The following is a 72089-nucleotide window of genomic DNA, read 5'->3' as shown; positions in this document are numbered from 1 at the left end:
TAACTCAATGTCCACAAGTGGAAGTCCTTTCAGTACAAGTGGGATGGACCAAGTGGGAAGGGACAAGATGGCACAAGACCAGGTGCTGGAGGTAGAGGGAGGCCCCTGCTCCCCAAGGAGATGCTCAGGAGACCAACATGTCACCTCTGCGGATGCCAACAGAGACAGTATCCACTCCCTCCATGGCCCTCGGGGGTCACTAAAGACCTTCTATTTCCTGCAGGGCCAGGAGACCCAGCTTCCTTGGAGCTTCCATTTTTCAGAAGCAGGAAGTCTGGATTGATCTCTGAAATTTCCATATTTTTACTCTCGTGTGTAGGGATGTCTCAAGGAGTCTCCCAAGGTGACAAGGGGTGGGGGGGGGCCTTCCAGTGATTCCAATCAGCCTAAGGTCCATATGCAGGCCTGAGGATGCTACTAGTCAGGGGGTTAGCCAGGCCGCCCAGGCTGGGGGCCTCCAGGAGGGTAGCCAGCAGTGCTGGGGGGTCACGTGGTGCCTGGCAGGAGCCCAAGTCAGCCGCAGACCAGGCTTGTGTGTTGGCTCTTATCCTGCCTCCCCAGTCCATCCTCGTTCTTACAAGGTGAGCAAGTAGTTCCCTGAAGGTGGCAAAATGACCTCGCCAACTCTTTACGGTCAGACCAACACCCTCCCGGACATGCAGGGAGAGGATGAAGACTCCATCAGCAAGTCTCACCCCTCACCCTCACACCCCTCCCAGCCCATCTTCCAGTCAGAAGAAAATCCCCAATCTGGGAGAACGGGTGTGTAACCCTGGGAGTGGGGAGTGTGTGTGTGTGTGGGGGGGGGGTCTGGTGAGGAGGAGGTGCAGGGGAGTGACAGTCAGCCAGCAGGTAGATCCAGAGCAAACCCTGGGGGAGGCGCCTGCCGGGAGCTGCTGCCGCTCCAGCCACCACCGCAGGATGACTTGCAGCTTTTGCTGGCAGACCCGCCTCCCCGTTGGCCACTGGCAACAGCAAAGCAGCTCTCCCTGCTGCTGCTGCTGCTGGCCTGCCCCCGGCTGCAGGACCTCAGCGAGGGGCTTCCATTGCCCACCCCAGCTCCTCTGGGCCCCTCCCCCGGCCCCCACGGTCCACAAAGGCCTGAGCCCTCTGGCCCAGCAGCTCCCTGTGGCACCACCTCCTCTCCCCTCGTGACAAGGCTCTGCAGCCATCTCTGCTGCGTCCCCGGTCATTCCCAGCCAGAGCCGTAGGTTTCCAGGCGGTGACGAGGGCTAATTGATGGGGAGTTTGTTGCTTCGGCACCAAAGGCCTTTGAGAAAGTCCCCAGACAGCACTTTAAAGGGGAATGATGACAACTACGATGAAATGGTTTCTAATTGCCCTAAATTGTGTCCTCGTGGAATCAGGGTGGCGGGGGAGGGCTCTTTTCATTATCCGTTTCATGCTGAGGTAACGTCGGTAGACACCAGTGTTAATGTTGTAGGAGTGCCCTGTTACACCGGTGTGACCCCACACCCACCGCCAAAGCACCAGTGCCCCTTCGCCCCATCCCCAAGACCCTTTCAGCACTGGTCACCCTCTATGGGCAGCATCTAGGGGCTTGCTTTCACGACACAGCATCTGTTCCCTGCTTCATTAGAGGCGCATTCCCCGCCACTCCTGGGGGTGGTCCCATAGAATGGTCCCATAGAATGGTCCCAGTGAGGGGGACCCACCCAGTTGCTTTAGGACCAAGGAAAAGCCCTCAGCACTGATCCCTCCCTTTAAGGATGGCGGGCGGGCGGGGAGGTAGGGAACTATCTCTGATTTGCAAATGAGACCCGCAGTTGAGGACACATTCCTGTTCCCTTCACTTCTCTCAACAGGAAGGTTTTCTGGGTTTTAAAATGTGGGATTTAAAAGGCCAACCCTCAGTTAGAAATCAGACTCAAGGATTTTGTTGTTCGTAAGAAAGCTTTGCTGGTCCCCAAAAGATTCCAAAGTGTGGATACAAATTGAAGTGTACTAACTTAAATATTGCAAAAGAAGGAATCCAAGCCACCCACTCCCCTTCCTGCCTGCAAACTTTTGATTTCCTGGTGAAGTTTATCTGGCACATTTTTTTTCTACTTAAATTCTACTTAAGACCCTTGCGTAGAATTGTCATCCCCCTAAATAAAGAGTTTTAATACAGAAGAGTGGATGATTTAAATGCCTGCTTTCCTTCTCATATGGCATCTTGTGACAATGTACTTAATAAGATAAAAGCATCAACATTATCCATTAAATTGTTTTGATCCGAAAAGAAATCAACACCAGAACTTTAGGCCTAAAAATCCATTTCAAGGAATCCATTTCAAACCATGGACATGAAGAGTTGGCAGCTGGACTGTGGCATCCCTTCCCTGGCCCTGCAATCATCCCTTCACCTCTCCATGTCCCAGTTTTCTATTTTTGGGGGGTGGGTGGGGAAGAGGGCTGGAGAAAATTACTCCCAATGCTAATACACCAGAAGACCCCTCCCAGTGATTGGCCAATCATCTGGCGAGGCAAGTCAATGCAAGGGGCTGCTTGGACGCCGCAGTGCAGTGCTGGGGATGACCCAGTCCTGCAGTTCTGCAGGTGAGGGGCTGCGCCCGCCATGCTCAGGGGACCATGTGGCACCCAGAATCAAACTAAGGCTGGCAGCATGCATGTCTTGCCCCTTAAACCCTGCACTCTGTCCCTGGCTCTAAGTCCCAACTCTCTTTAGGGAAAACAATTTCAGTGCTCATGATGGCTTGAAGTGCAGTGCCCTTGGCACAGCCACACTTTTCTGTGTAGTTTGTATGTTCTGTGTATTTTCATGAAACATTCCAAGCCTCTCAAGCAGTCAGTACCTGCGTGAAAAAAAAAGAATACTGGGAGCATCCCAAGGGTGATGGACATGGCAGTGACCAGCAGGCCACAGAAGAGGATCAGCCCTCAGACCAGGGGAACTGTACATGCGCATCCATCAGATCGCATTGACAAGAGCAGTGCCTGCCTGGGGAGACAGCTCTGCCCACACCAGCCGTATTGTGAAAGTGGTGATGAAACTTCTTCATGCCTGGCCCACCTGCGTGGAAAGTAGCCCAGGAGCCAAAGCCGCCCTGGCCAATGCCCACAGATGGCGTGTCTGAAAGTAGCCCCCCACCCCAGACCTCTCACCAGAACCTGTCCTCCAGCACGTGCACTGGGGCTACCCACAGGCCCCTTCTCTGCTCAGAGAGCACCCTCCTGCCCTCTTCACTGAGAACCTCATAGTCCTGGTGTGTGAAACACTAGGACAAAATAGAGAAATGGGCATGTTTAAGGGGCCATGGGGCAAGGCCTAGGCTGTGAAACCACACACTCAGCTCACAACGACCGGAAGTAGCTCCCAAGATTTTGTTTCACTCTCTGTGAGATGGACTGGAGTCATAGCACAGTGGGCAGGGCGTTCACCTTGCATGCGGCCAACCCGGGTTTGATTCCTCTGTTCTTCTCAGAGAGCCCGGCAAGCTGCCGAGAGTATCCCGCCTGCACGGCAGAGCCTGGCAAGCTACCCGTGGCATATTCGATATGCCAAAAACAGTAACAACAAGTCTCACAATGGAGATGTTACTGGTGCCCGTGCGAGCAAATCAATGAACAACGGGATGACAGTGGCAGTGCTACAGTGCTCTGTGGGGTGACAATGACAAGCCTATAGGGTCTAGACAACCGTTCCTCTCCTCATCCCCCAGACATCAGAGTGCCAGGGGAGGGCTGGCTGAGACACAGCTTAAACAAGCCCAGGCGTCCCCAGCCTGTAAGCTCGAACCTCCCAGCCCCGCCCCCGCTACTGTCTGCCCTCCACTTGGATGCAGAGCCAGGGGCCGGGCCAACCCTGTCACAGAGCGCCCCCTGGGTGAAGCTGATGCCCATCTCCCAGGACCTGCACGCCAGCCCCGTATGTAGGCCACCCTTCCGGTCCCTGGAGGAATGACTCAGGCTCCCCCCTGTCACAGCCTGATAAAGAACTCGAGCCATTAAGAAATGGAACAAATTACCAAATGGGAGGCACAAGAGAAATCCAGGATTAGATTAGTTCATTATTCATAAATCATAAATGACTCTTCCTCTCCCTGATTCTTGTCTCTCTCTGCACGACTGCAGGATTTGAAATAGCGACGGGCAGGGGAGAGGGGTTGGGGTGGGGTCCCCAGGGGTGCAGGCTATAGAGCTGGGATGGGGTGTCACCTGCCTGAGGCTTGACCTATCATGGGTGTGTCACCTCCGGAGGAGCCTTTCGCCCCATGGGTCAAGGTCACCCCTGAGGGCCACCTCATCTCTGAAGGCAGAGGCATGTCACCTCTGCACATACTACTAACTCTTCAGCATACTTTCTGTCCCCCCAAACGCCCCCTCTGATGGCCATGGCTCCTGCCTGAGTCCCCCAAGACTTTTCTGCCCCAGCTGGAGACAGTCCCCACCCACCCAGCTCTCCCGGGGGCCACTCCACTGCTGTGAATGGAGCCATGAAGGAGAGTGACCAGCAGCCCTGGGCCCAGCCTGGGAGCCGGCCTCGGAACTGAGAGAGACCTAGTGGTGGCCGGATGGGGCTGCAGGAGCCAGGAGGACAAGCACTCAGAGACAGGTGCCGCCCCCTGCTGGCCACGGGAGGGAAGGGCGCCGCCACCCTGCGGCCCGTGTCAGGCGGTGATGGGGGGAAGCTGCCCTGTCCCGCCTGTGTGGGCTGGTGGTTCAGTATTACCACAGCAGCACCACCAGACAGGACTCCTAGGCTAGGGGTCAGGGATGCCCCAAACAAGCAGCAGCGTTATTCTGGAACTGTGTGAGCGAGGGATTGTGCAGAGGTCAGCCGACATCCTTCTCTGCGTGCTCAAGGCCCCCCGCTGTGTTTTAAAGGTGACAGGAGGCCAGAGTGAAGGGGAAAGGGAGGTGAAAGGGGGAACCAAACAGCTGGGACCCCGCCAGAAAGCAGTGGGCACGGGTTCTTGCATAAGACCGCCAGGGCCCGAGGCTCAAGGCCTGCTCTGGGCCAGCTGCAGCCCAGGCCCCAGAATCCAGCTGTGCGCCTGCCTGTGTTCCTGCCGCCGGGGAGGAAACTGAGGCCCGGGGAAGGGACTAAACCCAGCACGTGGCAGAGGCAGTGCTTTCCCTGAGTCTCCAAGCCAGAGCCTCCCTCGCAGCCCCTCTAGTCAAGCCCAGTGCACCCCCACCCACCCCCAGCCACAGGACCTCTCTGCAGCCAGGACAGACGTCTGCAGCACCCTGGCCGTCTTGCCTCACCGTGCCGCCCCTTGCTGACGTTGGAATTGGGAGGAAGGTCAGATTTTTCCACAGCCTCGGTATCCCGCTACCTCTTGTCCGTCTTGATTCTCGGATCTGATGGCTTCCCACCCCCGCCTCTTGCCTAACTGTTCCCTGCGTGAAAAATTCCTGTCTTAGCCAAAAGGGCACAGTTCCGACTGAAGCCAGGAGTCAGACCTCCCCTCCCCAACAGGCTCCCGGGCGCCGCTGCCGCTCACACGCTCCGCCTGCTGCCCCCAGGAGCCACAGGGCCCTGACCCAACCCTGAAGCCAGCGCCCTGGGACCCCTCCAGCCTTCTGACTTGACACTGATTGCTACAGCTTTGCAAATAGTTGCCTTAGTTCCCTTCCTCTGAATGCATTATGAAGTTAAAAGGAGGAAAAAAAAAAAGAAGTCTCTTAAAAATCCCTCAGCTATCTTAATTAACATGCAGAATGCTTTTCTGGCAGTGCACAGGCTGTGATAAAACGGGAAGCTTCTTAACACAACATATATTTAATCTGTGGCATTCACTTCCCTATGAAATTCAATCAGATATTTTAAGAGAGTTAACAAGGGCTCTCAGATCGAACTGTGAATAAATGCAGGTGTGATAAATACACTCAAGCTCCCGAAGATGCTGTATCAAGTCACAAAGGTGTAGAGTGGGGTGGGCTTGAGGGACGAGCCTTAATTCTAATGTCTCACATTATCAGAGGGGAAGGGTTTGCTGAGCAAGGCTGGGGCAGGCGAGTGACCCGGCGCCTGTGAGCTAGCAATGGAACTTGCTCATTTGTTCTGGGTTTTTTTTTCCCCTTCCTTTTTTTTTTGTGGGGGGGGGGAGGACACACCCAGCAGTTCTCAGGAGTTACTCCTGGCTCTGCACTCAGGAATCACTCCTGGTGGTGCTTGGGGGGTCCATGTAGGATGCCAGGATCCAACCCAGGGTCAGCTGCGCGCAAGGCAAATGCCCCACCAAGCCAGCCCTCTAATTTTTTTTTTCCTGGACACTCTAATTGGAGCCTGTGCTATGTGCCAGGCCCCAGGATGGAAGGGTGTGAGAAACAATGCAGTTGAGGATATGATCCACCACCCCTCTCCCCACAGATGTGTTCTAAAAGGGAAAGATGGATAATAAACAGAAAAGCAAAATGGGTCATTCTCAATAGTCAAGTAACAGTAACTGGGAGGTATGGAGGTGAGGTGTTGATACCTGAACGGAGCATGAGGGTGAGCCCTCCCCTCTGGACCCTCCCTCTGTGTACAGGAGACGTAGCCCCTTCAACGATCCCAAGGGTCCAGATATGAGGGGTTATGCAAGAAGACCCATGAAGCTGGCACATGGAGCAGGGAGGTGCTGAAGGACCCATATTTGCTTGGATAAGTGAGCCAACTGGCCCTTTCTCCTTTCCAATTAAAATCAGGGAAGGTCCAGAGAGGTAGTACAATGGACAGAGTGTTTGCCTTGCACACAGCCAACCTGGGTTTGATCCCCACCACCCAATATAGTTTCCAGTATGGAAAACCACTGGATAAATGTAGCTTCAAATGAAAACAAATTGGGAATTTTTTTGTGACAAATCGATGGGGAAGTGATGGCTGATTTGCTTGCTGGGATGATGCAACACTCACCACAGGCAGGAAAATTAAGCTGCATCCCCCAGATTTCCCACAAATAACTTTTGAAAGATCCTGAGTCTCTCTGTGTGAGAACCTGAAAAAAGAGGGGCATCCATGTGTAGTTACAGTAGAAAGCGATGTCTCCTTCACATAGTTCCCATGCCCCAATACAACCTTCAGATGAATTTGTCAACATCAAAATTAAGAATTTTTGTTCAAAGAAAAAACACGTTAGACAAAGCTAACAGCTGGGTGAAGACTTATAGGAGGTTTTTCACGGTCTAAAACCAAGAGATGAATATTTAGAATAAGGGTTGGCAAAGTCCTGCCCAAATCCAGCTGGTTGCCTATTTTTGTAAATAAAGTTTTATTGGAACACAGCCACATCCATTCATTTACGAATCTCTCTGGCTGAATTTGTGCCACATCAGCAGAATCCAGGAGTTGTGACAGACTGTGCAGTCTTGAAAACCTGGTGTATTTAAAACCTTGCCCTTTACAGGAAAGGACTGTCGACCCCTGATCTAGAACATATTGGGAAGGAGCAGGAAGCAGATCAGGGGAAATTTGCAAAGTCTATGAATAGAGAATTTACTGGAAAGGAAATGAACTCGCTAACTCCATCAGCACAAGATGACTGATCAAGGTTCCAAGAATGGATATTAAAACATTGAGACTCTGCTCTGTTCACGAGTACTGGAAAAACCAGAAAGGTCGGTAATACCCGGTACCAAAAATGAGAACCCTCAAGCTTTCTAGTTGGAAGCCAATTTGCGGAACGTTGCTCATAGCTGCCCACTGTTTTTGCACCCCTGCGTTTCTGCCCTGTGCATCCTTCCATTTGGCCACTTCTAAGTTGTAGCCTTTATAATAAACCAGTCCTAGCAAATAAAACACAATCCTTCACTCCATGGGTTATTCTAACAAATGATGGGCACCCCTAAGTCTGTAGTAGGTAGGTGAGGCTGTAGTGTGGCCTGGGTGTTTTACTAGACGTTGGCATCTGAAGGGAGTCTCTTAGACACTTATGTCTCTAAATTTAAAAAAAAATTGTGTGTGTGTGTGGGGAAGGCCTTGGGTCTCACCTGGCTGTGTTCAGGAACTACTCTTGTCCCTGTGCTCCAGGGAGACTCCAGTCAGTGCTCAGGTACCAGACAGTGCCAAGGATTGAACCAGGGTCAGTCATATACAAGCCAAAGGCCTTCACCCTCTGTTCTATCTCCCCAGCCCTGGTGTGTGAGAATTCTTGATCATGTGGGACAGAATCAGATTATTGGGCATGTACTAGGCTGTGGACAATCACGAGACTGGGGGTGGAGAGGGTGTCTTTGAGGTCAGGGGAAAGATCACGTGCCACCCTAACACAAGCTCATCCCTCAGCTGCGGCTCTACCCTGAGAGCTCCTATACTGGGGGAGTGCCCCCCTCAGCTCGGGGCAACGCTTTGTTTTAAGAAGCAAGTTTGCGGCTGGAGCAATAGCACAGCAGGTAGGGCGTTTGCCTTGCACGCAGCCGAACCGGGTTCAATTTCCAGCATCCCATATGGTCCCCTGAGCACTGCTAGGAGTAATTCTGAGTGCAGAGTCAGGAGTGACCTCTATTCATTGCCGGGTGTGACCCAAAAAGCCAAAAAAAAAAAAAAGAAGCAAATTTAAGGCAGTGTGTGTGTGTGTGTGTGTGTGTGTGTGTGTGTGTGTGTGTGTGTAGGGGAGGGTTTCCCAAACAATACTTAGGGTTCCTGGGTCACTCCCAGAAATCCTCTGCTTGCCTTTACTGCCAGCGATGCTCCTTAGGCTCAGCAGTATTGGGGCCACAGCCAATGTTGCTCAGAGTGCCACGTGCTACTAGGGACCCAAGTTGGGGCTTTCACATGCTTGACATGTGCTCTGAGCTGTTTCCTTTGTCCATGCTCACACCATTCTTAAGGAGGGCCCTGGTAATGCTTCACTTCCAAGCACCGAGGGATGAGTGTGCTGACTCAGGAAAATGGTTCTACGTGGGGTACTCACAGCATCCAGTATATTCAGGAGAGCTGAGTTCCCCTAATTCCCTGAGGTGGCACCGTTGTGGCAGAGTCTGTGACTAAGACAGGGAAAATAGCCCAGGAGATGAGCAAGAACTGTGGCCATGCTCCCAGCAGGAGCGTGTCATATGGGGACACCAGTGCTGACAGATGCCAGCCATCTTACCACCACCAAGGTGCAGACCCACATACCATCCTGCCCGGCTCTCCAGCCCAGAACCAAAGGAAGAGAAAATTTCCAGATTTGCTAAAAGCAAAGTTTGCACCACCTAAGGGAAGGGGACTCTCCAAGATAATAATCCAGTTTAAGACCTTTGTGTGTGTGTGTGTGTGTGTGTGTGTGTGTGTGTGTGTGTGTGTGTGTGTGTGTGTGTGTGTGTTGGTCAGGGCTGATGTGTGATCCCTACCTGTACCTCCCCCACCCCATGGAATGCAGGAAAGAGTGTCCACACCAAGGGACACCATTACTGAGTTCATCCATCATGATCACGCCACAGTTCCATGGTCAAGGACAATCCTGGTGGCTGAACGGAGCCTAACTAGAGACTGTCCTCCCAGGTCCTGGCTTTTCCTGACTCTCAAACACAGTGCTGGCTCTTGACAAGTGTTCTTCGCGGGGTTCCTCTTCCTCCGGCAAAGGATCATGCTTGGTGATACAGGAACCAGCATTTGGGGCTCAGGGAGCTGGTTCGTTCCCAGCTATGGCTGCCAGTGCTTGGGCCTATCTGTGAATGGTGACTTAAGAACCCTTCTTCCAGGGCCCTTCTGGGGGCCAGCAGGCAGTCCTAGAAAACACGTTCCCTTAACGTCCCTGTTCTCATCCATGCAATAGGGATGATAAGAGAAACAACCTCGAAAACCAAACTGCTGCACTGCCTGGGATGTGCCGGGGAAAGGGCCAGAGCAGCTGTTGCATACTGAACTGCACCTGATGAACAGCATATGTTTGCACGTGCCCTCGTGGGACCGCTGGGTGGAGCTCCACACACAGGCCGCTCACCTGCCAGGTAACCTCAATAGCAGAAGGGACATCCTCAGCGCAGCAGCAGCCCCGTCTCAGATCCCCTCCATCAGCATGTCCCCTCCTCCAAAGGCAGCTGCTCTGCCTTGTCCTTGCTCTCGCGTCTCTGCCTGGCCCCCATTGTGGGTGCCCGTCACACCTGCTGCTCCCTCTGTCTGAAGCTGCACCTAATTCGCCTTCGTTCCCACACAAGCAGAACCCTCCACTCATTGATCCTTGCTTCGGACCTAAAGGGAGCTTAAAGTTCAAGGCAATCCTGAAGAAAGGTTGGCATAAATACTCCTGACAAAGTCTATTTTCAATGGCAACTCTTAATTTTGAGAGCATCATAAATCCACACGCAGCTGTCGGGAACAATGAGAGACCTGGGGTTCCTCAGGCCAGAGTTTTCTCGGTGATGGCACTTGCAGAACCAGAGAAGCAAACTATGGGCGGCGGTGCAATCCGCAGAGCTCCCCCCTCGAAGTGTGCTTATGTATGTGTGTATGTGGGTCTGTGTCTGGAGTGCTACACAGCATTACCATGTGCCATGTGGCCACTGCCATGGACAAGACCCTGGCCTGACCCTCACTGTGTGTGCCTATCGAAAGAGACAATAGGCTGATTGGAGATTTTCTTTTCTTAGCTGTAATTGGGGGACTGGAGCGATAGCACAGAGGGTAGGGCATTTGCCTTGCACGCAGCCGACCTGGGTTTGATTCCTCCGTCCCTCTCAGAGAGCCCGGCAAGCTACAGGGAGTATCCCGCCCACATGGCAGACCCTGCCAAGCTACCCATGGCATATTCGATATGTCAAAAACAGTAACAACAAGTCTCACAATGGAGACGTTATTGGCGTCTGCTTGAGTAAATAGATGAACAATGGGACAACAGTGCTACAGTGCTACAGCTATAATTGAGTCTCTGAACTATAAATTTACAGGGATATTTATGATTGAGTTTCCCACGTCCAACACCAATCCTTTCACCCGTGCCTATTACCTTCCACCAGTATCTCCGGTTCCCCTCCACCCCCCAGAATGCCTCTGTGGCAGGTACTTTTCCCCTCCATCATTGTCCTAGTGTTCCCTTCCCAAACATATCCCCCCACCCCTGCCCCAGTGCCAAACTTCCCACTGAGGACCACGTCTCCTGTTCTTCATTTATCTTGCTGTTGGGCATTTGACAGTCCCGTGAGAGGTTTCCTTTCTATCTCACATAGGAGAGAGGTTATTCTGACTCTGTACCTCTCCCTCTGGCTGATTTTACTCAACAGGCTACACTCAGACTAGATAAAGAAACTATGGTACATACACACAATGAAATACTATGCAGCCTTAAGGAAAGGTAAAGTCGTGCAATTTGCTGCAACACGGATGGATCTGGAGAGTGTCATGTTGATGGTGATTTTTCTGGGGTGCTCTGAGCCAGAACCATTCAGCAAAGTCACCCTGGATTCTTGACCTTCAAAAACTGGAGAAAACGTGTAGCCTGTTCAGCTGTTGAGCACTGAGGTTATTTGTCATTTGGTGCCTAAGGCAGGTATCAGGCCCCCTCTTAACAATGCAGCCCTCTGGGGCCAGAGAAATAGTACAGCAGGGCACTTGCCTTGCATGGGGACTGACCGGGTTTGATTCTCAACACTATGGTCCCCTGAGCTCAGCCAGGAGTGACCTCTGAATGCTACGGAGGTCCCCCCACAATAAAATGCAGCCTCTGAGCCTCACACAGACCTGGTGCACTGCACCCCACTTCTACAAGTCTTGTTTCACAGCTCCTGGGGAGAGCAGTCCAATGACCTCACAGGTCAGTAGTCACCCAGTGTTGACCTCATGCTTTTGCCTGTATTTCAATTCTTTAAGTAATTTTTATTTAATCTTATTTATTTTTTGCCCTTTGGGTCAAACCTGGCAATACTCAGAAGTTATTCCTGACTCTGCACTCAGTAATTACTCTTGGTGGTGCTTGAAGGACCCTATGGGATGCCGGAGATCAAACCTGGGTTGGCCACGTGCAAGGTAAATGCCCTACCTGCTGCGCTATTGCCCCGCCCCACCTATATTTCAATTTTTATATGCACATTAAGCACATCTAATCATATTGCACTAGTATGTCTGACTAGTTAAAGGACAAGGCAAAAATTGTGCGGTAAAGTACAAACCAGGTGTTTGCAAGGTTGAAAATCCAAGGCCGGTGATCCATTACAGCGATCCACTACGCCATCTACTATGCCTCACCACACAGCAGTAATGGTATGAATATATCAATGTATCAACATACCCAGAAAATGCATCAAAGGGGGGTTACACAGCAGGAGAGACCAAACAGTTAACTCTGAGGTGAAGAGAAGTTTCAAGTCAGCAGTGATGAGTGTTGAGATTCTAATAATCTGTTTTAGGACACCCACAAGAAGAGCAAAAGTTTAAAATGGGGTGAGTATGAATTTGATCCCTTTGAGAGGTGGAATCTGGGGCTTTCTCTCTGGCAGCAACTAGCAAAACTGAGACTTCATTGCCCCATCCATGCAAGTCCCACAGAAATTTCCCCCAAGCCCCAGGAAGGTGTTTTTCCTTTTTATTGGTGGGTTTTTTGTTTTGTTTTGCTTTGTAACCAGGGAGCGAGGGCAGGACAGCATCTTTCACTGGGAAAGCACCCAGATCAGCGGCAGCAATGTCCACTGTGGAATAATGTGCAGCACTCAGAAGCAAAGCAAATTTCTACAGGATAGCCTGCTGAGTAAGAATAGGAGTCAGGAGGAGATTTAGAGAAAAATTCTATTACGAACATTAAAAATGGACACATCCAGTCCAACGTAACTTCTGAAGCTGTAGCCATATGAAAGGACATACCAGACACGTTTGAGAAAGTGACTGAGGACAGGTGAGGTGAAAAGTATCAAGAAGTTTAAAGATGACTTAAATGAGGATAGCAAAAAGAAAAAAATTGGGCTATAGTATGATAGCCTAGGAAAATATGCTTATAAGCAAGGAACCAGGAAGGCTCTAAGATGACGTGGAAGCATAGACTATATTAGAAAGGACTAATCCATTTGTAAAACATCAAAACTTGAAGCTTTTTTGCAATAAACACCAGAGAAGAAAAGAAGAGCCTAGATTGAAAGAAGATAATAAGGGATGCTAGCAACTTAAAATGGATTCGGCTGGAGACAGGACTGAGGGTAGGTGCTTGCTTTGCAGGTTCAGTCCTGAGCAACCCATATGATCCCCCACGCCCACCAGGAGTGATCCCTGCATTCTGTTTGGCAGTGAGAGTCCCTCTTTCTCTGAGCCCTCTCTAGCATTTAGTGCTGTCAGGTGTCTGGATTGGGGGCATTTAATAGGTGTGTGATGTTGTGCTATTGTCTTTTGCTTTTGAGAGATGAATCTATAAGGTGCTTAAATCTAGGTTGGTGTGATTTCCCTTTCAATGCTTTAACATTTTCACTCTATTTTATTTTTGCAGGCATTGTTCCTAATAAAATGCATTATCACCCTTTTCCTTCTACAGGTAAAGAATCTCCACTTTTTTTTTTAATTTTTTATTGAGTCACCATGTGGAAAGTTACAAAGTTTTCAGGTTTAAATCTCAGTTATACAATGCTCGAATACCCATCCCTTCACCAGTGAAGAATCTCCACTTTTTGCCCCTACCTTCTTTCAGGGTGGAGTGATAGCACAGCAGGTAGGGTGTTTGCCTTGCATGCGGCCGACCTGGGTTCAATTCCTCTGTCCCTCTCAGAGAGCCTGGCAAGCTACAGAGAGTATCCCGCCCACACAGGAGAGCCTGGCAAGCTACCGGTGGCGTATTCGATATGCCAAAAACAGTAACAACAAGTATCACAGTGGAGACCTTATTGGTGCCTGCTTGAGCAAATCGATAAACAGGACTGGATGACAGTGCTACTACTTAAGATTTGTAACTTAAAACTCATGCTTAAATCTGGAGTTTTTTTTTTTTAATTTGGGTTTTCTATGGGCATTTACTCCATATACTATTCTGAAAGCTTTCTGGTTCTATATTTTTGTATCTTGGTTTAATTTTGAGAAATTCTCATCCTTTTTCAAATAATTCATCTGGTACTTACCTCTCTCTTTGCTATTCCTATACCTTTTGAAGTTGTCCTACTGTCTTGGATATTCTATTCTGGATTTTTTTCCCTCAGTGGTTTTTTTTCTCTTTGCTTTTCAGTTTTTGAGGATCATGTTGAGGTACCCTCTAGCTCATAGACTGGACATGACTGAAAGTACCATCCACTAAGAAGTCTCTCAAACATTCTTTTGTTTTTGTTTATTTGGGCCACACTCTGCTCAGTGCTTACTCCTGACTCTGCACTCCTGACAATGTTTAGGATCACGTGGGATGCCAGGGATCAAACCTGGGTTGGCCACATACCCCCATGTGCCCCCATGTGATGTACTATTGCTCCAGCCTCTTAAACATATTTCTATTAGTTTTTCTTGGGGAGTTGAGTTTTTTGGGGAGAGAGGGTTCCAAAGTGATGCTCAGGAGCCCCCCAGGGCCCTCCCAGAGATTCTTGACTAACCAAGCTAGTGGTTCAATGTGAGAGTCTGAGGTCATACTTGGGGGTCTGCAGGGCTGCACCTGGAAATGCTCGAGGAGCCATGTGGTGTGGGGAATCACATGCACTCTAACCCCTATGCTATCTCTCCAGCCCTGCTTTTTGAACTCTTAACATTTTGCTGGTTCTTTTCTGTGATATTCATCTCTGCTTCATTACCCATCTGCATTCTTATGCAGCCTACATTATTCCATTAGCATACTAATACTAGTTTATAGGATAATATTGCCACAGGAAGCTTAGGTTTATTTGGGTTACTCCCATCACAGTGCTCCCATTTCTCTGTGTTTATTTGTAACTTCTTTCTTTGTGCTCTGTTGACTTGTAAATATGGTTTTCCTCTTCTCCTTAAGTCCTTTGCATAGTTTGTTCAGAGCAATGTCCTTTTTGTATGGGCACAGGAAGACAGTAAATGCTATGCTTTTGTAACGTGGGAGTTAATTGACTCTCAGTGATATTCACCTCCTGGATGTCTGTTCTCTCAACTTAAGCTTCAGTTGCCCTTACTTCCTAGCCCCCCAAAAGCAGGGTCCTGATGTGGGACTGGATGGACCCAGGGCAAGTGGTGAGCTATGTGCTACCCTGGCATTGAGAAGGGCCTGGCTAAAGTGCCATAATGCTTAACTATAAGTTAAAAGCTTGGTCATAGACAAATTCTGTCATGATCCAAAAAGTAATAACTATATTCAGACACTGCTATGGTTAGGAATGATTAATCTGGCCTGAGATCTGTAGTCAGAGTCTGTGGTGAGATGTTCCCAGGAGAGCTGCCCTACAGCCTCAATGTATCTCTTACTGTGCCCATACAAAAATAACTTATTAAGATGTTAATTGAGATGCTAGGAGAAGACAATACCCCTGGGTGGTGTTTCTGCCCTTGAGCCTGATGAGCAGTCAGGAAGGGCTTTCCTAGGTCAATTTTGCTACCAGACTGGCTATATCAGACCCAGAGGGCGATGGGTGGAGAGGAGTGGGGAGAGGCAGAAAAGGGGAGTCAGGGAGTTGTTGGGGAGAAGCAGTCAGAGTCAGAATCCAGAGGTCAGAGGTAGAGGCAGAATCCGGATAGCTGGGATCGAGGAATGAGGGGCTAGGGAGGAAGAGTGTGTGAGATGGGAGAGACGAGAGATTGACTAAACAGCAACTAATCAGAAATCAGTTTGGTCCTCATTCTTCCTTCGCCTGCCCATCACCAACAGCATCCTGATACAGTCCATACAAAGCAGGTTGGGGAGCACTGAATGTGGTCAGCGAGAGAGAGCTGCCCGAAGAGCTTTCGAACACACATCCCTCCCCGTGCATAGTTTTTACACTAGTTGTTTTAATATCCTGGTCTAATAATTTTAACTTCCCTGTCTGGTTCTGATGCTCTCTCTCTCTCTCTCTCTCTCTCTCTCTCCCTCTCCTCTCCTCTCCTCTCCTCTCCTCTCCTCTCCTCTCCTCTCCTCTCCTCTCCTCTCCTCTCCTCTCCTCTCCTCTCCTCTCCTCTCCTCTCCTCTCCTCTCCTCTCCTCTCCTCTCCTCTCCTCTCCTCTCCTCTCCTCTCCTCTCCTCTCCTCTCCTCTCCTCTCCTCTCCTCTCCTCTCCTCTCCTCTCCTCTCCTCTCCTCTCCTCTCCTCTCCTCTCCTCTCCTCTCCTCTCCTCTCCTCTCCTCTCCTCTCCTCTCCTCTCCTCTCCTCTCCTCTCCTCTCCTCTCCTCTCCTCTCCTCTCCTCTCCTCTCCTCTCCTCTCCTCTCCTCTCCTCTCCTCTCCTCTCCTCTCCTCTCCTCTCCTCTCCTCTCCTCTCCTCTCCTCTCCTCTCCTCTCCTCTCCTCTCCTCTCCTCTCCTCTCCTCTCCTCTCCTCTCCTCTCCTCTCCTCTCCTCTCCTCTCCTCTCCTCTCCTCTCCTCTCCTCTCCTCTCCTCTCCTCTCCTCTCCTCTCCTCTCCTCTCCTCTCCTCTCCTCTCCTCTCCTCTCCTCTCCTCTCCTCTCCTCTCCTCTCCTCTCCTCTCCTCTCCTCTCCTCTCCTCTCCTCTCTCTCTCCTTCCTCTCCCTCTCCCTCATCCCCCCTTCTCTCTTCTCTCTTCCTCCCCCATTTCTCTCTCATTAGCCAGGCAAGACATACCAGGGAAGAGTGTTGTAAACACACCTTTAATAAAGTCATGGGGGAGGAAGGCAGTGATGTAGTCCTATGACTAGGCCTTCAGTCAGCCTGGGCCTCTGGACTGTCTGAGTCACAAGAGTTTCTCGGATGTTTTTGTCCCTCCCTGAATGGGACAGAATGACTAAAGTGAGTGGGATTGGGCATTTCCTTTCCAAGTCAGATAGGCTGTGGCACTAGCCCAGCTGGCAAAGCTCCTAGAGCTAAATAGGTTCCCCAGAGGGCAAGCCTTGCTATCATCAGAATTCTGGTTAGGGGATAGAACACTTGCATCACATATGTTCAACTAAGACCTCCTGACATTAGGGACTCCATCTTTATGTCCCACCTAGCTTGTCACCAGGAAGGAAATGCCTCTCCATTGTCAGGTGCAACCCATTAACAAGTACAATCCATACACAAACGGTTCAACTCCAGAATCACTTAATGCCACCCCTATCATGATTATCCCCATAACCTTAAACCAATTGTTCTCCATGTTTGTAAGCCAGCTTAACCATTAAATAGCTTATTTTGTTTCTGGAACTTGCTTTGCTCATCACAGCCCCTGCAGCCCCTTATCTATTCTATTATTGTCTGACGAGCATGTGATATTTGCTTTTTAAAACTCACCCCTGACTTTTCTCGGGGCTGTGAGTTCTCTGGAATGCGAGTCTGCTAGCAGTGGGATTTGGTGTGGGGGGCGGGGAGATGGGATGGGGTCAAGGGGGAGCTTTCTGGCATCTTTCAAAATATCCATTCCTCCTCTGCTTTTTGAATACTGGACACATTTTTCTTATATATTTATTGACATCTGGTGGCTATCCTGCAGCCAGTAATTGTCCACTCTCACCTACTCTCCACCCAGTTTGATGGGCTCCCTGGAATTAAGTACATTGTCCACACTGAACCTCCAGTAATTTGTTAATTATAATTGGGATTTTCCTACCAGGAGCTGGGTCCTTCAAAGCTTCCACCCTCGAGTCAGCCTAGGGCTGCCAAGTACCCCTGTATTCCACCTCTACCCTACCCTAACCTTGGATTTCCCTTTACAGATCCAAGAACTCTTAGATTTCCTTCTTTTTCACTGTTTGTCTGGAAAGGACAACAAGTTACCCCAAATTCTTATGCCCAATGTGCTTTCAGATAGAACTTCTGATAAGCAAGGGTTCTGAGATTGACTGGAGAGTTCCCCAGGCTGCTCTCCAGGTTCCTATTGTTATGACTCTCTCAGCTCTTGGAGGCTCTTCTTAAAGCTGACCCCTTCCCACCACTTCCATTTTGGAAAGGATGGAACTTCCCTTCCCTCCCTCCAAAAAGGGGACCCAGCTGGCAGATACAATGACCACGGGCCAATCTTTGTTGCTAGAATAGCTAATGCCAGTTTCCCCCTGGAACAATGAGTGCTAATGTGCTTGATCATATGATCTGCAGTCAGCGGAGGGCTGGAGGGCATGAGGAGCTAGTGCCCAGAGCTCGGCTGTCCGGTCAGGAGTTCGGCTCCTTCTTTACCAAGATGCAAGCAAGTGAAAGCACGCATGCCTCGAGTGCCAAAAGGAAAAGGCAACAACACTCAAGAGAGGAAAGCCCTTGCCTCACAGGTCTGCTGAAAAACAAGCGATGTGGCAAACAGCGTTCCCTCCAAGGCACTACTGAGTTCTCTCAAACGGTTGCAGCAGCTCCCAGTCCAAATCAACAAGGGTTTGATTCCTTGCTGCACTTTCGTCAGCTATGTGGCCTGAGTGAATTACTGTACTCCTTGCCCTTAATTTCTGCTTCCTAATCTATGAAATGAGCATGAAGACACCATGCTCAGAACAGGCTCGCACCCTTCTCCTGACTCTTGTCCCCACCTTCCATGAGGTTGTCAAGAGCACACACAATACCCCCACCCAGCCCCCACCACTTTCCTTAAATCTTGACAAGCAAGGAGCTGGAGAGATAGTAGAGCAGGTTGGGTGCTTGCCTTGCACGGGGTTGATCCAGGGTTCAATTACCAGCACCTCATATGGTTCCTAGAGCACAGCCAGTTGGTGTCCTTGCCTCCAAAATCTTGACAAACATTCTTCACCTTCATTTTGCTTCCATCTTGGGGTCTAAGTACTTTTAAAAACCAGCATGGTTTGTGTATGTGTGTGTGTGTGTGCGTGCGTGCACGTGTGTGGTGCTTTATTTTTTTTTTTATTGAACAACTGTAAGATACACAGTTACAAAGTTGTTCATGATTGAGTCTCAGTCTTATAATGTTTCAACACCCACCCCTTCACCAGTGCACATTTCCTGCCACCAAGGCCCCAGAATGTCTCTTGTTCTTTATTTCTTGTCTAGTTGGCTTCAATCTTAAATACAGTTTCTAAAAACAGACTTTCATTAGAGGAAAGAGAAGCACAGGGTGACAGATCTAAAGTGAACACAAGATGGTGTGTCTAGTTACTGTTTACTTGTAATTTTACAACTAATCATGCAAGGTTTTATCCAGGTGAGTCCAATGAAATCACAAGGATCCTCATGAGAGGGAAACAGGTGAGTTAGAGACCAGAGTTTGGAGCTAGGAGGACAGGACCAGGCTGAAGAAAGCAGTCAACTGACTGAGGTGTGTATTGTGTGTCTGTGTTTCATGCTTGACCCCTGGAACCATACTGTTCTCTAATCACCACTGAATGTTGCAAAACAAAAAAGAGGACAAAACCAGAACTTGGGGTGATGCACTTTCTATCTCAGTCCCTTCTCTTTCGATAACCTACATTCTACTATTAGTGCCCACTGTGCTATCTTTTTTGTCAGTTTGATTTTATGTCCTTCTGTTGCAGATATAAATGAAATAATCTGATACACGTTTTTTACCAATCTAACTTAATTTACTTCGCATAATCCCCTTGAACCCATTCCAATTTTTATGTGCATGACAAAAATTGGTCTTTTAAATAGCAAGATAATATTCCATTTACAAGTATACCACATCTTCTTTTTCCTATAGTGTGTTGATGGGAAGCTTGGTTGCTTCCATATTTTAGCTAGTGTAAATAGAACATGGCTACAAACATTGGAGTGATATTTTTGTGTTCCCTAGATAAAGTCACAAGTGGGATCTCTGGATCACATGGATACTCTATTGTTAGCTTCTTAAGTAAGCTCATAGAATCTTCCAAAATGGTCATATCTACTTACATTCTCACTAACACCACACAAGAATTCCTTTGCCTCCATACCCTTTCCAACACTTGCTATTGCTGCTTTTGTTGCGTCTTTCCCACGGTTATTGCATTCTTTCTTTGCATTTTCCTGATGGGCATGATAATGAGCATTCTCTTCCTTATGCCCCTGAGTCAGGAGCACGTGCTCTGGACAGCCGCGTTTACTCAGATCTCTTGCCCATTTTCTGGTTAGCTTGATTGCTTTGTTGTTGTTGAGCTGTATGAGATCATAATATGCTTTGATTGTTGACCTTTTGAGATGTGTGTTATACATATCTTCTTCCATCCAGTAGGCCTTATATATATATATATATATATATATATATATATATGTGTTTGTGTGTGTGTGTCTGTGTGTGTAGTTGTTCAAAAGTTTTGAAATTTAACATAACTCTAATTGTTTCTCTTTACTTTCATTTCCTATGCCTTGGGATTTAAAACCTAGACATCTCTAACACTAATATCATAATCATGAAATAGTTCACCCATGTTGTATATATTTTGCGGTCCTTGGTACTATATTAAGGTCTTTAACCCTTTTTCAAAAAAATAAAAAATTTGGGAAGGGTTTGGGACACACCTTGCAGTGATCATGGCTGACTCCTGAACCAGCTCCTGGTTCTATGCTCAAGGACCACTCCTGGCGAGGCTCAGGAGATCATCTGGGGTGCCTGGGATTGAACCTGGGTCTGCCATGTGCCAGGCAAGCACCTTACTAGCTGTAGTATCTCTCCAGCTCCCCTTTAACATATTTTGAATTTACTTTCATATATGGGGTTAGAGAGTAGTTTACTTTTCACTCCTTTACTGTGCAGTTTTCCCAGCTCCAACATTGGAGAAACTCTTTTCTTGGAGCGACACACTTTGAAAACAGAAGATGGAGTTACAGTCTGGGAATAAGCTGGAGAAGGGAGAAAACACATTCTCCCCTCCGGCTTCCAAAGGAGTCAGCCCTGCCAACTCTTTGATTTTAGATGCGTGGCTTCCAGAATGGCAAGACACTAATTTTGTTTGTTTGTTTTAAATTTATTTTAGCTAGAGTGATTTACAACTTTACAGTACTATCTATGGTAGGGTTTTTTGCGTACAATATTCCAACACCAGACTCTCCACCATTGTCTCTGGGTTCCTCCTTGACCCCCATCATCGTTCCTTCTTACCATCTCCATCCCGCTGCCCTCCATTAAGCTCCATTCTGTAGACAAGTTCTCAGCTTCTGCTGCTTTGGGCCATTTGTTGTTCCCTTGCTGTGGGTTTTCATATTCCACATATGAGAGAGAGCATTCTGTGTCTGCAGCTGACTTTTTGCTCAGTGTGACACCCTCCAGATCTGCCAACATAGCAGCAAACTGCATGACTTCATCATTTCTGACAGCTGAGTAGTATTCCATTGTGTATATGCACCATAGTTTCTTTATTGGGTCATCTGTTCTTGGGTATTTGTCTTGTTTTGAGATTTTTGGCTTTGGTGACTGATGCTAAAATGAACAGAGGAGAGGCTGATAGTACAGTGAGTAGGGCACTTACCTTGCACATGGCCAAGCCAGGTTTGATCTCTGGCATCCCATGAGGTCCCCTGAGCAATACCAGGAGTAATTCCTGAGTGCAGAGCCAAGAGAAACCCCTGAGCATTGTCAGGTGTGGCCCCAAAACAAAACAAAAATAAAATGAAATGAAAAGGAGTGCAAATATCTTTTCTGGGTAGAACCCTTGGAATAAATGCCCTCAAGTGGAATTTCTAGACCTTACAGAAATTCAATTCTTAGCTTTTAAAGAAGTTGTTACATTGTTTTCCATAAAGATTGAACAAGTCAACATTCCCACCAGCAGCAGATGAGGGTCCCTTTTTCCCCACATCCACGCCAACACTGGTTATTTTTATTTCTTATGATGTGTGTCAGCGTCACTTTTTTTGTTGTTTTGACCACAAGGTTGTGGGTGCTGGGTGCAACACAGCAGGAAGAGGCAGCTGAGACAGAGGAGAGATGGCACTGGGTGCCCTCAGCATGGTAGCATGTCTGGGCACAGGAAGTGCAGACTACCTAGTAGGGATTCAGTCTGTGACCAATCTGTGAAGAAGGAGTGAAGCTGACGGACACTAGTGAACCAAAAGTCCCAAAGTTATACAGGAACGCCTCCCAGCCCCCAGATCCGTAGGGCCTCTCCTCTGAGCACTTGCACCTCCAGTTCCACCAGGAAGACATGTGGGGAACGTTTTAGAGGGCTGCTCTGTGAAGACAAAACATGCCCCTGGCACAGAGGGTCAGGCTGTCCTGTGTGAGAAGATTCCTCGGGCCACAGGGCCATGGGGTGGAGCCAAGAGCCATTCCAGGGCCTCTGCTTGGATTGGAGTGCTCAGTGAGGCACAGGGTCTCAGGGTACAGCTCCCCTCATCGGCCTGAACTGCTTGAAGAGTGGAGGGTGGGGCTGAGGGGTGCAGCCACTCTGAACCCCACCTCTCCCCCCCACTATGCTGGAGGCCCAAAGAAAGGGCACACACAGTCAGACTGTGGGCATTTATTCACCCACGTGGTAGGAAAGAGGAAAGCATTGAACCAACAAAGACATTTTGGGCGTGGCAAGAGGGGTGGAGAGGAGGTCTGGGGTGTGGGAAGGGCGAGGGTTCAAATATGTCCACAACACTGTTTCTGAAAAACAATAAATGTGAATATGGCAAAAGGCTAATTTTTGTTGAATCTAGGAGTAGGTTATGTATTCTCACTTTTTTTTTTAAGAATAAGAAAATGGAAAAAGTACTGCTCTCTGATATGTGTTTAGAAAAGAATCTTTCCCTCTCATGTTCCTATATATACTAATTTCCCATCCCCTACTCCTTTCTCTTCTCATCACTAAAATAATTTTCTCTGTATACAGGATTTATATCATCACAGCAAGTAGTCTTAGTGCTTTTTAAAATTTCAGTGTTTCTTATCAAAGTAATTATTTCAACACATTGTTCATGTTAATTAACTTCCATTGAGATTTATTTTCATCGCCAGAAGAGGCTTTTAAGCTCCACAAAGATTTTTTAGAAGTCAACAATATTAAAATATGTTTACTATTGTAATATAGTTTTAAAAATATGTTCATATTTTTGTTCATATTTTTAAATTACCCTACCAGCCATAAGTTTGATATAAACTCTTACTATTTTGAATTGTTCTCTCAGATAGCTTCTTTAAAATACAGGTGAAAGAATGTGGTTTATACAAAATTCTGGTTTTTCTTTTTTACATTAAGCATTTTTAAGCAAATTAAACACCAGAAGCATTTTATTTTATCATCAAGGATCCCTTCTGAGCATAAGTTTAGTGGATTCAAACTTTCATTTCTTTTTTATTATTATTTCCCCAGTTTTATTGAGGTATCATTGACAAATAGAACTAGATTATTACGTGGGGCTGGAGTGATAAGGCATTGGCCTTGCACATGACCAGGCCAGTTTCAATCCCCAGCATCCCATCTGGTCCCCTAGGCACTGGCAGGAGTAATTCCTGGGTGCAAGGCCAGGAATAACCCCTGAATATTGTAGGTATGGCCCCCAAACAAACAAAAACACAACTGGTCCAGACCTTTGTTTTCTCTTCACAGTTATGTGACGAGGCAAACTTTGGGGTGTGTGAGTTTTTTTACTCCAACCATGTTTGTTTTCTTGGGGAAGTTTCCAAGAATTAGAATTAGAATTACCAGGGAAAGGGCACACAAGTATTTAAGGTTCTCTTTAGGAGCTGCCAGACTGCTTTCTAGAAAAGTTGTAAGGATGTAATGTGGTCACTTGAGATTGTCCACTCCTTACTACCGGAATCTAGTTTTAAAAATATGTGTTCATATTTTTAAGTCACCCTATCAGTTACCAGTTTGTTATAAGCACTCCAGTCTGCTTGGCAAGAATTTAGGAAACTTGTTTTGTTGGCTTTATTTGTCTTTGCTCTTTAGTGACCATGAATGTTTTTCTCTGTCTTGAGCATGTTTGTGTCCTTGTACCTGGGTAGTGCTGGCCCACGTTCTCTCTGAAGACCTCACCATCTCTCTACCCAGGAATAAGCCCCTGGGCTTCTCAAGACAGCATCCCTGTCTCCATTGTGACAGGATGTGAACCTGTTGTGAACCAGTGTACCATTTACTTTTGCTCCGAGGAGTTAGATCTTGACTGGGGTTCTCTGGATTTGCTTCTCTCTCTAGATTTAGGTGCAACAATTCAACCTGTGACCTCAGTTCTTTGATGGCTCCCAGAGAAGCCACTAGTTTGTACATTTTTCAGGATTTTCTTGCTTAAAGCTAGGAATGATGACTTCCAAGTTCTTTCCATGTTCAAGCTGTTCGAGCTGAAACCAAGATTTATTGTTGCAGTGGTATTTTTGTTTGTTGGTGTTGGTTTGAGGGGCACACCCAGCAGTGCTCAGGGCTTACTCCTGTCTCTGCACTCAGGGATCTCTCCTGGCAGGGCTCGAGGGACCATATGAGATGCCAGAGGCCCAACCCATATCGGTTGCTTGCAAGACAAGGCTCCTGCCCATTGTACTATCTCTCTGTACTATTGAAGTTTTTCAAGAACTTTAAAATCTTGAAGTTGGTGTCCCTAATCCTCAGAGCACTATTCAACCATTAAAGAAGTTGCATTTGTACTTAAAGGGCTCCTTACAAAGCAAACCTACCTACCCTGTGACTTGGAGTTTTTCTAGAAAATGGCCTGACCAAGTGATTTTCTAGATTTAATCCTCCCTTTCATGTTCACAATTTTCCATTTTAACCTAAGAAACATTTCTAAGCTGTGTCTTTTGGCTGCTGGGATGTGGCTGGTGGATGAGTTGTCCTTACCTTGGCAGGTTGGCAGGTCTTAGTCCACCCCCGTGGCCACGTCATTCTTGAGCACACTCCAATTTCTCCCGCTGGAAGCCACTGTGCTTGGTGCTTTGCTTTCTCTCTCTATTTTATGACTTTGCTGATAAAATTTTAACATGTGTGGATCAAAGCAAATGAGCTCTGTGACAATTGCCTTTCAGAATGGCATGATGTGGCTCTTTAGATTTTCACCAGCATCAATAAGTCAGCAGGAAAATAATAATAATAATAATAATTATTATTATTATTAATTTTATTTTATTATTATTATTATTGAAGGAAGTGAAAGAAGGAATCCGGAGTTCCCACTCCATTGACAATGGGCCAGACATGTAGTGTGATTTGGAGATGACCATTGGACTAGAGTCTTCACTAACTGGATTCCACAGGACATCAAAAGAACACCTGGCCGCCCACCTACAAGATGGTCAGACTTCTTCATTAAGACCCTGAATGAATGGTTTGAGGCTCTTCATTTTCCTGGAGCAAGTAGATGCCATTGGGCTACACTAGCACGCAACAGGGATGAATGGAGACGTTACTGGTGCCCGCATGAGCAAATCAATGAGCAATGGGATGACAAGTGATACAATGATTATTATTATTATTTTAATTATTTTATTTGGAACAGGGCCTTTCTAACAGTGCTCTGGGATTTGGGAACCAATCCTGCAACCCTCAGCTCCACAATCCAGTGCTCCATCCAGCCACACAGTGCTGCATGGGCCCAGGGGTGCCATCTCTGAGAAGTGGGGGTCAGTCTTGTGAGTTTTTGGCCTGACATCATGCTTCCAAGAGGAGCTGGACAAGCACAGGAAGCAGGGAAGGTCACTAGGTGGATCAGCCTGCAGGACCAAGAGTCTGAGTATGTTGGGGATACGCTGCCTTTGGGTAAGTGAGCCCACCACCACTTCCCCAAGTCCTTTTATAATCCTGCCACACCCATGCCACCAAGGAGCAGGATACTCTCTAGGCCCTGCAGGCTAGGAGAATCCAGCATGTAAGACTCATTTTCTTTGTACCCCACCCCAAGGACCATCATATACAGCTGGTCAGTCTGTGTACTACACAACTCCAAAAACTGCTCTTTGACTGGGTGATAAGGCTTGTGTCTTGCTCAGAGGAATCCTTCACACTTTTTTGTCTCACCCTTTATCCTACCTGACTCTTCCGGTCATGTGATTCAATCAAGCGTTGACAAATCATGGCCCAGAGAGAGGCTGCCAGGTTGTATAAAGTTGTGTTGGCACCTAGTCATACCCACTCATGGATTTGCATATCAACTGGGATGACTTCCACATGACTTCCACATGAAATGACAAGAGTTGGATTCTTCTGGCAGAGATGGGGCAAACACAAAAAATGTATTTCTGGCCCTTCACAGAGAGACGTGTGCACCTGCTCTAAAAGGAAGGGACTCGGTATCATAATCCTTGCTTTGAGTCTTCAGAAACCCAGGCAGGAGCTCTCTAGGAAACGCCTGGCCATAGGCTTCCCCTGCTGGGAACCAACAGTTCTCCCAATGTGCGGGGGAGTCCAGTAACACCTGGACTTGTCCTTCAATCCTGATCTCATCCCATTTTGCAAAACCATGCACAGAACAGGGATAGAAAGAAGGGTTCGGGAAATGCACCTTAACTCCCTAGTACTCCCCACCCACTTGAAGACCCCGGGAGGAATTCCCGATCATGGAGAGGTCAGCGGATAACCAAGTGGGGTGGGCTGAGAGCCCCAGGGAAGGCTGGGTATGGGGCCAGAATACTTCATTTCTTAGCCAAGAACCCTTGTGGCACACAGGACTACAAGTACGGAAAGGCCTGCCTTGTCCCGAAGGGCCCTAGGACACTGTCCCCAGTTCTCAGTCCTTCCAAAAACGTTTACTAGAAAGCAGAGCAGAGGTCACTACTAAAGCCAGAGAGATGCCTCAGTCACTGAGTTTCCAGATATGATTTTACAAAGAGAGTGATGATGGAAAGGGGGAGGGGATGCCTGCTGAGGGGACCCCCAGGAAGACACCCCCACTCAGCCCGGCCTGCTGATGATCAATGGCAACACTCCAGGAAAGACAGTTCCCTGCCGCTGTGGCCCCTCTGCCAAGGGTTAGGGATGGTGGTACCAAACCCATACAAGGCTGGGCAGAGCATCTGACACCTAACCACGGAGTCTCTGGGAGTTCACTGCAAAGGTAACACTCTGCGTAGTACAGAGAAGGTTCCAAATCCCCCTTTCCACACAGAAAACACTAAGGTACATATGCAAAGTGGTTGTGTGTAATGTGTGGTGTGTGAGGAGTGTGGTGTGTGTGTGTGTATGGTGTGAGGGCTGTGATGTGTGTGCAGTGCATTGTGGTGTGTGTTGGGACTGTGTTGCGAATGTGATGCATGGTGTGTGATGTGTATGCAGTGGTATGTGGGGGGAGTGTGTCATGTATGTATTGTGCATTGTGTGTGGTGTGTGTGTGCAGTGTGAATTGTGGCAGGTATATGGAGAGGTGTGGAGTGTCATATGGTGTGAATGTCTGGTGTGGTGTGAGTGTGCATGAGCACATGTGTGTGACTCACTGAGGCCAGTCAGCTCCTCTGGGGTGGAGTCCGGACAGGAACCCAGCCATGGACTCCCAGGCCAGGCCTACTGGTGAGTTGACCCTTACCCTTCTCAGCAATGTTATCTAAAGGCTGAGGAGATACCAAGATGTTGTTATGACCCATTTTTCGCACAAATTTTTAAAAGGTATGGAGTTACCCTGGTGGAAAAGTGTTTACAGACCTTAAAATATTTCTCTCTCCTTGAGTAGGGGACATTGAAAAGGAAGGACTATTGATTATTTCTTCAATAGAGAAACATGATTCTAATGCAAATGGCTGAGGACCCTCCTGGACCCTGGACCTTGACACCTACCGTCCAGAGGAGAAAGGAAAATATGATTCTGGAATGTTAAACCTACCCCCCACCCCTGTAACCTCGAAGAGCCTGAAATGTTACCCTTTCACTATGAAAAACTGCCAAATCAATTTTTATTAAGCAAATTTAAAACATCCATTGATGGGGCCTGTTTTTTTCAAAACTCAAAACTGCTTCCATTTGTAGCAACTGATATTCAAGAAAGTGACTGCGATTGCATTGAAGAGCTACATTCTGATATTTATGATGTTTCCCCTGTCGGCTGCAGTGCGAGCAGGTAAGATTTTATGCAAATGACGGTGGCACTGAGCCTCTCATCTCTGACAGTCCTGACTGTGAATGCAGCCATGGTCATCTGAGACAGCCCCCACCCCCCCACCCCGACCTCTGACACCCGAGTTTCACCCTATGCCTTTCTTCTAATCAAGAGAATCTGACAGAGGCTGTGAGACGCTTACTTCTGTGATAACATGACATAAAATTATAGCCTCCTCTACTAGCTGACTCTATTGCCTCTTTAACCTGCAAGCTGGATGAAGGAAGTGACCACTGGGGACTTTTGTGTGGCCTGGAACTGAGAGTGACCTTCAGCAATCAGCCAGCTAGGAGTGGAGACCTTAATCCATCAAGCTTCACAAAGCTGCCTCCCAATAACCAGGTGTGATTAGAAAGCAGATTCAACCCCGCTGGACCTTTGAGACAAGCCCCCTGCCTTGACCAGCAGAACCCTGATTACAGCACAGCCTCAAGCAGAAGCGCCAGCTACGATGGGTCTGGATTCTTGACCTACAAGATTCTGAGATAATAAATGAGCTTAGGTTTAAGTCACTAGGAGTGGCAATTGGTTGCAATGACAATATACATAAGACATGGTGATTGTGGGGAGAGGCCGAGGCAGGGGAGTGGGTTGCAGTTGGAGGGAAGGAAAGATGGAGCGACTAGGGTTGAAGTTGCTCAGACAGCAGTGCAGTTCTCAGAAAGTTTCTGCTAGGTCATTGAGGAGCACCTGTACCCACGTTGCCTATTTCCAGGAATCCTGATCAGACAGGGAAAACGGGCATCCAGTGCCCACGCCACACTCAGTTCACTACCCACCATCCTGCATCCGTGCTCATCAACCTCATCTGTGTTGGGATATCTATGTATGATTTTCCCCACTATTGCTGGAGGACTCCTCAAATTACTTGACTCTTCAAAATGAATTATTTTCTGAGAGAGAGAGAGAGAGAGAGAGAGAGAGAGAGAGAGAGAGAGAGAGAGAGAGAGAGAGGACAGTGGTTAATGCACTTACCTTGCACACAGCCAACTCAGGTTTAACCCCTGTGTTCCCCACAACCACCATGAGTGATACCTGAGTTTGGAGCTAGGAGGAAGCCCTGAGCACTGGTGGGTGTGGCCCCCAAAAGAAAAGAAAAAAACAGAGAAGAGCAGGTTGGAAACACAGAGACAAGGCCAGCTAAGGGAGGGTCCTGTGTTTCCCTCCAGCCAGGCTTTGTGAGCAAGGCTGACTAAGAGGTTGCTCAATCGGAATGTGACACCTGACTTAATGACAGGTGTCCCCAGAGCCCAAGATAAATGGATGATGAGGCAGTTGTCACAGCAGCACATCACAGGACTCCACCTTCTCAACAATCCCTTATTCGAGTCAGCTGATTATTTCCAACTCCTTCTTTACCAGCACTGGAGGGTGGAGGTGGAGAGGAAAATTAACAGGGAACATCACCTTTGAGGGATTTTTATGGATTGGTTTTGGTGACCCATAAACCCATCAGAAACATAGCATTTCCCCCTCCTGCTTTCTGTGCTGACACCAGACTTGTTCACTGATCTTACCCTAAGGTTGGTGCCCTAGGGTTCTGACTGATAGGCTATTGAGGTAGCTGAAGTTTCTAGAATCTTCCTAATCTGAGCAGTGGGTCTTTCCCAAGAATTTATCTATTTTGCTTTTGTTGCCTTTACAGCACTTGAGTTATTTATTATAATGGTCCTGCATGTTGCCAAGTGTGACTATGAGAAAGATAGTTCTAGAGAGGACGGAGGCTTTAGAGACGTGAGATCAAGGGCATATTGGAAGCTTCTGGAACCACCCGTGGGAAGGGTAAATAAGGCCTGGGTGGCCAGCAGAAGCTAAAGATAGAAAAGACTTAAAAGGAAGCTCCTCTAGAGAGAGGAGACCCAAATGGTGGCTTCCAGACGGAGAGTGACTGCGAACTATATTTAGTTCTCATCTCAGCTAGTTCGGTGCCTCGTTCTCCAAAGACAGAGAGAAACACCACCCTGCTCACACTGCACTGGCTGCTTCTTGTCTACAGTACTACAGCAAAGGAATTGTTAGGTGTGGTCTCAGAACGCTGATGGGAAGAACAAAAATGAGACAAGTGTGTCTTCCAGCAAGACCAGCCACTACTTAGTCAAGTCTCAAGCCTGTGAGAGAGGAACACTAGCCAACAAAGATCTCCGTGTCTGTTCCTGGAGTTCCACTTCAAGACAGCAAAGGAAGTTCTCCTGCCAGACAGCAACCATAAATTGGGCAACACCCAGAAAAGACAACCTACAGGCATCAGGAATCAGAGGGGGGTAAAAGTCAGATTCTGCAAGGCTCTAGACATTTGGGACACGAAACAGCACTTCCAGAGCTCTGAGTCAGCAGGAAGGCCCTGTGTCATGGGCCATGATGTAGGGAGGTGACGAGAACTACTAGAAAAACGGCTTTGAGCAAAATTCAGGATGACCAGACCCCCCGGTAAGGGCCCAGCAGAGTCCTAGAAAGGAAAGCCAGAGAGGGAAGTCTCAGAGTCTGCATAAAATAGATGTCCAAATTTCTGGCTGTTTTATATGTGTCAGATGCAGCAAGGATGGAATTGAAATGCCAGCTACAATTAGAGAACATTTGTCATTTTTGAGGCCAACCAAGCTGATTTGCTGCTAAACAAAAAGCCAATACCCCTGTGCTATATGGGTTGGGCAGAGGTAGGTGTCTGTTAAAAAAAGTGCAGATATCCTGGGTCAGGAGCTAGCTCAAAGGGCTACTTTGCATGCAGAAGGCCCTGGCTAACTTCAGCACTGCATGGTCACCTGAGTAACTTAGGGGGTGTAGCCCCACCACTCCCAGCCCCAGATTCCTAGGTCCCACCCATACACCTGCTCAGTCAGAATCTCCCGGTCTTGCCTCAACTCTGCATTTGTAAAGCAGCCTAAGAGACACAGGTGCACCGTGTTTGAGGTGCTCTGCTCTGAGCTGGTGCAGAGTGCAAATCTCACGCTCAGAAGTCTGCTGAAGCAGCCCCCAGGCCTAGGTTTTTGTCTTCTGCCACGAAGCCTGTGTCTGCTGCCTATGTCCTCGGTGCTCAGATGATACACATATGCTTCCCTCCTCAAGATCTTCACTGGGAACAGGGATATGAAAGGGGCCAGAGAGAGGGAACAGCTGTTCCACAGAGATCTCCTGCAGGTCACACAAGACCTTCCTCCTCAGCTATCTTTGACTCTCCATATCCCTAGCCCATCATCCTCCCCACCTCCACGCCCCGGAAGCATGCAAATCTTGAACAGATAACATGATACAGACCTGGATTTTCACAAACAGCAGAAACAAAGCAAGGCAATGAGCACAGGAAGGCAAAGTATCATTTATTCCTAGCTGGCTGACTTGGTTTCAACATTTGTTTCCACTGCTGCCATTTCCAATTATAGAAACATACGGATTGAAAGCTGGGACCCAGGTCACAATGAGCACACAGACATAACAGTGTTGTGATAGAGCCATGTCTCCAGCTTGGTCATTGTCATGAATATGTCTTATTTTACCAAGGAAGAACTGCATCCAGTCATGCCTGCTTTTCCTACCTGTTAGCAAAACAGATTTAGACCTCAAGAGTCAGTGCAGGCTCAATCCAGGAACTGTCTCTCAAAACGAACGTAATGTTTACTAAAGAAAACTTAGGAATGGGTTATCCTACAATTTCAATTAATTTCAACAAACCTGTCAAGATCTAATGCACATAAAAATATTATAAGATTAAATGTCTGATAGAGTAAGATTATTTGTATTATTTAGAAAACAACTCAATAAGAATGTTAAACCGGTTTTAGATATGGATGCTAAACTAAGTTACCCAAGAAACTAAACTTGTAGCACTGTAGCACTGTCATCCCATTGTTTATCAATTTGCTTAAGTGGGCGCCAGCAACATCGCCATTGTGAGACTTGTAACTGTTTTTCGCATATTAAATACTAAACTATTACTAGAAAATAGACATGTTCTAACTAATTCTAACTTAAAAACTTCCAATTTTTCCAAACTTTTCCAATTCTAACTTAAAAATTTTTTCTTTTTCTTTTTCTTTTTTTTTTGCTTTTTGGGTCACACCTGGCGATGCACAGGGGTTAATCCTGGCTCTGCACTCAGGAATCACCCCGGCGGTGCTCAGGGGACCATATGGAATGCTGGGAATCGAACCCGGGTTGGCCGCGTGCAAGGCAAACACCTTACCCACTGTGCTATTGCTCCAGCCTCTTAAAACTTTTTCTAAGGAAAGATTTTAGAGGAAAGAAGAGATATGGTGGTGAATAAATAATGAAGACATATAGGCAGAGCTTAGTAGATACAAAGAAATATGCAGTAATTCAGGTGTCTCTTCTAGCAATCTTGAGCACAAGGGTGGTGTCATGATGGGACCATATTCCCATCTTAAAACAGATACAGACTAGCAGTTTGGAGTTCAAGTCTCCTTAGTTCAATTACAGATTTGCAGTCACCCATACTCAACACCTGCCCCTCTGCCCCCAATCCAGCTCTCACAGCCATACAGCTCTTACCTGTTCTGTACTGACTGAGATGCTTATGTGTTTTCATTTTTAAATTAAAACATGAGCGAATGCACAAGGAGCCAACATTTACAAAAACTCATGAGAACTGTTCCAATCCAAAGCTAACTCTGTTGACAAACTGATTTTTACACTCCTCCAAAATGACCATCTGAGCATGTAAGTATAAATCCATAAACACACACTATTCTGTAATTATGAGTATACATGAATAGATATTAAATACAATACTAAATTTTTTGTACTAAAATATTCTGTACCTCTTGATAGTTATTTATGATCTTACCTCATTTTTTTCCAGTTTAGCTACTGATATGTCAATTTTAGTTTTACATGATGTCTTGATGTATTGGTATTGACATCATATTTGCTACATATCATTCTGTATATGTATGCACAAAAATATATCCAATCATATGCTGTGTTCTAGGCTTTTAATATTACACTGCTGCAATGAACATTTGTAGATGATTTTTCGCCTGGGTGCAACTGTATTTGTGTAATCTAGTATCAGAGACAGAACTTTGGAGTCAAATGCTGTAGAGAACTTTCAATTTTACCACATTGTAAACTGTCAAAGGGTTTATATGTATTTACCATTACACCAATAGTTGTGTAAGTTGCTATTTGCCTTGTTTTGTTACTATGTCACCCCCATTCATTCTCACTGACATTATCTGCTCACTCTCTGCTGGGTTCAAACATTCTCTCTCCAGTTGTTATCCACTTGTTAGCACACTCTTTACTCCTGAAAAAAAAAGTTGTATATAAGAGCAATGCCTAACATCTCCCTGTTTCTTCTTATTCTTTAAATTTTAATTCTTTAAAAGTTAATTTTAAAACATGTAAACATAAAAGTAGAGGAAATAGAGTAATTAATCTCTAGAAAGGTCCCCATAAATTTGTCACAGCTACCTGTCTAGATCAGGGGACCTTATGGAATGCTGAGGATTGAACCCGGGTTGGCAAAATACAAGGCAAATGCCCTAGCCACTGTACTATTGCTCCAGCCCCTCATTCATCTTATTTACTTATGGCCCAATGCCTTTTTATATATATTTTCAGATAAATGCCAGCCATAATCCCAACCACAGATATATTTGGATCTTGATTTGACCACTTTTTCGTGCTTATATGAATCATTATTCTTTTATTCAACTGATTCATTAATATCATGGGATAGACAGTCCACCTTAATTTTTTTTAATAATTGTCTCAAGGTAAGATTAAGCTAGTTTTCTTCAAGTGAATCCTTAAAGTTTCAAGTGATTTGAATTTCCTAATCTTCAAGTATTGCCAAGACCACTTTCATTTTAAACTTTTAATTGCTAGAAAAAAAAATTGGATTATTTGTCCTGTGGTGTTTCTCACCCTCTTGAGTTAGCATGTTGTCTACCATATTCTTCATTATCTTGTTTTCACAAAACAATCTGTTATTTAGCTAAAGAAGACAAATTCACCAAAGGTGATTTTTTTCTTTTTGGACCCTACTATTTTGATATTTAGCTGTGATTCTGAAGTGAATAACTTTCCAGGCTAAAGGAATATAAAAAGAAATCAGAGTTCATTTCCCTAGCAAAAAAAATTTTTAACCATTTGCCACTGCCCTCAAATTGCCAGTTCTGCAATTTAAAAAATGAGTTAATACCCCAATAACTTCCATTTAAACTATCAGTGTGACTTCAAAATCTTTACACAATTCATGTTTCAATTCACTATTCATTTTGGAGGGTTGAGGGTTTGCAAGAGGCTCCCAATCAACATACAGAGGACTCAGAGGCCTCTCCTGGCAGTAAGTTACAAACTGGTCAGTCTGATGCTCAGACCTTGGCAGGGTGATCCTGCTGGGGCCCAGCGCTGCTGGTTATCACGAGAGCCACCCCAGGAGGAGTTTGAGAGACTCAAGAATGTAAGGCTGCTCCAGCTCGCCAAGCTGTGTCCTCAGCCCACTGTTCTCTTGATGTTCATCTCATTCCATCTTTGCCAATGGGCACCCCTTCAAATTAGTTCCTGGCTCCTTCTGTCATGATCTTACTCTGATTGCTTCTCTGCTTTCAGACGCAAGATGTTCTAGACTTTTTTTGTCATTGGGACAGTTACTAGCAGTGTTAGGGTGGGTCCTACATGTGGATTAAGATTGCTTCTAGAATTTTCAGTGGAACAAATTATGAGACATGTATTTTTCATCAACAGAAAAGTAAATCACTATTTTGCTAATTAAAATATAATTAATTGTAATGTAATTAATTAAAATATAATTAAAATATACACTGACAGGATTTGTTCTCTTTTTCACTTGATTTTATTCTTATATCTCTTTTCTCTTGTTTTGAAAATCTTAACTCTCAATTCCAGTGACATAAGTAACTTTTTTTTGCCATACATAAAGACACATTTTCAAAATGACAACACCAATATCAAATCTGAAAATAAAAATACTTCATGTAATTTAATAATTTTTGTGATCTTTCTTTTTAAGTCTCTAGACTACATCACATTAGGTTAGTGCCAAAATAATGCTGGGCCTTAAGTCACGTGAAGGAATTTGCAGTTAAATTTTAATTTGAAGTGTTTTTTTTTTCTAATGACAGAAAACATTGAGAGTCCCAGGATGAATAAAGAAAGCAAACTATCAGAAATATAAGCCTTCCCTGACAGCTCTCGACCATTACCACTAAAGAATTGATTTATAATTATATAAGTTATTGACATGACAAATCATTTCAACTGCATAAAAAAAAAAAGACAAACACACCTTTGTCTTTGGTCTCTGCCTCTAATGCAGCAGGCAGCTCTCTCTACATCCTAGTCTCTACTTTTGCTTCTTCTACTCTGGACATTACTGCAGAAAATTCAGAGAAACTGCTCTCATTCCTTTCTGAGCTGTGTGTAACTCCACTGAATAGATGTAGCAGAGTTTCTTCCATCAATCCCCTGTCCATGGAGACTTGGGTGGATACTTATCATTAGCTCTTATAAACTGAGCTACAAAGAATATCTCGGTGCATACACCACTTCATAATCTTGTCAGTGCTTCTCAGATTCTTAGAAATAAGACTGTCAGGTTGAAGCACAAAGTCATATTTAACTTGGCTAGTTATTAACATCCACAGTAATTTGCAATTTTCAGGAGACCTGTTTCCCTGCTGTTTCACTAATGGAGTGTTCTGTATAAGTAAGCTTTTCCCTAATCTGACAAGTAAGAAATCGTATTTTGGTGACGATTTGCCTTTCTCTTACTATGCAGATCCTCATGTTTAAGGTCACTTGCATTTTATTTTCTGGGTACTGTTCATCATTTGGCCTATGAGGTTTCAAAGTTTAGAAATTCTTCATAATTTAGAGTTATATATTACCTTACGATAAACACTACATTCCCACCCCCCAATTCTACAATTTACTTCATTCTTTTTTATCATGAAAAAAAAATCCTCATTTTCAGGTAAGTATACAAACTTTTCCTTCTATGGTTTCTGAACTTTCAGTCATAAAAATGTTGAAAAGATTTTTAAGAAATTGACCTACGTTTTCTTCTAGTTACTTAGAAGTTTTCGTTTTTGTAATTGGGCCTCGGATTCATTTAGATATTTCATCTTATGTACTGTAGCACTATTGTCCCAGTTGTTCATCGAGTTGCTCGAGTGGGCACCAGTAATGTCTCCATTCTGAGACTTGTTACTGTTTTTTGGCATATCAAATACGCCACGGTAGCTTGCCAGGCTCTGCTGTGCAGGTAGGATACTCTCCGTAGATTGCCAGGCTCTCCAAAACGGACAGAAATCAAACCCAGGTCGGCCGCATGCAAGGCAAATGCCCTACCTGCTGTGCTATCGCTCCAGCCCCACCTTGTATACAAAGTGAACAATGAATTCAGCTCATTTTTTTCTATATGGTTAATAATTTTGTCTCCATACCATTTTAAGAACTTTTCCCATCAATAAGTGCCTTACTTTGTTATATATTAAATTCCTGAGCTTTTCCTATAATGTTTATATTACATATCTGGTAGATCTATATCTCCTTCCCACTGTACTGTCTAGGGTGCTGGTTATTACAGTTCATTCTTTCTAATGCCTTTGTGTTGAGGGGAAAAAAGCTTCTTGTTCTATTAGTATTCAGTATGCCCTTTAAATAAAAACATACACATACTGCAAAAATATTTGATTCATAATAATTCAAAATGAGGCAAGCCTATTTTGAAAACCAGTTATAGAAGAAAACATATTAAGGATAGACACAGGTAAAACCACATAGGTAAGTTACAACACCACAAAGCAGCCTTCTCTCAGAATGCCAACAATCTTAAGAGTGAAACTGACTGGAATCACAGTCTATAACAATACAACAACACTGGGCCATATTAAGATGCCAGAAAATATACATCAACTATCTTGTGATAATCACAATAAGATTTATCTTCAAAATAAAGTTCAAATATACTATTACAATTTAGCAAAGATCAAGTGCTGTAACAGATTTTATTTTTAAGAACACTCATCATTCATGGGATATTCAGGAATTCAAGGATTTTGACCTTTCTGGTGGCTCAATTTCCACAAAATTACATATTCCACACCCCAAGATAAAAGTTCACCTTAAAAAACAGTTATTAGCATATTTTTAAAATAGAGCAAAATCAGTAAGTAGAAAACAAAAGTTCCACTTGACACAGGTACACAAGTTTTTTCCCTGTCTCATTTAGTGCATCTGTGGCCATAAACCCGCCATTCACTGGAGAACATATAATATCCCTGCAAGAACTGGGACTATGTTCCCTGTGCAGAAACCCTCCTATACGAGTAAAATCTCGCTCAGCTAGCAAAGGATAATTCAGAAGGACAGGAGAATAGTCAAACACGCATTGCCCTAATTATCTTCCTTCTTGTATCACTGTATCACTGTCACTGTCATCCCATTGCTCATCCATTTGCTGGAGTGGGCACCAGTAATGTCTCCATTGTGAGACTTGTTACTGTTTTTGGCATATCGAATACGCCACAGGTAGCTTGCCAGGCTCTGCCATGCGGGCGAGATTCTCTCGGTAGCTTGCCGGGCTCTCCGAGAGGAATGGAGGAATTGAACCTGGGCTGGCCGCGTGCAAGGCAAATACCCTACCCGCTGTGATATCGCTCCAGCCCTTAGCCATCCAAGAAGACACTAACGTAAAAATCAAGGTCTATTTTTGCTTGTAGGCTTAAGAAATCTGACAACTGACAAATCTCATATCACTTTCTTGTAATTATTGCGTTAACCTAACAAGTGAAACATATCACTTTCTTGTAATTACTGCGTTAACCTAACAACCACTAAAAAGGTTGTTATTTACTTTCATTTATTCTCCTTATTCTTACAGTAGTGATAGTGCTGAAAACAGAACATTCAGTCTTTCTCAAAACTAATCAATAGTGATACACTTTATAATTCCTAATCCTACAAATTTCCTAATTAACCACTTTAAAAATGCAACAGTCAAAACCATTAAACCACCATTTGTTCTAGTTTGGGATTCTTATTTGCATAAACATGTTTCTTTTAGGCAAGCAATGTTAGTAAAACTTAAGGCAAAGATGCCTTCTGGTGATAATGATGATCCTATTCAATTTTCTCTTGTAATGGGCCTACTCCAGCAGCCCGTTATCTTACAGAGTTTTTCCCACAGGTTTAAGAATGTTTTCCTCATTTTATAAAAGCAAGAAAGTGCCACAATTTACAGTAGTTACTGTTACATAGATCAATCAACTTTACAGAAATCTTGTAATCTAGCTTCAAGTATATACTTTATTAAATTAATACAAACCCTTTCAAAGGAAAACAATAAATCCAATAAATTTTAAATAAAAACAATAAATCCAAAAGCTTGTTCTTTCCTGGTGCTGTGGGATATAAAAGCACCCCTACTTTTGTATTTGAGTGGTACAAATATAGCCCATTTTTAGCACCCATCTGCAAGTTAGATATTGATGAAGATAGAGGATGTGAACTCCTGGAAGGCAACAGTCTTGATATCCCTCAGTGGGGAAATCTGTACCTTTTGCTACATCCTGTCTGGCTCATGGGAAAATAACAGTATTAATGAGGTGGGGTGTGTAGGAAAGACTTTTAGTTAAGGTTTTTCAGTACTTGAATCATTTAAATATTTGTGTCATGTGTCCCTGAAAATGCAGAATTATGCCATACATTGTAGATTTCAGAGTTATGTTGCTGCAGATGTCAGGACGAATCACATTTAAATATGGCTTTTAAGCCTTACGTTGAGAAGATAAGAAAATCAGAAAAAGTACTGCTAGTGATCAACTCCCATTTTTTTTCACTAAAATGTAATTACTCCATTTCAAAAATGAAGTGAAATATTCTAAAATGACTATTTTTTACATAAAACACTGAGTTTTGATTTCCTATACCAGTTATTTAACATGGTAAATATAAGCGAAGAAAATAAAGTGCACCTTTCCATTATATAAAACAGACCTAGAAATTACTTTAAAAATTGGCAATATAAAAAGTACCTGACATAGCAAAGTTAGAGATGAAAAATTTCAATTGAAAAATTACAGTTTTTCAGTATAACAGAAGTACAAATAACCTTTTATTAAAGCTATTAGATTTGGAGACTCTTGTATATTTTGATTTTGTATAGGAGAAAGGAAACCCATTCCTCTAGAAGGCACTAACTGGTTTAAAAGTGCAAGCGACTTCATAAAGAAAACATGTGCAAAGAACAGTCAAGAAGATTGCCTGCTTCTTTCATTGTGTTCCATGCTCTTCATTGTGACTGTGAATGATTGCTGAGGAACTGCATCAGTCAGCAGGTTTTCCCACATCATCTTCAATGTGCTCAGTCCACAGTGTCACAGATCTCCTTTACTTTCTGGTTAAAGTCTTCTGGTTGATCTGCATACACATAATGCCCTGCACCAAGAATAGCCTGGAAAAGGAAAAGCAACCAGATGATTGGCAAATTGCTTTCAATATGACACATGCCAGAAAAAAGACACTTAACAATGAAATTGAGGATAACTATCATTAAATAAAACATGAAAGAATACACAACACTGATCTTCAGTAACTATTTTAAATTTTTATCAAATAAAAATATCTAAATATGAACAGAAAAGTCTATTAAATCATACTAATGTATGTGTGTCTATATGTGTGAGATGCAGACTGAATTGAATCTAGGTGTTATGCTTGCAAATGGACCTTATTAAAACTTTACTAAGCAGGGTCCAGGAAATGGTTCAAATTGCTCAAAGATTGTAAGGTATGCTCTAGGTCCCAAGTTTGATCCCTGGAACTACCTCCTACATAATCACCTCCTGCAGCAAGACCACTGGGCATAGTCCTGGCGGCCCCCAAGCAGCACTCCACTGCTGACAGTTAGCACAGAACTGCCAGGCCTACACGGTATTGCTGGGCTGGGTACTGTTTGGAGTGGTCCTTGGGACATCCCTAGACTTCTGGGGAGGCCAAAAATAAACAAAATACATTTTAATGTCCAAACAGTTTTTAGATTTAACCACTAATGTTAGGGCCATGGAAGAAGTGAGAATGTGCTGCCTAATGAGGTAGAAGTTCACCTAAAGGCTACTAGGGACCTACCTGTCCATCTTTCAGTCTCTGCCACTTAGGAGATGTTGTGACCTGAGTGGCAGGCAAGACATCTGAAAAAGGAGATTCAATGCCTGCATGGGAAGGTGTGTGATGGTAAACCCTCAGAGGTAAACTCTCTGAGTCTGCAGGTATAGTTCAGATGGGAATGCACAGGGATGACTTGAGACCTCTCTGAAGACAAAAATAATACAACACACTTAACCTATAACTCAAAAATACATATAAACCACACTTACTATGGTTTTCACATATGAATGTGGTCTCAGTGACTGGATACTGGTGCCAGAGTTACCATCTATGCAGGACCGGGCTCCATAGATGACCGAAACTGGAATGTCAGGGTGCATTTTACCAATTCGCTGGAGCATTGGCCGTTTTGCCCATCCATAAGGAATAGTCATGTTTTTAAATGCTGTCTCACCACTTAAATAAAAGGGAGAAAGTCACATGTATGATTCCTGGGGAGGAAAATGCATTACTTTCCACGTTTATAATTTAGACTCAGAATTTAATTTTCCCCCATTTAAGACAAACTCTTAAGCAACCAGTGCCACTTCGCTCCTGGGCGCTCGGCTCCAGCCCTCCGATCGCCCCCCAACCCTCCCTGGATTCCATGACTGCTCATCCCTCAGTGTCCATCCCTCCTGTCGGCCTGTCTGTCCATGCGTCCTGGTGTGCCCTGTTGGCTCAGCAGCTTGGACAGACTCGCACGGGCTGTCCGGGGGTCCAGGGGTCTTTCTGTCCAAGTTGGTCCTGCTCTTTGTCTATGCAGATGATTGCTTTGCTCAGTGTATCAAAGACTGAAGATCCTACTACTGAGATGGAACCACGCCCTACTGTTGCTCCTACTATGCCTACATTGAAAACATCCTCTCAAATAGAACTTCCAGGCATGGAACTCTACGCGTGCTTCCTGATGGACACCACTGGCCGTTTTTCGAGATTTGGACAAAATGGCATTGGCAGGGGATGGGGAAACCGTGGAGATGACCGCAGCGTTGCCGCCTATCCTGGTTGGGCCGAGTCACAGTGCTGTCTGTGAGCCATGGCAGCAGTGCATGCAGTGGCTCATCCACTGTGGGGTACTGTCAGCCAACCACCAGGTGACCTGTTGTTCAACCTGGCACAGACCCTCCGTGATAGGGTCCTGCTCTGTCAGCTGCTCAACAATCTCCTGGTGCACTCCATCAACCTCAAGGAGATCAACCTGAGGCTGCAGATATCCCAGGTACTGCCCATAGATGCAGGAAGGTGTGTGTTTGTCAGTGTGCAGATCGTTACAACATGTCAGTCGACCAAAAGCTCACATTAGATAGACTGGGAATACCTGTAAAGGTGATTAGAGGCCGCCCCAAAAGCCTCTGTCCCTCTCGGAAAGCCCGGAAAGCTACCGAGAGTATCCCACCTGTACGGCAGAGCCTGGCAAGCTACCCGTGGCATATTCAATATGCTAAAAACAGTAACAATGATGGTTCTCATTCCCCTTACCCTGAAAGAGCCCCCCCGCTTCCCCATATGCCATCGGGCTACACTAGCACATAACAGGGATGAATGGAGACATTATTGGGCCCGCTCAAGCAAACTGATCAACGGGATGATGATGATGATGATGATCATGACCACCTTTATTTTTAATTTTCATGCATATTATGATGTTTGACATTTAAAGTACCAATTTGGGACTGGGGTTATAGAGTACAGTGGGTAAAGTGTTTGCCTTGCACAAAGCTGACCCAGATTTGATCTCTCGCACCTACATATAGTCCCCCAAGCACTGTCAGCAGATCCCTGAGAGCAGCGTCAGAAGTAATCCCTGAGCACTGGCAGGTATTGCTCCAAAACCATTTTGGCAGAGAAAAGAATATGTCTTAGAAATAGTTCTTAGAGACAGCAAGATAGCAAAGGACTCGTATTAAGGCATGTCGGGATATGCCTTTGATATGTAAACAAACTGATCCAGAGCAACATCTCTTCATTCAGTCCACCCATACATCCCAGGAGGCAATATTCCTCAGCTTTAATCACCCCAGGACTAGGAGACAGGCAACTAGAGAACACCCCTATATTGTAAGGGATTAACAAAACTACTCAACTAGCTCATCTTAGACTTCTCAGCCTGCCCTGCATAGGCCAATAAAAGTTCTGCCCAGATGTTCTCTTCACTACTGTCTTCTGCCACCTGATCCAAATCTGTAGCTATCTTGTGACCTTGTAACCCTCAATGGCATTCAGTATCCCCCTCTCCAGGACCTGTGGGTATAATCAATGTCTTCTTGAATTTCTGTGCCTTGTGGCCTCAACAGACTGTCCACCACATAAAAGAACAGAGGACATTTTAATAACTCCCAGGATAGATCCATTCTGAATGTCTTTTTTGAATAAATCATTTCACAACATGAGAGGCAGTAAGCTAGGGCTATGTGGGCACATGTAATTATGAAATGTCAGTAAGTGAAGAACAAAAAAGATCATGCAGGAAAATGGATGATGTCCCTGGGACAGACAATTAAAAGCTGTTGGAACTAATCAATGAAGTATGTTGACCTAATTCACTAAATCTGATTACTCAGTGAATAACAAAACATCAATCTCTTTTAAGACCCCAAACCTCTTCAACCTCCCTCTTTCTGTAGAGAATCTCTACCATACTTTTACTTTGGGGGGTTTTTTGAGCCACACCCGATGATGCTTGGGCTTACTCCTAACTCTGTAATCAGAAATCCTCTTGGCAGGCTCAGGGGATCTAACTTGGGTCAGTCCTGTGCAAGGCAAATGCCCTACCTGCTGTACTATCGCTCTGGACCCTCTACCTTCCTTTTTTTTTTAACCGCTCTACCTCAATAGTCTCCATGATCTCAATCTCTTTAATAAAATAGGTGTACAGACTCTCTGCCCTAAGTGTTTCTGTCCTAAGACTGTTTTTTTTTTTTTGCATCCAGTCTTTGAACCAAATCTCAAACTAGGAAAGAGGAACCACTTCTACTTACTGAACTTAAGTAGAGAAGTCCATGGCACACCTACACTTAGGTCATTCAAGAATTGATGAAGATGTAGTCCTAAAACTACTGAATCACAGTCTTAGAAACTGGGCTCGAGAATTATATTTCTGACAAGTTTCCCCCCCACAACAATTCTAGTACAAACCATGAACTGTCATCCCATTGCTCATCGATTTGCTTGAGAGGCACCAGTAATGTCTCCACTATGAGACTTGTTACTTTTTGGCATTTAGCTACTGATGAAAACTGGGACTACTCACATACTTTAAAAAGAGAAGAGTCTAGGCACACATCCAAAAGAACAAAAGCAACCACTGTTGGAGAGGATGTGGGGAGAAGGGAACCCTTCTACACTGCTGGTGGGAATGCCGACTGTTTCAGCCCTTCTGGAAAACAATATGGATGCTTTCCAAAAAATTAGAAATTGAGTTCCCATTGACCCAAAAATACCACTCCTGGGAATATACCCCGCAGAAGCAAAAAAGTATAGTCTAAATTACATCCGCACTTATATGTTCATCGCGGCACTGTTTACAATAGCCAGAATCTGGGGAAAAAAACGAGTGCCCGAGAACAGATGACTTGTTAGAGAAACTCTGGTACATCTATGCAATGGAATACTATGCAGCTGTTAGAAAAGATGAAGTCATGAACTTTGCATGTAAATGGATCAACATGGAAAGTATAATGCTAAGTGAAATGAGTCAGAAAGATAGAGACATAGAAAGATTGCACTCATCTGTGAAATATAAAATAACAGAGTTGGAGACTAATATCCAAGAATAATAGAAATAAGTTCCAGTAGGTTGGCTCCATGGCTTGGAAGCTGGTCTCACATTCTAGTGAAAAAGGCAGCTCAGATAGAGAAGGGAACACCAAGTAAAATGTGGTTGGAGATCCCACGCGGGGAGATGCGTGCTTAAAGTAAACTAGAGACTGAACACAATGGCCACTCAATATCACAATTGCAAGCCACAACACCCAATTGGAGATAGAGAGATCAAAATGGAATACCCTTCCACAGAGGCAGGGTGAGGTGAGGGGGAGATGGAATTGGGGGGTGGGAGGGAAACTGGGTTTATTGGTGGTGGAGAATGGGCACTGGTGGAGGGATGTATTTGCAAATATTGTATGAGGGAAAAACAAGCTAAAAAATGTGTGAATCTGTTTCTGTACCCTCATGGTGATTCACTAATTAAAGAATAAAATAAATGAAAAAGAAAAAAAAAAAAGAGAAGAGTCTAAAGTTAAATCAAAGTAAATTTAGGATTTTAACTCTCACCTTGGAGTCTGTACATTACAGTGGTAGATATATTCTGTCACAGTGTCATCTTCAAACATCGAAGAATACTTCCGTTTAAAATCAGGCCTTAAACGTTGTACTAGACTTAAACCTATTTAATAGGAAATGATTGTCTTAAATTATACATATACTTTAAATCATAGTAAACTTAAATTCTAACATAGAAAGTTTTAGTGTCTGCTTATATAATGGGTATTATATACACACACCTACATGTATGTATTCAACACATATTTTAGGTATACAGAAGCAGATATCCTAAAAGCTGCTCACTTTATGCTCCCTAAAACTAAAATAAGAATTAAAAGAGTATTGTATAGATCGACTTACATATGTGCATAGTCTCTCCTAAAGAGACTACATATAACTTAGTATTCTAAGACTTATTTTGGTAGCATAATTAATTCTACTAAACATGGCAGGTGAATAAAGCAGATCAGACAAAAAAATCAACCTGCAATTGTATTTCTTCTACAGTAACACCACATTATGCAACTAAATGAAGTGCAATATGGAAATATTTCTGTAGGTGTTTATGCTTGTGATTCTAGCAATACTCCCTGCTAAGTCAGCCAAGGACCTACTCCTGAGATGAATGGCAAGGATAAGGCTCCACACCCCACCCCACTCCATCCCAAGGAAAGAGGTGACAGAGCCAGTCTGGTCACTGTATTTTCTTCTGGGGTCACAAGGACTGACCAGTTTCCCTTTCTAATATTGCCACTCACTATTCTATCTTGCCATTTACTGAGTCTTCCTTCCTCTCTCTGTAGGAATTAAACAGCTCCTACAAGAATTTGTACAAGGCAGTTGATATTCTCCATCACCTAGCCCCACCATCACCACATACAAGCAGTAATGGAGACTGAGAACATGGCTGTAAAGGTCTCTGAGGCAACCTTCCTCTTCATTTCACTGTCTCCTAACCACCTTTCCTACTTCTTCTATAGTAGATATATGTATAACTGTGATCAAGCAGAATCCATTTTTTAATTTCAGAATTCTACATACTGAAACTCCTCTTAGGGCCAAAAGCCTGATTTCATTCATATGTGTGTGTAGACTGATACTATTTAGAAGTAGCGGAGAAAAATTAAAGTTCGGTTTCCTGTATGCATTTTTATGATTTTGACTAACAGTAGTGATCAGCCAGTACTCTACTATAAGCATTCTGCTTTCCTAGGATACTGACATAAGCACTCACCAAAGGGTCCTGCAATCCTGAGGCCAGCTAAAGGATTAAAAGGAGTTAATGCTGCGCCCAGGGCTCTGATCCAAACTGGAATTGGTCTGTCTTGATCAGCAAGGTCTGGTCGCTCAGGAAAACCCCAAGGTTCCACTAAAATGAGATGATTAACTCTGTTGGGAGAAGAACAGATTTCAGTTCATTTAGCAAATTCACTTAACAAATAAAAGAACAAACATGAATGATTTATAAGATAAAGTTAGAACAAATCATGGAATCATTGGTAAGGTGGAGTACACCCAGCAATGCTCAGAACTCACTCCTGGTTCTGCACTCATCAATGAATGGCTTCTGGTGGTGCTGCTGGGGATCAAACATTGCCAGCTATGTGCAAGGCAAGCACCCTACCCACTGTACTATCCCTCTGGCACGAGAGCAAACCATTTTTAAAAACATTTAATAAGAATAATGCATACTCTTATACTCTAAAATTTTCTTAAATCTTTTAAGAAAGCTTTTTAAAAAAATCTTTTAAAGTTTAGTAGAATTTGAGGAGAGCATGATAAAATAAAGGTTTCACTTTTATTACATCTAAATGTGGATCACAAAGTGGGAAGGAAGGGTGTACAATAACTGTGACTATTCTTGAGAAATAAGAAAAGGTGGTATTTAAATTATGCTCTGTAAAATACAGACATGGCAGATCACACAGGAAAAAAATCAAAGTTCATGTATTTCAAGGTTAGCTCTGCAGAAATGATTGCAAGTTAGTATTATAGTATGATAGCAAGTAGTATCACAAAATAACTTTGGGCATCATAACTGTTCTCTTGTAAACCAATCATTAAAAAATTATTGTAAGTCACTGTATCTTAATAAAAAAAAAAGAAAAAAGAACCACAAAAGAGAAAACAGCTGATTTCGGCAGAGACACAGCAGCTATGTAAACAAGTTCCTCTCATCTTCCTTCCTGTAAATAAGCCCAGTAACTACTCTCATTGACAAAACAAGAGCAACAACAACAAAATAATTGAGACATTACAACTAAGGGTTTATTTTAAATAAACTCTTTTACAAATTGAAAATAATGTTTAAGTTATACAGGCTGAAAGTCACTGTCATCCTGTTGCTCATTGATTTGTTCAAGTGGGCACCGGTAACATCTCTCATTGAGAGACTTGTTGTTACTGTTTTTGGCATATCCAATAGGCACAGGTACAGGCTGAAAGTAAGCACCTTAAAGTGGGGTTAGGGTTTGATAAACAGGAACGCATTTTCCTACCCATGATATTATGATACACACCCATTTATCAATTAAGAGTCTTGATTTTCCCATTCTATGAAACCTATTTATGATGAGAGTAAAACACAACTACCAGCAATATTTTCATGTGGCAGGCAACACCACATTATCAGACAGATCCTGTCACTGTCACTGTCATCCCATTGCTCATCGATTTGCTGGAGCGGGCACCAGTAACATCTCCATTTTGAGACTTGTTACTGTTTCTGGCATATCAAATAGGCCATGAGGAGCTTGCCAGGCTCTGCTGTGTGGGCAGGATACTCTTGGTAGCTCGCCGGGCTCTCCAAAAAGGAAGGAGGAATTGAACCCAGGTTGGCCACGTGCAAGGCAAAAGCCTTACCCGCTGTGCCATCGCTCTAGTCCAATACATACCAGTAAAATGAACAATAGGCTGACCAACATGACAAGCATTTTAGTAAAAATAGAACTTAACTTTCATTAACTCTAGTCCAATCCCAATGCTATATTCTACATTTCATAGCATCAAGATTTGTAGGTTGTAACTATGAATCTGTAAGGAATTATGTGTCTCATGGTTTAAAACTTGTGCTAAGCGTCCTGAGGGCACTCCCAGTGATACAAAGTTTGACATATTAAGTGCAGGTCTGAGAGTTCAGAGCATGGCCTGGCAGGGCCACCAAGGTGATGGACAGCAGTGTTCAGAGGTGCCTGCAATGCCAGTGACTAAATGTCTAATTCATGCATGCAAGGCACATGATCTACCCCTCTGAAATATCTCTAAGCCCTATAGATTATAAGTTTCGTAGGACTATAGGGGAAAGGCAGGACATAAGCTCTGTGTTTTGAACAAAGGACAGTCTGATCATTCTGAATGCCTCCTAAATTCCCGATTACAACCCACAGTGACATTTGAGATACTGTGAGGAGGAGGTAATGCAAGAGGAATGAAAGGAATGAATAATACCACCTAGTTGAAAGCAGCAAAGATTTATGTTAGGAAATAAAACAGGAAATAGGCAATAGAAAATAACTGTCTATTGACTTCCCATCTAAAAAGAAAAAAGTAAACTCTATTAGAATATATGCTGTCCTATATTGCATTACATTGCATTACAAATTTGTCATGGGATCTTGACAAGCATGTTCCAGGGTTTGACTGCCCTGTAACACAAGGAATATGACAAAGAAAAACATGAGAGACAAGACAAAAGAATCTCATCTACTTCTAGTTAAATGACGGTTTGTTTTGCTCAGTTTTTGGCTCACTGTATTTAACACAGATCTTCAAAATATCTTCCTTAGGTCACTGTCACTGTCATCCCATTGCTCATTGATTTGTTCAAGCGGGCACCAGTAACGTCTCTCATTGAGAGACTTATTGTTACTGTTTTTGGCATATCCAATACGCACGGGTAGCTTGCCAGGCTCTGCCTCTCGGGCTCGATACTCTTGGTAGCTTGCCGGGCTCTCCGAGAGGGGCGTAGGATCAGCCGTGTGATAGCGAACGCCCAGCCGCTGTGCTATTGTCCTTAGGTAAAAATGCCAATTTAACAAGTCATGCAAAATATATATTCCAGAGAAGATAACTTTTTACGTCTTTTTTTTTAAGAGAGTAAAATGCTCCACAGTTGTCCTTAAACCTGTGTCTTTAACCTACCCTAATGTTTATCACACGGCAGATACTCACTAAAAATTCAGAGTATTTTGTTTTTTTCACATTTCCTTTTGGACAATGTCCATAATGATGTTCAATTTTTTTAAGAAGCCTAATTATAGAGTAAGCATAAGAATTAGTATAGTCTGTATTTTTCTGGTCCTCCAGATGACATCAGAATATCACTGCTATTTCTTTCATTAATCTTGCAGGTCATTACTCTTTAGTGGGTAGCAAAATCATGTAGAGAGCCAGGGAGTCTGGTTTTAATAACACTGTATAATTTGGAATGGAAAAATTATCATATAATAAACATAATGTTCCAGAGAATATCGTTTCAAACACAAGATTCTTATAGATGGTTATAGTCAAGGTTAAAAACATCTTAAAGCTCTGTAACAATGTCTAAATTACACAGCATTTGCTCCCAGCAGTGGGTAAAAGAACTCAAAATAAGGTGAGACAAACCAATATTCCCCAAAGTGGGCAAGACCAACCCCTTGGTGGGTTCTAGAATGATCCCTAAGGATGTTAGTAGCCTCGGTCACAATTTGGTTCCATTAAAGTAGATTTTCAGTGAGCACTAAGTCTTTTTTTTTTCCTGAAAAGTGGGCAGTAGACCCAATATGTCTGAGAATTTCTGAGACCACGCAAAGCCCTAAGGTTGGTAGCTATCAAATAATAATTATCCAGCAAACATTAACTAGTTTTCGTAACAAAAATAGGAAGACAATTGATCCCAGAGAACATGGGAAGCCTGGCTAGAAGCATGAGAGTTGTAAGGAAAGCCTGATTAAAGATTTTGCTCAAGGGTTATTGTCCTCCTGCACCTGCAATTCCTTTTCTAATGGAAAGATTTCTCTCCTAATTTGATAAGATTTAGTTTTTATGTTCCAGAGCCTACCCTCTACTATTCCACATAGAATAGCCTGATGTGTCAGTTCATACCCAGAGTTAAGAAATGAGCTAAACCAGCATCAGATATCTTTGTCAGCCCATCAATTCTAAACATAAAGAGATTTTCCATTCTTTTCCAAGCTAGTCATGAGAGTAGGTCTTTTTTAAAAGATTTTTTTTATTGAATCACTGTGAGATAGACTCTTACAAAACTGTTTATGAGTATGTTTCAGGCATACAACGTGCATCCCTCCACAAGTGTACATTATAGCACCAGTGTCAACAGTTTTCTCTCCCATCATCCCCCCACTCCCGCCCTAGTCTACCTCTATGGCAAGCACTTTTCTTCTCCTCCCCTCCATTTCCCTCCCCCCACTCTTTTGGGCATTGTGGTTTGCAATACAGATACTGAAAGGTTATCATGTATCTTCCTTTACCTACTTTTAACACTCAGTTTTGCCCAGTGTGATCATTTCCAACTATTATTGTCATATTGGTTCCTTCTCTATTTAACCGACCCTTTGCCCCACATACACTTGTAAGATTCCAACCACTGACCAGTCCTCCTAGCCTCTGTTTTCCCTAGCCTTGAGTTTAGAGATGGTGAGCAGATTAGTGCCTGAAAGACAATGCAATAGAAAACACCTGCTCCAACACACTGAGGAGGCTATGTCAGTTGTGACATGGAAACAATAAAAGAGTTATTATCAGGAGCTGGAGCAGGCAGGGAATTTACCTTGTAAATGGCCAACCCGGGTTCGATCCCTGGCATTCCATATCACCCAAGCACAGCCCAGAGTAATTCCTGAGTGCAGAGCCAGGAGTAACTCCTGAGCATCAGTGAGTGTGACTCATAAATAAATAAATAAATAAATAAATAAATAAATAAATAAAAATAATCAGATCCAGAACTACATATTTGCAATGGAGTCTTTAGGATCCACTTACAGAACAAGGAACAAGAAAAAAAAAAAAAACACAAGGAAAGGACCAGAAAGAACTCTCATCTGAGTCAATGGTATTCCAATGATGAAGTTATCCCCACATGTTTTCCACTGGCTCTCAACCACTAGAGGGGAGAATGGGACAGATCCAGAGGAAAACAAACTAAACGCTTCCAACTTCAGGTCAAATACAACAGTCTTTCTTCTCAAGAGGGGCAGGCAGGAAATACTCAGCGCAGCTCCACTTAGTCAGGAGAGGGCAAAAGGTTAGATGATCTAAAAAACCTCTTAATGGAGAAGAGACCAGTTTTAACCTATTACATTTTAACTTATATAGATCTTTTTGCAAAAACTCCAAGTAAAATGTTCTATAGCATCTTCTTTCTTAGTTTATAAATACCTATTCAACACGTCGGCTTCGATTTAAGTCCCTAGTACAACAGAAAAAGAAAACTAAAAGAAAAAAGTGAGAACAGAGATGAAAGGAGACATCATCCTTAGATATTACTGATGACTTACTCTTCTCTCCCTTTATTCCCACCATAAGGCAATCAATTAGACAGAGAGACCCATGAAAACGGTTATACAGGCCATCCAGGCCTCCTTACACAGTGAATGGCACTACTGTTTCTAATGCAGCAAATTAATCACAGATAGCATCTCTAATTAAACATTGTAGGAAGGGAACTGAAATAAGCTAAGGTCATTCTGGAAAAAAGGTGTGTGGGGGAAGTGGCCCCACTTGGAGGAATCTGCTAACTAAACAACTAATAACATCTCTGCCCACTAGCCACACCAATACTGGCCTTTCCAGGACGACCCATACATCCACCTAGCACAGGGTCTCTGCGGCTTCTGTACAATGCTCTATTGCTACTCCCCTTCTGAGACCTCAACCTCAGCTCAAGCTGTACTTCTTTTTGATAGGGCACAGGACCCTGTGAGAGCGTGAGATTCTCATGGAGTTCTCACAGCACTGCCCACCTTTTCTTTCACAGAGTTCATTACAGTGGTAATACTGCTTGTGTGGTATTTAATTTGTAACTCTTCCCCCAGTAATGTATATAAAAGTTCTAAATATAATTTAAACACACATAATAGGCTAGATCATATTAGAGTGTTTTATCACCAACATTTCAAGTGGAGGACTCACCCAGATACTTTTATATAAAGTATCACAATTACTGAATTTTAGTCAGTATCAAGAATCTGGTTAAATATGGGATCACTGCCACAAGTTAGGCTCTCAAACATATTTTATGGAGAGGCACCTTGCTGCTCATAGAGATCAAGCATCAGGTTGACTTGTACCAAAATCTTGAAAAATACCATCAGTCGGATTTGTTCTCTGTTGTTACAAATAAAAATGCTTCCAAAATTAACACATGAATCTAGGCATTTTTCACTCATCTCAAACTGTTCTACTAAAAATAAAGAAAGGAATTACAGGACTGCTTACAAAAATAAGGACAGAAATAGGTATGGGGTGAGGGAGAAAGAGAGACAAAAAAAAGAGAAGATTTCATTTGTTATACTTGAGGGAGCAAAGAAAAAGTAACATTCTCCAAATCCATTAGGAGAAAAGAGAGACAGACCAGAAAAAATATAGTGAGTGAAAGAAATGAATAGAATCTCATTTGGTCTCTGGTGGTCCAATTTTCCCTGTCTCCTTTCACCACCCTTCCAACCCCAAAACTTTCTGAAATTCAAAGATACATTTTGTTCCTATGATAGCATTATTTGAAAAAAAAAAAAAGTATTGTGGGTCCAAGGACTGTTGCACATAATTTGCCTGGGGGAGGCCCAGATTTGATCATACCTCAGCACTGCCAGCAGTGAGGCCAAGTAAAGTGCCAGGAGTAGCCCCTGAGCACTGCCCCCCCACAAAAGGGACCTGTGGGGTAGGTTTTCTGTGCATGGCAGAAATTATGTGGGAAATCACTGCACCTCCTTATTTTGCTATTAATCTAAACTTACTCTAAAAAATGCTCTGGAGAGAAAAAAAAGGTACGTGAAGAAAAAATTGGGTAAGAGATATTTAGCTGTAGTAGTCCCTTAGTTGCTTAGCTAATACAACAGAGACTACCTGCATCAGAAAAATATGTATAAAATAAAGATATCTCTCTGGATCAGGTAAAACATTCCATATCATATAGACAGCTATACAGAGAAGCATCTTTACTACTTAGTATTGAGTACAACTTGAAGAAATTGCTGATATTAAATCTCACTGAACACATGACTTGAAGTAATCCAAAGTGTTCTATTCTAATAGTGTCTGGAATAATGAGCTCAATGGACAGTTTCATTAACCATAGCATCAGATCATCTATGTACATTGAATGAATTCACGATTTGAGCAGAAAGTTTCTCTAAGGTGGGTAATGAACAAAAATGAGAAGCATCAATAATACTGTTTTTCTCACATAAAGATATCAGAAAAATATAGCATAGCCAATTCCCATTTCTTGATTATATTTATGTAAAGTGGAAAATGAAAGAAGGAAACAGAATGTAAAATTGTAAGATGATAAGTGGGTTCAATGAACAATTTTTCAGATCTATTGAAAAATATTTACTGGACACCTATAATGTGTGAAGCACTCTGAATTCACTCAGGACTTGGGATATTTGAAATTTCAGAAAGTTCATTATTTGGGGGCAGGGTGGGATGGTGGAGGGTTCAGGACATATCCAGCATTGCTCAAGGATTACTCCTGGCTTTGCACTCAGAAATTACTACTGGTGTTGCTCAAGGGACCATATGGAATGCTGGGGTATGAATCTGGTTGGCCACATGCAAGGTGAGTACCTTATGCACTGTATTATCTCACCGGAAATTCATTATTCTGAAATAAACTTAAATTTAGGTTTTATGCAGCGAAGAATATAGGCTTGAATATCCAACACATTCCAGAGTTGCATTCAGTATTTGCTAGCAATCAGCCAACTTAAACATGCTAATTATGTCAAGTGTTCTCATATTCATCTATTGGTAACAGAGCCGCTTAGTGGCACATAGTCCTGACCCTGTAGTTTTATTTCAAGAATCCAAGCATAACCACTCCGAAAACATTTTTAAAATACAGCATCCTAATTAGGGTCACTGGCGTTGTTTCAGATACTTATTCTGAGAGCCCCCACATCTTCCAAATAAGTAGTTCAACTCTTTTATAGATGGTTTCTGTTTTATGTTTTTGTTTTGAAGTCACACGTGGTGGGATGCTGGGGCTATTCCTGACTTAGTGCTGGTGGCCATTCTTAACAGTACTTGGGGAGCCATGAGATGCCAGGAATCCAACCCAGAGCTACTTTAGGCAAAACATGTGCTCTACCCTTTGAGCTATCTCTCTAGCTCTATAGTTGGTTTAATTGATTACTCCCCATTTGAATCACTGAACTCCCTTATTTCCTAAGAGCATTTCACAAACTGCTCTTATAAGAATATCTTATCAAGTGACCAAATAGTTAATAGTCATACAAAGGTTAGGATTATAAAAGATATCTTAACCAAATGATCCCACATAGACACTGACCCAAGAACAAATAACACAAAATAGATGTGTAAAACACCTAAGAAATAAAAGCCCAACTCCCACAACTCAATTGTATTATACTAGTAATAGTCTCTTCCTTTCCCTGACAAATACAGCTAGGATTTGTCTCTGAGCATAGGGGACAATAAAAGATAGTAATCCCCAGAGGCCAATTAGTAAAAGTTTGCATTTCTTTTAAAAGAAAATGTTTGCAAGTTGACAAGATTCTTGCGGTCTGCTAAGATGTGGAACTAAGCACCAAAAAAGTAACTGTAAATACTAATGTTTAGGTAAAGAGTCTCAGAGGAGGAAAAAAAGGAGAGGGGGTAGGTGATTGTACTATAGAAAGAAGTCCTCAGATACACAGGGCTGTATTCCACACATTAAACTGTGTTCACAACACAACTCCACAATCTGGATTTACATAACAAGGCACAACCTAACAGGCACTTCTTATATTCACTGCAGAAATAATCAATGTCCAAGGTATACCCCCGTGTGAAAGTCAGTTGCAATTCTGGATTTAAAAATCAGTATAGGGGTCAGAGAGATAGTTTAGGGATTGCTTGCAGCCAACCCAGGCAAGACTCCCGGCACCAACTGGTCCCTTGAGCATTGCTGCTGGGAGCATCCCTGAAGGTTCCGAGAAACCACAGATCTGGTCAGGGAGGCGCAGGTAGACTCTGACACTGCAGGACTTGAGCAGCACCACATCCTCAGGCTTGCACTGAATTGTTGGCCTGAGTGGCCAAGAATCGCCAATACTATCTTTCGTGTTTCCAAAAGATAAGCAAAAATAAAATAAGCTTTTCTTTTGTTTTCTTAATACTCAAACATGACCTTCCCTCAGAAAAGCCATGTAAATAATGGGAAAAAATCATAAGCAAATAAATAAAGGAGGAAATGCAACAAAGATTCTGAAGCAAGCATGTATTAATTCAGTGACACTAAAAAATAATTCTGTAACAATAAAGGTTATGGTTTAGTAAAACTTAAAAAAACATGCAAAATAAATTGTACAGATGTTAATTTCTATACTTCATATATAAGGAAACTAAAGCTTAGAGGGTTATTTGCTCTAAGCCACAAAGAGCACCGGTGCCTACATTTTTCTAATTTCTAACTTCTGGTCTCTCATTACAACTAACAATAACCCAGAAAAGATTAGACAAAGTTTGATTATGACTAATGATAATAGGAATAATAAAAGCACCACAATGATTTTTATTTAGGCTTTAAATTATATGCACTCTAGGTTTAACAAATAAGAGTTCTGTTTAAAACTGTCTACAATGTGTAGCACGTGAAACAGAAAAATCTATCACTATTTAGGCTACTAAATCATGTCCATCAGTTATAAGTTCCTCTAAAGGCCTGTCTGTTTCATGAAATTCAGACAACAACCACCAAAGATGGTAGGTAACTAGAGAAGAGCACTGGGTTCCCTCATTTCTGTCATTGTCATTCTTACCTTGATGGATACTTCAGTGCGTAAGCAGCAGCCAAGAACCCCCCTAGGTTGTGTCCAAGCAAGATCAGTTTGTCCAATCCTAGGGCACGTCTCCATTCTTCAATGGATTCTACAAATTGGTTCTCTACTTCTTCAGCATCACTGTCAAACCTGGGTCTACTACTTCGTCCAAAGCCCAAAAGGTCAAAAGCATAGACAGGTCTATTGGTGCAAAGATCTTCAAAATTCAGTGCCCAGAGTCCGAGACCTCCTCCAAAACCATGGAGAAGGACAAGAGGAGTCTTATTTGAAACATTATGAGAGAACTTCAGTGTCCATATTTTGTTTCCATTAGATATACAAACAGGTTCTTTTTTGTATATGCAGGGAACACCTAATAAAAACATAAAAGAAATTCTGCTTAGCTTCACTACTTAAAAAAAGTATACCCACAGATACCTGAGGATAACCTCACATACAGATAAGTAAATTTCAGTGCTTCTTAGCAACATAAGTTTCTACACCACTATCACTGTCACTGTCATCCCGTTGCTCATAGTGATATAGAATTAAAAAATCCTAAAATACTAGTATTACAAGGAATTCTAGGGATCATCTGACCACCTCATTCTATAGGTTAAAAATAAGTAAATGAAACAGAACATGTAGAAAAGTAACTTGTCCAAGATTCTGTAATGACCTAAGTGAAAAATCTGAGTCTGCATCAGGTTACCTGGTTCTAGTAAGTATAGTACTTGTTCCACTACCTAAGACTGCTTGTTTGGGAATGACAGCCTGTTCTCAAGACACAGTCTAGAGATATCTGCAGAGTTCCTAAAACCATTTTAGGTAGTCCATAAAACCAAAATTATTTTCATAATAATTCTAAGATTTGGGGCCAAAGAGATAGTCGGGTAGATAAGGCACTTGCCTTGCATGTGTCTGATCTGAGTTGGATCCCTGGCACCACAAGATCATCTCCTGAGCACTGCCAGGGGTGAGCCCTGAGCACAGAACCAGGATTAAGCCCCGAACACTGCAGAGTGTGACCCCCCAACCAAATACTAATATTTTAAATGAAATACTTTATTTAAAACATTTTCAATATCCCTTTTACTACCCTTTTTACTACCCTTTTCACTATCACTTGCTGATGAATATACAATGGCGTTTTCCAGAGACCACAATATATGTGATCACCAGTCATGTGAACAGAAAAGCAAATATAAGACTTTATATGAGAATATGAAGCCAGGCAGTAAAGATATTTGCAAAAATGTAAAAAAAACCCTTCACTTCTTTCCACATTTTTGTTTGGAAAGCAGTTAATTTTAGAAAACTTATCATTAAATGAAATTCATTATAGACTTATTTTTATTATTTAAAATTAATATATCTTAAATGATGAGTTTACATTTCTACTATGGTAAACATTGACAGCGGAAACATTTAAATAAAGTTCTTAGTTTCCTTACTAATTCTAAGAGTATAACAAGGATCCATGACTGAAAGTTTGAGAACTCCTACCATACACAGTTGTACACTTGCTGATGACAAGGAAAAGGGAAAAAATAAAGATTCTGCCAACAAATAATACACTACAAAACTCATCTTCAACTTCTAAGAAAATCTTAGTAAAATATCTCAATTAGCTTACAAGAAGAAAGCCTTACATTTTAAAATTTTCTCCTCGGCTTCTTTAAGATGTGATGTAGATGTAGGGCACCATGTGGGAAGCCAACCAGTTAGCCATCCTGACCTAGAGTGTAAAAATAAAATATAAACAGTTAATGGGTCTTACTCAATTTCCAACTATTGTATTTGAAAAAGAAAAATGGACAAGGAAAATTGCTCTGTGTTTGTGAAGTCTAAATTTATATGTAATAAAGTTCACCTAACTGGGACAATGCATTGTGTTACAACACTAGTACATATAATTGTCTTTAGCCTGTGACTTACAACTAGATAATCAAAGTCCATCTTACCTTCATGGATGGCAAGATTCAAATAATAAAGACTTAACTTGTACAGAACAAACAAGCAAAAAAAAAAAAATAAGCATCCTCATCGACCACTGCAAAGACAAGTCTTTTATCCTAGCACAGAAGAATAAAGTACTAATAAAAGGTAAAGATTACAAGTTCCCATATTTAACTGCATAATCATTATACCCTGTTTACTCAGTAATTTTTTAAAGAAGTTTAAAAAAGTTTCATAAAATGGTAACAAGCCACTTCTTTGCAAAAAGAAAAACTTTGTAGCAATTATGCAGTAAAATACTGTATGTTCATTTTTAAGAGTCACAGCAAATATTAAAATGTACCTGCTGTGAGGACTGAGAGAAGAAAATCTTATTAAAATCTTATCCCTTTTTTTTTTCAAAGGCTCCAATCTTTTGGTAAGAGTAGTTAATAGACTCCAATGGTAAGTTTTGAGTTCCAGCCAAGAGTGAAAATAAAGAGTGAGTCAAACATCCAGCAGAACAGAGCTGAACAAATAACAAGGAAGCAGGCTTGAAGAAACAGGTGAGAAAGAATGGGGTGAGGCCACTACTGGTATCTTGCCAACCAAGAAGAGAGTGAGCCTTCACTGTTCGCTTGTAGCAAACCCAGATTTATCACAATCATCTAAGATCAGGATGAGGGTCAGCAGTCACCTGACAGCACAAAAATTGTATTATTTCAAGTGAGACTTTCCAATGAAACAGACACAAATTAGATAGAGGTGGAAAAGAGATTAATTTCTGAAGGATAAGATAAGAGGGTTCGACCTGAGCCAATGTTTGGCAACAGAGATGGAGACAAGGAGGCAAGACAAAAATATATTTTTAAATATTATAGGCTTAACAATATAACCTTTCAGCTAGAAGATGACTGATTTCTGGAGATTTATTGCATAGCATAACAAATATGATTAGTAAGACTATACTCAGTAGGGACACGGTTCAAGCAGCAGAGGCATGTGTGAAGGTCTCAGTTTGGTACCTGGCACCTCAAGACACTTGAGCACCACCAGGTGTGGCTCTGGTGTGCCTCCCCAGTAATGATGCTGGACCTTCTGACCAGTGCTCACTGTTAGACCCAAGCATCGAGAGCAGTGGCACCTATTTTATTTTAATACTACTGTATTACACATTTCAAAAGCGCAGAGACTAGATCTTAAATGTTCTCACCATGAAAAAAGATGATCTAGGTGCTAGCCAAAGTGGAAATTACACTTTAATAACGAATCAATAAGTTGATTTTGAGCTTGAGCTTCAAAGATGAACAGGATTATTCAAACGAAGGGTGGTGGTGCATGCAGGGAAGGGTATAAGCACCAGGAATGCATAATGAATATTCTGAAATAGTCAGCACATTGATTCCAGTGGTCACTTGAACAAAATGCCACAAAACTGTTGGCTTAAAACAAAAGAAATTTACTCTATTGTAATTCTGAAGACCAGATGTCTTGAAATCAGCATGACTGAGCTGAAATCAAGGTGTCAGTAGGACCACACTATCACTCAGGTCAAAATCCAGTGCTTGTCTATTCTAGGTGCAGATGGCTGCTGATATTCTTTACTGTGTGGCAGCATGAAATCTAGAATTATGAAAGACTGCCCTTTTCTCTTCTGAGTGTAAGCCCTCGCTACTTTTCACTTATGACACTATTGATTGCATTTAGGGTCCACCCAGGATCATTTCACAATTGTTTTTAATTTTTTCTAGTTATTAAAGTAACATTTATTTCAAACATTATATAGGCTTCAGGAGCACAGCATTATAATTTGACTGCCACCAAGAAGACAGATTCTAGTACCACCCACTACCAGAATAAATTGATTACCTGTGCCTTTTTTTTGTCTCCCCCTCACCCACTTTGGGCCGCTGGTTGTTCTAATCTCAGAGTTTGCTTTTTTGTTTTGTTTAGTCATTCTTCTTATCATCCATATTCATACATATTTTGCACCTAACATATCACTTCTAGACCCATTCATGTTGTTCCAAATGGAAACTTTTATCTTTTTATAACTGAGTAATACAATATTGTACATGTAAATATGTATGTATAGTCATATATATACACCATATGGTCTTTATTCATCCCTCCATCAATGGGCATAATGGTTATTTCTATATCTTGGTTATTGAAAATAATAATCACTGGTATGCACACATCACTTCAAAATAGTGCTTTAATATTCTCTGCATAAATATCTAGAAATATCCTTACCAACACATCTAAGTTTCTTATCTTTTTGATTAAAAGCCATTTTCACAAGTTTGAGATATTTCACTCTGGTTTTGATTTACATTTTCTTAATAAGTGATAAAAAACATTATTTTTTGTATGCCTGTTGACCATCTGTACATATGGCTTCTTGGGAAAAATGTCTATTCAGAACTTTTGCCCATTTTTTCCTTATTTTATCAGGGATGGGGGGGGAGACAGAGATCCCAAACAGTGCTCTGGGGCACTTCTGAAAATGCTCAGACCAGCTGTGCAGCCCAGTGAGTCAGCAATGTGGTGCTGCTTGGTCCAGCAGGGCGGGGCTAGTGGGGCACACTCAGAGGATTTCACAGTGGTAGAGATTGAACTGCAAGTCTCCACCGAGTAAGCATGTGCTTACTTCTGAGCTGTCTCCCAGGCACTAAGCCATTTATTAATTGAGTTGTTTGTGTGCTATTGCATGTACCTTTGGTGACCATAATTCTTTGTGGTTAACATTACAAAATGTAAAACAAGCAGTTCCTAGGTAAAGTGTGTGGATACAGCTGGGAGCAGCCCCCAAGCTCTCCAAGCACCTCTTAGGAACCCCCCCACCCACTTGCCCCACACTGCTCCTTCTCACCAAATGCAGAAACATTCAATAAACAGTGGTTGATAACAACTGTTGACAATAACAGTGATTAAATCACAATTATGTGACATTAAAACAAGAGCTTTAAATTAAGGTTCAGAAGGAATTCAAAGATCAGAATTAAAAGAATTATAATTTTGCATCACTCATTGTCTCAAAGGTAAGGCTACTACTAGCTAACCTACGAAAGGAAAAATTCTAGCCATGTTTGCTTTGCACTTTTTAACTTTTTTTTTGGTCATTTCTCACTCTGTCTCTGCTCTCCAGTTATATATTTTCTGCCCCTTTACTTCCTGATCCTAAATATCTTGGGAACATAGTCCTCTTCTTTTCATGCTTCATTATAACTCTTATATCAAACATTTTGCCAACATGACCATATAATTATTAGATTATACTCAAGATTATATTCCCAGTTTTATGTTAGGTGCCTCTAAAAATGATTGAGATAAGAATAGGTTTGAGTAGGGAAATGTGGTAAGTTTTGGATGGATGATCAAGCCTCCAGCTTTCCTAAGCTTTGTGGGTTCATCTTACTAATATCTAGTTCTCTTCCATGTAGAATTTCCCTGGGGATTACACTAATAGGCATTCAACAAACAATATTTGCTAACTCACAATCCACGGAATTGTCAGCTTAAGTGACCCTCATTTCATAGACGTGAAAAAACTGAGGTCCAAAAATGTTAAACCAGATTCAAAAAGCATAGAGCTAGCAAAAAAATAAGTACAGAAGTGAGATCATTTTTGAGTGCTTCCAAAGATCATTTTCTCAGGCGACTACCTTCCTTTAAATATCTGAAGAATTATTATGTTGTTGTCTATACTGTAAAATTACAGTCCTTACACCTGCATAGGTATTTATTTTATAATCCATTCGTAGCTTACCCTGTCCCCATCTTATCTTTCATACATAGCACTTTTCCTAACTCCTCAAACTTCACACTACTTTATGCTTCCATATCTTTACACAGCTCTTCCCTTTGCCCAGAATGTCTTGCCTCACTTACTCTGAGATATTGTTCCTTATTTTGATGCCAAGGGCAGAGGTCATTAATCACTCCTCTGGCCCTTGTTACACATACAGTTACTACTGCTATGATTAATCTGCTTGCAAATCTATCTATCCTTCTGCAATGTGAGCGCTGTGAATGCAAAACACATGCTAGAAGCCACTCTATACTGCCACTGCCAACACACTAACTGGTTGGAGCCTTGATAATTATGGACTGAAGATCTGTCATAAAACACACCATAAATCAATGAAAGATGGCAGATGACACTCATTTCTATAGGGAGAGAACACATAGAGTACTGCTTATGCTTTAACAGAAACTAAGAGATAGAATTTGGGTAGGAGGAGGGACTGAATCCCCCAAAGAAAAGAGAATGAGTTTCAACACAAAGGAATGAATCAAGAAAAGTATAATAAACAGTACAAACAATATGGGAAGGCTAACAGAAGTATAGTAACCCACATTTTTTCATATAAATGTGCATTATAAAGTCATAAGTATATTATGTTCTGTGATTATCAACCTTCTTGTCTCTATTTTTATACATAGGAACTTCCCCATATGTTCAACAGCATTATATATGTCTGTATGTATCTATGTATATGTGTAGGTATACAAACACAAAGAGAAAGTGCTAAAGTACAATACTATAAAGATTGTAGTAAGGGTGATGGCAGAGCAATAGGACAGTGAGAAAGGCTCCTCCCTTGTACATGGCAGGCCAGGGTTGTTCCTGGCCTGCCATGTACAATCACTCCCAAACACCAGGAATGATCTCTGAGCACAGAGTCAGGAGTAAGCCCTGAGCACCACTGGGTATGGCCCCAAAAAGCCTGATAAAAAAAATTTTTTAAAGATATGTTACATCAGATGTTTAAAGGATACAGTTACACTGTGGTGACTAGCACATGAAGAAATGAATGTGGAAACAATGGTACACAACAGTCTGAATTATAATGAAGCTCTATTATAATGTTCTTTGCTGTCAGAGTCATAGATAGGATAAGATGACAAGACCTTTAGGTATCTCTCATGAACATTACACACGGCTTATTATTGAAGTGTAAGCATAACAAAAGAAGTCATTAATATAAGTCTACTTGTAAATACATGAATCTACTTATGAATTATCAAAAAAAAACCAATTCAAGACTTCAGCAATAAATTTTACAACTGTCAAAAAAAGCAACAAGCAATTAAAAGAATCTTAAAGTGTTTAGGGTTTTAAAAAAATCAAACTATTATTGTACTGAAACTCTTGTTCTTGACCAGAAACAATCGTTGAGATCTATATTTGGCTACAAAAATATGAACTAGTAGCAATAGGAGTTCCTGACAACTCAATCTCATTACTTTCCTTAAACAAATATCCCTCAAATCATAGCTAGCTCTTTGCCAGAGAGAATCAGAGGTCAGTACAAAAAAAGAAAATTAAAGTGAAATGAACTATAATCTACTATTGCTCCAAATGACATCACAGAATGTTGGAGCAAAGAAAACACGAGTGCAATCTTTCAGTTTTGTTTTTTTCGGGGGGGGGATGCATTAAAAGTAATTCAGTTTCTAAATACCTACTTGTATATATTGCATATATACTGGAAAAAATGTTTATAGCAACCTGAATTACACCAACCTCTTACCACAAAAAAAATCAGCTTTCAAAGGACACAACTGTCTTGTGCATGCTTTTACACTTTCTAGTGATAGGCTTATTAACTCAAAGAAAGAAGTAAAATCACATCTTTTGTTTGCAAATCTAGGTATTAAAATTAGAGTTCAACCATAAAAGTCCCTAACACACTTCACGTTTTCATAACAGGCTTTTTCATTAACTTTTTAAAGCAAAGTTCTTCTAAAGTATATTTAAACTAAAAATATATATTCATCATAGCACAATAAAATACTTTATTCTCACACTAAAATAAACTATAGAATTCACTTTTCTAAGCCCAGATATCTGTTCAATTTTAATCAAATAATAAAGTATTTTAGAGAAACTAGCTTCTAATTCTTCCTTAGAAATACTTGACAGGATTGAGTGCTATGCTTAATAAGCTCAAAAGTAAATATTTCTAAGGAGTGAAAAGCAGGGGTCTATTATTTCCACCCTTTAACTGATTATCTATTATTCATGAATTCTAACGCAGATTTGCCACCTCTATTGCTTCAATTCTAAAATTTACCTTACTTAATGGTGGGTCATGACCCAATATGAGACCATGCAGCACAATGTGGGAGTCAAGAAATTTGGTTATAAAATTAAAATATATTATTTATTTTCAGTAAATATTTAATTTGTATATTTATTTTGCATACCTGAGGTTGTGTAAAAAAATGTTTGGGCAGGACCACGGAGATGGTACAGCAGTAAGGGTTGCTCCTGACCTGGATTTGATCCTTAGTACTACATCTGGTACCCCAAGCTCTGCCAGGAGTGATCCCTGAGCACAGAACCAGGAGTAAGACCTGGGTACAGGTGGGTGAGGTCCACACCCCTTCCCCCCAGATTTCTCGGGGAAAAAACCAAGAGTGAATGGGAAAAGTTTAATACATTAATGCTGGCACTCACTACAGGTGGCTCATAATTGAAACATATGGTTAAATTGACACAAATTGCAGTGTGAACATCAATGTGTTAAGCAGCCCTGCTCCAACACAATGATCCAATCTCATCTCAGTCTTAAGGATAAATCAATATCATCACAGGGGTCTTCCTATGTGGTATGCTATTCTGCATTTCTAGGCTTAATAAATGGAAGACTGGAACTAAAGACATGAAAAAATCAAGGCCATAAAACTGATGCTGAGCAAATATATAACCCGTTCTTCTGAGATTACAAAATCCAGAGTAAAAATTAAATTCATGTGATTTAGCTGAAAAACTAAAAACAAGATTGCCCCTACACATCTTTGGAAAATAAACAGAAAAGTAAAACTTGATTTCTCTCATTTCTTTTAGCAGACAATACCACCATCTCTGTAACTGAGGTGTTAACTTCAGAAATACCAATCAAAAATATAAAGAAAAGCCATTTACCATAGGGATTACATTTACCTATGACAACACGAAGGCATGCCAATATGCATAAAAGGTTTTCTATAGAACACGATCAGTGAGCAAAGGCTTTACCAGCAATACTACATGTTAGAGTACCAAATTAAAGAAATTTTACCATATCCCAGAGTCAGGGATTTTTGGTTTTTTTTGTTTTTGTTTTTGTTTTTTATTTTAGTCACACCCAGTGGTGCTCAGGGCTTACTCCTGGTTTTGGTGGTGTTCAGAGGGCCTATGAGTGGTGCCCAGCTCGAATACAGGTCAGCAGCATGCAAAGCAAGCATCTTCCACAGTGTACTATCTCTCCGACCCAGGGAAATAATCTTTTTAGTAAGAAGACTTCTTAGACAAGCTTAAAGACTACATTACAAGTGACAATTCAATGAAAGCCAAATATGATGTACTTATTATATTATTAAATTAAGAATTTGAGTTTTAAGAATCTGGAGCTTGGTTTTTTTGTTTATTTAGGTATCATTAACATTGTCATTATATCCTATTGTATGAACATTTAAGTTTTCTGACATTTCTGTTTTGTTCTCTAAGACATCTGACTATCTATAGTATTACTAAATCTAAATTGCACAATCTATAAATATTGTGAAACCGTGAAAAAGGTTTCAAAGTATTCTGAAGAAAATATACAGAAAGTCTGGCCAATTTCCACAAACTGTTGGCCACTTTAAAAAAAAAACATTTCTAATTAGGTTATAAGTAAAGAGGATTTCATTATATTACAATTTTGCTTCAAATGGTATCTATTCCTATACTGTATTATTGAGTGAAAATTTTTGTTTATTAGTGCTCTCTATACACTACTCTAAGCACGGTATTATATCCCACTGAGAAAAACGATAAGGCTTTGGCTCTTATAATTATTCAGATGTATTGGAAATGTGATTATACACATTCCTCTGAAACAATTCCTCAACCAGCCAATGACTGAAAATTTCCAAAATAGAAATTATAACATTTGGGTAGTCTTTTTTCCTGGGAACTAAAATTCTATGCTTAAAAAGGACAATTTAAAAACTATGCTTCATACAACCACAATCTTAGCGACTAAAATGTCATTTTATTTTAAATAAATGATACTTAAATGATCTAAATTACTACTAACCATTAGATCAATGACAACACAGACACTCAAAAATACTTAACACAATAATTAGCAGTCTTTTTAACTTTTCTTTTAAATTTCTAACCTGTAATTTTAAGAGTCACAGAGTTTGAGAATCAATGTTGTAAATTCAATATGCTGGTAATATTTTTCCCCATTGTTCCCTCCATTCCTTCAGAGAGTAAATAAGTGATTCTGGGTCAAACATAACATCACTGAACATAAAGAAGTTACATGATTAACTAAATTTACATAGCTTAACAACTCCAAGTGATATTTTGTGTGAATTCCAAAAAATAATTCATCCAATAGATAAAACCCTTGGTTTCAAATAGAGTAATACTTTTTAAGAAAATAATCTTTCATTGCAATTTTTAAGATTCATAATCAAGAGTGGGAAATTTTAGAACCACAAGATTTGACTAAAAAATCTAACAATGTATCTGAACAGCTATTAAGACAAGTGATCAAACATTTAAAGACACATGGATATCTGTCATGGGAAAATTATTATCCAGTATTATTTTTATTAAGATTAAGACATGTGTGGGGCTTTAGAACCTTGTTGAGTTTTTGTCACAGGACTGAAATCTACATTTGCTCATCTTTGATTAGCATTTTGAAGAATAGGCAAAAGAGTAAAGCATGGGTCACACACAGTCAACAAATAAAATCTTATTCCTAACCCACTCATAAAAATTTAAGTTTATGATCCCAATCATTCTCTTAGTCAAATGCAAACTCTGAATTCCTTATGAATATATCTTCTGATGCTTGAATAACTTAGGATGAAAAAAATTAGACACATACTGTAACATAGGAGTTTTTTTATATTAGTGTGATGTCAGCATAAACTTATGATGAACTCAATAAAGTTTTGAATTCAATAAACTCTTATTAAAACTCTCCTTTTGGATTGTAAAACTCTTCTTTAAGGTGTATGTGTAAACCTTAACCTTCTAGAGTCCCATTACACCCTAAGAGATATTTGGCTAATGCAAAAGCTTTATCCTCAGTGAGATGGCAAAACAAACAACTATACCACAATAGTGTAAACACATAAGTGTAAATGCCATAAAGCAAGCTGAAAATACCACAGGACTTTCGAAAAGAGAGATCTTATTCTGTTCTGTGTCAGAGCAAACAGAGTGAATCAAGCTAGGGGAAACAGAAAGTGAACAAGGAACGTGTAGGGAACAATAAAAGATACAGTTTGGCCAGTGCCCAGTGCACAGGGAGAAAATAAGCCTCTAAAGATAGACAAGAAACATGTTCCCTGCAAAGGACTTTGAAGTTAGGATGAGGTCATATAATTAGGCCATTGTGAGTGGCTGTGCTACAAGTAAGAGGGTACTTGTGGATATAAAAGTAACTAGTGACATCAACTATACTGAGAGTATGGGATGTGAGTGTGTTAGGAACACCTTCAATTATTAATATGGAAGAGGATTCAGGGTCTGAATCAGTGGCACTGGAAAATTGGTAATGGTACAAAGGGGCAAAAACATCCTGATCACGGTACATTTGAGAAACTGGGTACACAACATTTGACACACTATTAAAAACATCACTCAAGTAATACTGAATATGCAGAAAGATTTTAGGCCTATCCACATGCATTAGTTTAAGGAGTAAGGGGGAAAAAGAAAGGAAAGGAAGGAAAGCCAAAATCATGAAGAAAAGGAAAAAAGAAAAGAACCTAATAATAAAGTGACTATAAATTTCAAGTAACATAAGAAGCAAAATATCATAAGAGCTTCAAGTTAAAAGAGTTTTGAGGGTCATGTTGTTGACCGCCTGTCTTAAATATGAAAAGCCTGAACCTCCAGCACAACAAAAATAAATAAACAAATAAGGTATAGATATCTTTACAGTGTCAAACACTGAAAAGGTTCCAAGAAAAATACTGAGAATAGTAAAAGTCCAATGAGAGTACAAAGTGGAGTTCTCTGATTTTTGTCAAGTGGCAACGGTTTGGGAAGAAGAGGTGGAAAAACAGGGAGGACCCATATCAGCACGTAAAGAGTATGACAGAGAAATTCACTTTTTCCTCTGCAAGACAGAAATAGACAAATTCTAAAGTGAATCCAGTAGGGTGATGAGAACCCCACAGAAGGGGAAAGGTTCAGGGATCACTCCTGGAGGGCTCTGGGGACCATATGGGGTGCCAGAGATCGCATCCAGGTCAGCCACATGCAAGGCAAACATCCTACCACATTGCTTTAGCCCCTGAAGACACCTATTTTATGGAGTACTCTGCAATACTATACAGCTTTCCTTTTAACTGAACTGATACTTTTCTCTCAGACAACCTTACAGCAATTCACATATGCCACTCTTACTACATTCAACTTTCTCAACTGTATTGCATGAAGAGGGCTGATGTTGAAAGCCAATGGTTCCCAAACATGCCCATCGTCTTTATTAGGAAAAAAATAAAATAAGGAAAAAACCAAAAATCACATGTTCCCAAAAACTTTCCAGTGCATCTCATCTCTCTAAGCCTAAAATGACTTATGAATTGGGAACTTAATTCAAAACTTGTATTTTCCCATAGTTTACGTGGTTCTTGGGATAGATCTAAGTCTTTTTAAGTAAACTATGTGTCAACACAAGGTCTAAATAATGAAGTGCCAGTACAGAAAGCAAAGGCCCCTAGCTTCCCACGAGTCCCCATCCCAAAGTAAAAATTAGAGTAAAACTCTTCAGATTAAATCCAGATGCCTTTAGTGGGTGGAGGTAGGAGGTGCCAATCTAGTCTAGCTACTCACTGGTAGGGGCCGACAGTTCTCTTGAACTGTCATGTTCCAACTGATAAATAGGAAGAGTAATGCCTAGTACATAGGGTCAACCTTACTTTTAATCCCAGTATTTTTAGGAAATAAATACCCAGGAAGAGCAGGTAGCTCCTGGTACAGCTCAGAAGGCTACATCTCGGGTCCAGACCCGAGATGCTGCTCAAGTTTACTGTTGGCAGTCCAAGGAGGCGCACCTCCGTCTTGGAACTTGACCCAAATTCCTTTCACAGCTGGGACCTGGAACCTCAGAGCCCCACAACTAGGAGGACACCAAAAAGAAACACCTAACAACAGTCCCAGAAGTTGCCACAAATGTTGTGACAAACTAGCCGGGCACATACTGCCCGCCCTGAGATTATCACTTCAGCATCTCACTTCCAGTGAATACATTCATCAACAAGACACTGATTTCATCATAGGAAAATAAAAACAAGAGGGCACAATCTGGTGTCTAATTATTTCACAACGCATCCTGTCCTGTCCGGCAGGCACCTTCCCAAATCACCCTGCCTTCCGTGGACCCCGCGTCATCTTCAACACCCAGGGGGGCAGGTGAGCGACAGCCCTAGAGAGGCAGTAAACCCGGACAGGTAAGAAGCCCGGTGCAGGTGTACTTTCCAAGGACCGGCCTTAAGAACTACGGAATGTTCGCGGCAATTTTCATTTTTACCCCACTTTTAACCAACCAAATGAACTAGAGACACTTGCACAGAGTCACAGTCAGTCTATCTCTCCCCCTCTCCCTCTCCCTCTCCCTCTCCCTCCTTTTCCTCCCCACCCCCACCCCCCCCCCCCGCCACTTTTAATCAACTAAATGGACTAGGGACACTTGCACGGAGACACACACGCACACAGCCCTTGTCCGAGGTACCCCAGAGCCCCCCGTCAGCAAAGGAAGGTCTTGTGAAAATAAAATAAAATAAAATAAAATAAAACCAGGCGCGTTTCAGAGCGCCCTGGAGTTGCGGCTAGCTCCTCGCCCACCCCGCGCCCCGGCCCCGCGGCGCGGGACGCCCCCTCCTCAGAGCCGGCTTCCAGGGCTGACTCGGGGCTCGGCGGCGGCCGGCTGGGTGCGAGGCAAGCGCCGCCCCTTTCTCCGGCCTCCGGGGCCGGGTCCCCGCGACACTCTCCTTCCCCGCCCGGCGCCGGACGGGCCGCGGCAGCCCCGCTCCGAAGGGACCCGGGGCCCGGGCGCGCTGAGCCGCGACTCGCCGCCGGGCTCGGGGACCGCGGGCTGCGCGGGCCGCGGGGGCCGGGCCGAGGGTCCCGGGCAGCCCCTGGCCGGCGCCTGTTGGCGGACGGGGCAGCCCCCCCACCGGGCCCCCCTACGCCCGACGGGTGCGCGTGTCGCGTCACCCCGGGCCCCTCGGCGGCGACCTGGGTCAGAGCGGAGCCGGCGTTTCTCCTCTGGCCGCCGGCCGCTCCCGCCGGGCTGCGAGTCCTCGGAGCGCCCCGGCCGGCCCGGAGTCGGCCCCGCGCCCGCAGCTCGCGCCCGCGCCCCACGCCGCCCCGGCCACACTCACCTCTCGCAGGTGTCGGCGGGATCCACCTTCTCCTCCTCCGCCGCCATGGCCGCCGTGCCCGCGCGAAAGCCGGTGGCCGCCTCCAAGCCGGCTGACAGGCCGACTGGGCCGCCCCGGGCCGCGGCCGCCGCCCTTAAGGCCGCCGCCGCCGGCGCTGGCGTCGCTCGCCCAATCGCACCGCCCGGCGGCGCCGCCACGCGCCTGCGCGCAGTCGGCCGGCCGGCCCCGCCCCCCAAGGACCCACCGCCGCCCGCCGCGCTGCGCATGCGTCACCTCGCGCGGGCGGGTCAGGTGAGGAGCTGGTGAGGTCTTGTCTCATTTGCATAATGATTCTGCAAAGGCTTCCACCGCTGCGGTGGACTGCCAGGTGCCCAGTCCGGGGAAGCCCCCTAGGTGTGATTGCGCGACTTTGCCCTGGAAGAGCGGAGAAGCTCTACGATAGCGGCGGTAATGGCAGATGACCTCAGGTGGCCGAGGGAGCCGGCGATTTCTGGGACCCTTCAATCAGTCGAAAATTGCTGACGCAGTAGTGATGACCCCTGCCCTCCACTCCCTCACGCCGCACTGTGCATGGGGACTGGGTGTTTGGGTATTGAGAGGGAGTCACTCACATCAGTGTCAACACCCCAACCTTTCCCTAACTCTCTTAAGCCGGCACACATTACCTGGTTTTGTCATCAGTCCCCCTAGCTTTCCATGTTCTTAGATTCTCTGCTTCATTCTGTTCTGGGTGCGGAGAAACTAAGGATTAAAATCAGGAGCCTGCCTTTATGTAAATGACGCAAAAAATATGTCTGCGTTTGACTGTAGAGACCTATGTTCCTTCCCTAACTTGTGTGTCTGTCAATCTCATCCTAGATCCTGAAAATCCAAACTCTTATCACCCATCTGGCACGCAGATTCTCGCCCTTGTATAATTGCAATGGCCTTTACATGCACCATATTGACTATCCTAACAATCACTTTGTGAGTTCAAGATGTTGGTCTTTTATGAATAAGAAGGGGGAGGGGGCGGTGTTAAGAATCACAGGGGGGGGGGCCGGAGCGATAGCACAGCGGGTAGGGCGTTTGCCTTGCACGCGGCCGACCCGGGTTCGATCCCCGGCATCCCATATGGTCCCCCAAGCACCGCCAGGAGTAGTTCCTGAGTGCAAAGCCAGGAGTAACCCCTGAGCATAGCTGGGTGTGACCCAAAAAGCAAAAAATAAATAAATAAATAAATAAATAAATAAAAGACATTAGATTCCAAAGGTAAAGAAAATGACATCAGGGAGAGAAGGATATTGAAATAAAACATATTTAAAAAAAAAAAAAAAAAAGAATCACAGGGGGAAGTCATGCATATGTCCTTGGGAAGAGCAAAAACAAATATGTATTTGGCCCAGTTCAATAATCTCAGGAAAAAAAACAAAACAAAAAACTCATAAACAAAACGAAACACTTTTCCAGAAATTCATGGTGTTGCCAGACTCCTTGTGTATCTGTGGAAATTGACTCTTCTCACTTTCCACTTCTTAGATGAGATCTTGGCACCACTGTCTATATTAGCTACACTGGTGTTTGTGCTGTCCAGTGGTACTAAATCCAGTAACAAAACCCAAGGATGCAGCAGCAGTTTCTGTTGAGCCTTCCAAAAGTCCGGCTGACATGCATAAGTCCTCAGAGAACTTTCTGGTGCTAGAGTCTGCACTCATAGATGTGATTCTTGTGTAATCAAGGAGAGGAAGAGGAAGAGAGAGAAACAGAGGAACAGAGAAAGAGAGAGAGAGTAGTTGATGAAAACAGTTCATAGACGGTTGTTAGGGATTTTGGTTTTGATTTTTTGGGTGTTGTTCTTTTTTTTCCCCTCCTGCTTCTTGGGTTACACCCACCAGTGCTCAGCACTTATTCCTGACTCTGCACTCAGAGATCAATCCTGGTGGGTTTATACGGTCATATGGAGTATGAGGGACTGAACCAAGGTCAGCAGCATGCAAGGCCAACAGCCTACCTGCTGTACTATCACTCCCTAACAGTTCATAGGGTTTCGAGACTTCCAGATCTTTCCCAGTTCAGGGGTAACTCTGGCCCAGATTTCACCTTACTATCTGTGGAAGAGATATTCTTGTCTATTGGCAAGAAGTTCAAGCTGAAATCAGCCATCTCTCTGCCCAATCCTTGTGTGCAGCCAGAAGTGCAGGAGCCCTGCAGCTCTATCTTGAATGCTACACACTCTCCGGGTCCTCTCTTCCTAGGAGACAGAGGCCAGTGTTAGTTGCTGCAACTTCCACCTGAAGGACTACACCTCTCACAACCACAATCTCTGCCTTCTCTCTCACCACTGCCCTTTTCTAGTGGGATCCAGAGAGAGGTCTGTTTCCAAATTCACTTTCTCTTGGTGTCCTATTAACCTGTTACATTGATTGAACAGTGCTTATGATGAGAGTTCACTTAAGCCTGCTTTTGAACTCTTCAAGCAAATGGTCAGGTATGACACAGCAAGACAAGTGCCTAGCCTGCTCTCGTGTTTTTCTCTAGAGATTCCCTCCAAAGGAGTAAGTGCTGCCTTTA

The 72089-nt window shown here is 43.0% G+C and overlaps 1 protein-coding gene across 1 annotated transcript; it reads right to left on the bottom strand.

Annotated features, from left to right (window-relative positions):
* Positions 1-38910: 38910 nt before the first annotated feature.
* On the bottom strand, positions 38911-69697 carry ABHD5 (abhydrolase domain containing 5, lysophosphatidic acid acyltransferase). Its single transcript, XM_055136488.1, has 7 exons — positions 69540-69697; positions 56858-56943; positions 55206-55578; positions 45455-45609; positions 44230-44341; positions 40185-40371; positions 38911-39262 (listed from the first exon to the last, which is right to left on the bottom strand). Exons 1-7 carry the CDS (start codon positions 69584-69586, stop codon positions 39173-39175), a joined length of 1050 nt encoding a protein of 349 aa, XP_054992463.1. The 5' UTR covers positions 69587-69697; the 3' UTR covers positions 38911-39172.
* Positions 69698-72089: the final 2392 nt, after the last annotated feature.

Source organism: Sorex araneus, chromosome 4 (genome assembly GCF_027595985.1).
Source record: "Sorex araneus isolate mSorAra2 chromosome 4, mSorAra2.pri, whole genome shotgun sequence".
NCBI lineage: Eukaryota > Metazoa > Chordata > Mammalia > Eulipotyphla > Soricidae > Sorex > Sorex araneus.
Note: the sequence above shows the minus strand (reverse complement) of the source record. Positions and strands in the feature narration are given on the sequence as shown.

What these genes read in the sequence shown, in the direction of transcription:
- ABHD5 (XM_055136488.1), bottom strand. Translation starts at nt 69,586, where the DNA reads ATGGCGGCGGAGGAGGAGAAGGTGGATCCCGCCGACACCTGCGAGAG. An exon ending in CAGGATTGCAGGACCCTTTG is followed by an intron (nt 44,342 to 45,454) that starts GTGAGTGCTTAT and finishes CCTATTAAATAG; the next exon opens with GTTTAAGTCTAGTACAACGT. An exon ending in ATTCATATGTGAAAACCATA is followed by an intron (nt 39,263 to 40,184) that starts GTAAGTGTGGTT and finishes TTCCTTTTCCAG; the next exon opens with GCTATTCTTGGTGCAGGGCA.